We start from the raw sequence: 70,599 nt of genomic DNA on the forward strand, positions 1-70,599 counted from the left end.
GACTGGCATGTTCCTGGGCCTGGGTCACAGAAGCCTTTGTTTTTCTTTCATGATGATCCTCTCCTTTCATCTATCAGAAATCTCCCCTGGAGCCTAGGACATTTTCTGGGCTGCACATTGCAGAGAAAGTGGTAGCTGAGGGTTTTAAATATTTTTCTCCAAAATTAGGAGCCATTTGGAAGTTTATATTTTGCTTTATAAACAGGTTCATTCTATAGAGTTATTTCCATCTTACTTTTACAGGAAACATGTCCAGAAGGCAAATATTCCCTAATATGACTAGTGGCTAAACATAATACCCAGAGAAGTGTCACATATGCACACACAAACACACAGGACTTTCACTTGCATTCCTGCCCACACTCACTAAACATTTCCTATAGTTACACACCACAGAGACATAAACTCTAGCTGTGAATGTGCTCAGCTTTACCCTTTACTACAGGCAAATATGTATACATACACTCATCATGCACACCCATAGGCACATTGATTAAAATCAAATATATGGGCACATGAGGAAACTGTGCAATGCATATACACCCCATTTTGCAAATCTTCACTTAAGACCCACATTTACAAATTAGAGATTCAGACCCCTAAGCTGCTGAGGTCCCTGCCATCAAAAAAGACAGAACCCAGATTTGATAGTCATGATGGGTTTTCCTTTCATCCAAAAGAATTGTATTGACAAAAACATCTTCCTTGAATTAGGCAAGAACAGAAAGAGAGGGGAAGCATGAGAGAACTGGTTGCAGACCTCTGTCCCAAAGTAACAAATTTGGAACAGACACCAGCTAAGTGTCCCCGCTGAAAGCACAAAAAGAATCATGATTATCTTTACACTGAAGAAAACACAGCAAATATAGATGGATATGGTGACTGTCCTCACAGGTCACCTCCTTTCCTAGTGCCCCACCCCCTTGCTAACCCCTACAAAACAAATCTCTGGGGGTTTTTACTCTCTGGAATACCCAATGTATAAACATCAGGGTGGCTCCAGCCTAGCGTCTTGTTGTGTCTGGAAGAGCCTGGCCATTTGTGCCCAAGGGGAAGCAGCCCCACCTTCCCACCCTCAGGGGCTTCAGAGAGAAGAGGGAGGGGGATTGTTTCTCTCCCCCCTTCCTTAAAAACTGTATATAAAAATTCCAATACAGTCTTCTCATAGAGAAAAAACCCACTAACATCATACCCTCAAACCTACACATTTAATTGCGACAGACGGAGACATCTGGCAGGAGGGCAGTGGAGCCAAAAAAATTACTGTAAATTTAAATTCGATGATGGTTACAATTAACTCCACGACAAATGTGTACTTAAATGGAAAGTCCGTTGCTGGGTATTTGGACACAGCTCGAGCTGCACGTGAGGAAGGAGAGCTTGAGAGTAGCTGTGGAATGTCCTCAGCTTGAGAGCGGGAGGAGGCCACCATCACAATCTTGGCCTTGCCAGTGCAGAGGTGCTCCAGACGGGCCAATGCAGGCCTACCTCACCTCTGGGTGCCTGTTCTCACGGGTTGGGTTCTGCCCACCTGCCTCCTCCTCCTCCACCGCCTGGGGAGAATGGAGGGTTTTAAGAGGAAAGGGGTTAATAAAGGGTCAAATAAATCATAATATTGAACAGAATGAAATATCTTTATTTGCCACAAAAAAAAATTCACAGCAATCCCTCTGGGATGGGAGCAGAGTGGGGATTGCCTATGTACACACGCACTCAAGCACATGGAGAGATGGGTGATTCCAATCTCATTCTGGGCACATCCTCCCCCCATTCCCTCTGGGTAGAAAGAAAAGCTTGTGGAATTTATTTACAAAAATTCAGGCCCCAGCTTAGGGGAGGTGCCCAATCCCATCTCCCTACAGACTCCAGCCCACCCAATCTTTTTTTCCTTAAAAAAAAAAAAGAGGTAACAACTGCATAGACTATAGGTAGAAATCCATGGAGTGGGGCGCTTATTGGAAAAAGGTTAGGAAACCTCAATGCACCAGTTAAGAAATTTCAAAGGAGGGCTCTACACATTCACGAGGAGGACAACTATGCTCGGGCGGGGCCTGGGCGCGGACGGAGGTAGGACACCGACTTTGCACACCTAACACCAGATCGAAGGTACAGGAATTTCACAGCAAGGCAGGATCACATTTAGCTGGCCCCTAATAGGGGGCAAGGTGGGGTAGGAAAGGGAAGCCAGAGAAGTTTCCGCTCAAAGACATGGTATCTTAGCGGATTTTTCACTTGGGCAAGGGAAGGCTTTTAGTTTGAGGTGTTCGGCTCAGGCGCCCACTACTGTGGCCCCTCCCCCCACCCAATCTGAGCAGCAAGACATTGTCGCCGAGGTGTGTTTTCTTTTAAATAAAGAGTCTAGGCCTTGGCGCCAAAGATGTCCACTCGCCATAGGTCACACACTTCTCTTCACCCCCTTTCCAGGCTCGGTCCCTGTCCCACAGCGAGAGTCAGGCGAGGGTGAAGGAGGTTCCGGAAAGAAGTGCCAGCAACGGCAGTGGGGGCCAGCCCTGGCCACAGTCCAGTTTTCCACCCGCGGAAAGAAGACGAGTTAGAAAATAAAAAATAAAAATAAAATAAAATAATTTCCCCTTTTATCCCGCTTCCCCAACAGGGCCCGGTCTGCGGTTACAGTAGCGGATTTCCCGAGAAATACTGCAGCCTGTCTCTGCTCAGTTTTTTTTCTTTCATCCTTCTGTTCTGAAACCAAATTTTCACTTGTCGGTCAGTCAGGTTCAGCATCCGGGACAGCTGCAGCCGCTTCTCTTTGTTGATATACACGTTGAAGAAAAACTCTCGTTCCAGTTCCCGGATCTGGAATTTTGAATAAGGGCAGCGCTTCTTGCGGGTGCGGGGGGCGTCTGGAGGGAGGGGAGGGGGCAAGTGCGAGGAGAGGGGGGAGAGAGACACGTGAGACGCGGGCGACCCCAGCCCGCTGAGCTATCAGCGGGCCTTCTCCCAGCCTAACCTCCAGGCAGCCCTCCCGCCAGGCCGGCGAGCTCTCCTCGCCGGGCGCAGAGCTGGGGGCAAGCCTCGACCCCCTGCCAAATCTAGCTGGTCCCAATCAGAGGCTACTGCACGACCAGCAGCACCCCCACTTCCGTCCCTCAGGAGAGCGGTGGCAGACCCGGTCTGGGACAGAAGGAAAGACGCTGGAGCCCCCTGCTTGCGCCCCTGCAGCCCTCTGCCCCTTCCCAAGCTTTTCTCCTTGGGGTTCTGAGAGCCCACCGCCCCCTCCTCCAGAAATCTGGGGGACCGGCGGAGCACAGGCGCGAAGAAGTGAGATCTAGAGAGAGCAGTGGGGAGGAGTGGAGGAAGACAGTGAGAGCAGGCACCCAGACACCAGACAGTCTCTTCCGGGGCCTGGTGCCCCGGACGCCAGCCTGGCGGTGCCTTCCACGCTGCAGCTCTAGGCCGGCACCTAGGCCACGCACCGAGGAGAGACGCTGAGACCCTCGCCTGGGGCGCAGTGAAGCCCTGAGCCGCCTCTCCTATTACCCTGTCGCCTCTGACCTCAGGGTTGCTTGGGTTCCTGCTCAAGGACTCGCAAACACATAGTTTGAGCTTTTTCAAAAGTTGTTTTGAAAAGAATCCGAGCAGCCCTGGCTGGCTTCTCTGGTCTCAGGTTCTGCTCCATTGCTTCTCTCCCCCACCTCTCCCCCTCTCTGAGTTTCTCTCGGCCTTTCCCTCGCCCTCCCCTTTCTCCCCCTCCACCCCTCCCCGCCCTCCCACTCCCCGGCAGCCCGGTTCCCCATCCTTCCTTAAATGCTCCTCTAAGTTCATGATCAAAGTTAATATCGCCCGGAATGGTGGCACTTTTAAAAATTTCACAGACCGAGGGAGATAACGGGGAAGGGGGGCTTCACCCGGCTTTTCCAAAGAGCCCTTTTCCCTCCCTCCCCACCCCTTCTCTATCGTAAAAAGTCGAGTCGTTGGGAGAGAGGGCTTTGTAGGTTATAATAAAATCCTTTGAATGCTTATAAAACTCCACATAAAATCGGACTGACCCAAAACACGAGGCCGTCCTTGCTCCCCTTGCCTCCCCCCTACTTTCGCCCTCCCTCTCTCCCTCCCTCGCTGCCCGCCTGTTCCCGGCCGCCGCTACCTACTGGGGGCGGCTCCTTTGGCCGGCTCCTTGGTCGCGGAGTGGGCTGAACCGGACGAGCTGGGATTTGTGTTCTCTTCCTCAGCCTCGGCCTCAGCACCCGCTTCGGCCCGGGACGTCAGTCCCGAGGCGGGGGGCACCTCGGACTCCCCCTTGGCCTCGCCCTTGCCCGAGCAGGGGGGCTCGGCGGGTGGGTCGCCGCCACCGCAGTAGGCGTTGTCGAAGAAACGGTCGAAGGCTTGAGGCAGGACGCTGTTCTTGTTGACTGACGAGTAGAAGCCGGCGGGGGCTGAGTGCGGGGCGCTGGGGTGGTGGTGGCCGCCGTAGGAGCCTTCGTTTTTCATGAGGATCTCGGTGACGGTGGAAGGAGGCAGGCACTCCCGGTGCATAAGCTCATCGGCGGCCGCATAGCAGGAAGAGTAGCTGTTCCGATGGTGCCACTTGCTGGATGGCTCCAGGCCGTAGGAGACCTCCCGGACTGGGGGCACTTGGGCTGAGTAGGGATAGGAGATCTGACGAGAGGGGGCCTGGGGCAGGAAGGAGGAGACCGTGGAGAACTCAGGCATGTAGTAAGTGCAACTGGGCAGATAGAGGTTGGAGGCGCAGCTCCCCCGCTCGCCAAAATCAGCGCCCCTCTCCTTGCGCGACGGCGAGCAGAAGTTACCCAGGTTGACCGAGTTAAACATCGTTCTCCTCTCCTGCCGGCTCCGGATGAAGGTTTTGGACCCAGTCTAGCGAGGGGGGAAAATTTGGGAAGGCGAGATGACGCGTTATCCGTCTTAGTCTCTCTCCCCGAGCACGTGATCCAAAGTAGATATTGTCATATATCAGTTCGGAGCACTTCGCAGACGTAGGAGGGGTTCTCTCTTAGGTAAGATCGGGGACGTTCAGGCGATTGGTTTGCAAACACCGCAGAAACATTATGAAAATCAATTGCAGATTTGTATTCGTTTTTCTCCCGTCACTCCCCTCCTCTCCATTCCACAGCATGAGCAAAGGAGGAGAGAGAGGTTTGGGGTGGGGTGGGCGGTGGGATGGGCGAGGGTGGTGGCTGGGAGGGGGTAATTGTATTTTTTTTCTAGCTGCTGCTCTCTTCCCCCCCAGGACTGGGGGAAGGAGGAGGGCTTTCACATGTGGGGGTCTTGCCTCCTCCCTGTGATCAGCACCAGACAGATGGGAGTGAGGATTTCTTTCCCTGCTGCCTGATTCCCCCCAACCCCAAGTCTCAGGGACTCTTACCCCTACAACCCCTAGAGTCAGTGCCTGTTTACAGGAGTTTGAAGAAATCTACTCTTTTCCTGGCCAGAGTTGGGTGTCAAGACTCCCTTTTTGGATTCTTTAAAGAGACTCCCCGGAAGAGTATCTGAAGTTTCCCAAAGGTGAGGCAGCCCTGCTGCAAGCCAGTGTCCCAACTTTGTCTGACTTGCTGTGCTGCCGCTGGCTAGGGACTCGGATTAGTCATAAATGAGTGGTGAGCAGTGCGCCAGCCGCCCAGCCGGTGCCTGGTGAAGTCTGGGTAAAACCTTCTCTAATGTTGTGTTAAATATTTAGTATGAGAGAGTGGCCCTGGGTGAATATTTCATGCCCGCCTTTATTGTCAATCAATGTGAAGAAAGCTGTATCCACTGTGGATTTTCAAATCCCAAACCCCAAAGAAAAGGATTAGACTGAGAGCCATGTATCTTCTCTGTCAGGGACCTTTGGGTTGGGGGCTCAGCCTCAGGTAGTGAGTTGAAAAGATGCCCGTCAGGGCCCAGGAAGGATATAGTAGGGGGTACTGGCCTTGAGGCTCCTATCCTTGAATGATTTGGGGGAGTGTGAGGCGGGCAGTTGGGTTCAGGTATGCATCTCCAGTACAGAACAGCAGGATGGTGGAAGGGAGCAAAGGACCTTGGGGTTGGCTGGGGCAGGGGCCACTCCTTAGTCAATGCCCCCAACCCCTCTCCTGGGTAGACCATAGTGCCCTTTCCTGTTTCTCTTCAGAGTCTTGCCCTGCCCTCTTCAGAGTCTGTCAGCCTCCTTTCAGCTGTGGCCCAAGGGTTATGATTCTGCCCTCCCTTGCCTTCCACTCCTCTGGGTACTATAGGGCACATCTGGGCAACTGAAAATCACTTTATTGAAAGGTTCTGGACTGGGTCCAAGGGACCAGAGTAACCAGCATGAGCAGAAAGCAACCTTGGAGCCAAGGAGGAGCCGCTAGGACGTGATTTGGAAGGAGCGGAAAAACTGAAGCCCCCAAGGACTCAGCCCACTGTACACTCAGGGAAAGCAAAAAATAATCCCAACCCTTCTTTACACCCATAACTTTTGGTTATACTTGATTTCCACTTAAAATTAATTTGATTTTTCCTGATGCAACATAATGAGATGCCAAGATTCCCTAACCAGATAGGGAAGACACAAAAAATTATACCTTGCCTCCAGATATAATCCCCAGCATCTATTCCTACTTCAATGTTCCTGCCTCCACAAACTGCTCAGCTTTTAAAGCTATACCTGGGTGGAGTCTGCTTCAAATGTGGGTCTCATCCTTGGGGCAGCTCTGGAATACCAGGAAAGGCCTCAGGCACCACTCAGGGCTGGGCACTGATGCTTCTTTAGTCTTGGTCAGACCTTAACTGAAGCAAAGAGGAAGTAGAGTGGGGCTTTGCTAAAGTGTGGGATTTTTCTGTCGGGAAGGGACCACTAAAAGAAAAATCTGTTGCGTTTCCTCTTTCCTCTAGCCATTTTTATAGGGTGAGCTGGGGCCAGCATTTTTAATTATAATGGTGGGGAACTATGGACTGTAGCTTTTATGGGGTTCATGCTGACCTTATTAAACTCCAGTTTATTGGAGGCAAAATGCTCCCCAAACAGTGATAGGAATGAGCAGGAGGGAGGCAAGAGGTTCCCCTACCCCTTGCAGAGGTGTGGATATGGGCTCAGAGTCTCCGCTCCCACTTTCCCCACTTACCTTCAGGATTCTACTTTCCTTTCCTGGCCTCCAGGATGATGTGGGGCCCAATCCCCCAAGGCTTAGTCTACACAGTGAGGGGGGGGCTGCTTCCTGTGAGGAGACAGCTGTGGGTCTGAGCACTTGAATTTGACCACCAAAGTTTATTCTCGGGCCACCATAAAAGTGAGCCAGGCGGCTGCAATGAGCTGCTGGCGGCCCTATTTCCTTGAAACAAAAAAGAATGTCAAGAAGTTGGTACCTAGGAAACTCAGGTCTCCCAACAGAGTTCTCGAAAGTAATATTCTTTCTCCTAGAAGTTAGGCATGAGGTTCAAAATGTTCTCTAGTGTTGATCTGACTTTTATTTTTTCAACAATTTTTAAAAATCCCAGCAACTACTTGTTGTCAACAAAAAAAAGGCCCTAGCAGCTAAGGTCAGATAGAAGTTGATTGGCAAAAATGCCGAAGGTGTGGGATAATGTCCTTCTTGCCCAGCCCTGGGTTCAGGCTGCCCAGAAGCATCTATTGGGCTTCTTGTCTCAGGCTGTGCCTTCTCTGTCTGTGATTTCTGGCCAGGGCATCAGTGCCATCCCAACATGGGACCCCTTTCTGTCCCCCAACATTTTCCCTGTCCTGCTCCAGGAGCCTTATGTTTTTACCTCACTTGATGGGTACATGAGGCCCCCCATCCACCTGGAGTCCCCAGTTTTTGCCTGAAATCTTCCATGGCAGGGCCATCCTGCTCTCCCCACTGGCTCTAAGTAGCCTCAGTGCTGCCAGCCTGGCCACTAAGAGTCTGGGCGGCTTCCGTGGTAGTTTGACCAGGGCCACTGACAGATTCCACTGCCCTTCTCCCCCATACGTAGACAAAAGAGACAGCTTCGGAAGGGGGCAGTATCTCCTGAATTCCAGCCTGGGTAGCTCCCAGAGTAGCCTCTGAAAATGCACAGAGCACTGGGGCTGCCTAGCAGCCTGTCTGCCTCCTCCTGCTGCTCTGGATTCTAGAGAGCTAATTGTGGTAGGGAGAGGGGATCACCTCATAGACTATGAACTGGGAGAAAAGCACTGAGAAAAGGGGCCTCTAAGAGCTCCGGTAGGCTTGGATTGTAAATTCAGCCCCTTGAGGAGTCAATAAAAAGATAAGTGGAGAGAGTCCCTTCCATGGACACCATCACTTGTTTCCAGGCTGGGTGGGGAAGAAGGGACCCTCATTAGAAATCAGCTTGCACTTATTTGGGCACATTTCTTTCCCTTACAGCAATATCTCCTCATTTAATAACCCCTTTAGTGTGCTTTTTTCAAGCTAGCGCTTTTTCTTGTAACCAGAACACCCTACGTCCACACCAACCAGGGAACAAGAAGGGTGTGTTGGACTTCTGGTTCAGGCTTCCACCTCTCCTCCAACTGGGCCATTGCCCCAAGTCTGGGGCCCCAAGTCAGACCACCTAAGTTGGTGGACTCTGCTCAAAGGTTCCTCAGACCTATGGGTCAGGTAGGGGGAAGAGAGGAGGGTGGCTCATTGCCCCAGCAGCCCCACCCAGCTTCTTCCAAGCCGAGGTGAGATTGTCTCAGGAGGTTAGAAACACAACCCCATTTCTCTCCATAAAAGCTCCATTTTACGAGCCCGTTTCACTGGCCCTCTCACCAAATGCTCCAAAATGAAGGAAAAGTCTTAAAAGCAGTCTGGAAATAGAGCCACTGGTGTTGGACTGTAGTTTTCTAAGCCAGTTTCAGCAGCACAAAAAATACCCTTTCTGGGTGGGATTGCCCTTTTGGGCCACCCGGATCTTCCGCCTGGCTGCGGAGGGGAGGCCTGTTTGGCTCAAGCCCCCATTCCCCAGCTTTAGCGCCTACTTTAGGCTTGGACTCAGTCTGCCCTGATCAAAGTGAACTCGCGGCATTTTTATGAGATCAACTTCAGTGGCTCTTTACTTGTAATCAGACGCCTGGGTCGAAAATGCAAAAGGGAACAGCCCATCAATCCAAAAGGGAAAAAGAGAGAGAGGGAAAGACAGAGAAAGGGAGACAGACAGACAGACAAAAGGGGAGCACAAGGTGAAAAAAATTCAGGTGACACAGAGCAAGAAGATCTCAGTCTCTAAAAACAAAAGGACACTTGTCCCCAGCAAGAATAGTCTGTGGGGCTCTGTTCTAGCCTCCAGGCCCTGCCTTCTGCCTGCACATTCCATAAGCCTGGAAGCTAGGGCATTCTGTGCGGAGCCCTGACTCGCCTGTACTCTGACGCTTGATCCAAAAGCTTCCACAGTGTGGACTCACTGGGAGAGGTGAGTGTGGTGGTATGCCTGCTCGCCCAGTAGGGAAGGTGGCTTCTGTTCACGATTTAAAAGTCTCCCTCATTTTGCTGCTTTCCTCTCTGTGGTCTCCGTGGTTGTCTCATCATGATAGCCAGAAGATGAGTTACAGGAAGATTTGCCAGAGATTTATCGCCTGGTCCCAAACTTGGAGAGGCTCGTTGTCATAAACAGCCGTCTATTGTCTAGACTTTTATCTCTCGGTATGGATTGTGCATTAGCGAGGCTCAGGAGACGTAGGCTGGCTCTGTGGGGTGTGCATGCAGCCAGGGTGTGTATCAGCTGATTCCTGCCCCCCTGACCCTTGGGTCAGTTTAGGAGAGCCCACAAATTTGTGTGTGCTCTTGGAGCTGGGCAGGTATGCCTGAGCGTCCACGGGTAATGAAGTCTCCTCTCTGTGTCTGGAAGCATTCCGGTGCGTGTACTTGGGTGTTCGGTGAGAATTTGTCATGGTGTGCTTTGTTTCTTGGGCATTTTAAGTGTTTCTGTCTGGGCTTTTTCGGGTTTTATTAACCAGCGTCCGCTTGGCCTGTTTATGTCCTTTCGAAGCAGATCATCTGGTGTTTTTCAATATTGGAGGCTCATTGTGTGTACTTTGCTTCTCTGAGGAAATGGTTTTGGGTGATATCTTCCCAGGCTTACCCCTCAGATTCCCGAGCCCACTCTGAGTCACACCTCAGCTTCTGCCTTCACCAGGGTATCTGGTCCAGCCTCACTCTCTGCATGCCCCTAAATTTCAAAAGTGCCTGCTAATTTTATGTCACAGACATGAAGCACATTTTTGCAGGGTGAGGTCTGGCTATCTGTATCTTTCCCACACTGAGGGGGAACCATCCCAGATCATAAACTACCTCACTATCTGGGGCTCCCCTTCCCATGCTGGGGGGACATAGAAAAGGCCTCCCAACTCCGTTTCAACTGTTCTTTATCCATATCCAAAAAGGGCCCACTGTTCCCTCCCTGGGGCTTCCTGGTAACAAACATCCCCACCCTGGGTACTGCCCAGGCACTTTGTGATATAAGTGGCATTTTATAGGTTAAAAGTCTCTGGAAGAGATCCTTGGTCACCTTCAATCTTGGGGTCAGAAGTTTCTTTGAAAACTGGGATACTTTAGCAGAAATAATCAAACCCTCCCTCTTTGTTTTTCTTTATCGGGACACTGGGTAGGAAGCACCAGGCACTGAGGCCTGAGAGCTCCGCTGACCACCTCTGCTACTCCTCGCTGCTCCCTATTTCAGGTCCCTAAATAGCCCTGAGGTGCTCTCAAATTGGTAGGTAAAGTGGGAGGGGACTGATCCCAGAGGTCAGTTTTCCAGTTGGGGAGGGTGGCGGTGACAACAATTAGGTTCTTTTAGAGCACCAGATTTAACCACAATTTTCCAGACTGCTTTCTGTGTAACCTCCCTTCCCTTGGCATTAGAATTCCAAATTCAAAAGCAGTGACTAGGCCCCTAAATGGCTCCAAGAGCCCAGAGGAAGCTAAGGGGAAAGCAAACTGTGAGATCCAGGAGAAAGGTGAGTTTTCTACAGATAGCCCCACACCAATTCATTCATATTCTCACTCACTCTCTCTCTCTACCCTCCCTCGTCCTTCTTTCACTCTCTCCAGTGCTACCCTGGAGGAAAAAGATCCAGGACCCCTGTTCGGGCTCCTTTCAGCGCCTTCAGGCTGAGCCTGCCGACTGCCCCACCACCCCGGCAGCAGCTGCCGCCGCCGCTCCGGAGCTCACTTTCCGCTTTCCGATTCGCCGGCTGCCTGCGCCGCAGTTTCACCCTGCTTGTCTCCCTACCTCCCTCTATTCTTGCCTCCCTCCTCCTCTAGACCAACGAAAATCTAAAATACTAGTTTCCTCCGCATTCAAGGCCTCCTCTGAGCCGGCTGAGCGCTCGGCTGTGGCAGGACCCGGTCCCTGTGCAGTCGCGCTTTGCTCCCAGTCTCACCAGCGGCAGCCTTCTTCGTAGGAGCTGCCGGGTTCAAATGCTTCTCTCTCTCTTTTCAGCTTCTCCCGCTTTCTTCCCCCCTCTGCATCTGAGAAATAAATAAAATCAAGTCTCCTACAGCACCAGCCCTCCCCACCCCGCCTGCCTCACTTCTCCTCCTTACCGAATGTACCGCCTTGTATTCTGAAGGAAACCGTAAATTCAGACATTTAAGCTGTAAATGAACTTTTCTTTATGACGTTTAATTTTCTCTCCAATTTCTTACGTCCTCCTCCGCATCGCAGTGGAATAGGAAGGGATTTAGAAGTCTGCGGTAGGGGAGGAAGGGGTGTGGAGAAAGGCCAGAGTTACAGATAGTGGGGAAAGATACGGAAGACCGGGAGATGCGGAGAAAAAAATAGGCGGAGGGGGGAGCGGGGGCGGGGAGGAAAGGGGGAGGGAGAGTGCCCCAGCTGGCAGGGAGCGGAGCCAGAGAGAGAAAAGGAGAGAAAAGTTTCCCCGAGTCTTCATTAGTTGATTTCCCCGTCTGCCGCCTTCCCAGTCTGCAGAGCTCACCCCCAATAAAGGAAGGAGGGGGCTCTTTATTTTTTTAAGGCCCCAAAGAGTCCGGTGTTTACAAGACCAGAAATGCCACGGCCACGTCCTGGCAGAGAGAAAGGCTGAAATGGAGGACTGACGCCTTCCTTATAAGGTACGATGCTAACTTGACCTTCACTTTGTCACGGCGCCCCCGCCCACCCAGACTGCTGCCAGCAGCAGCCCAGCTAAAGCAATCGCCGACCCTTTCTTCCACCTCCCACCCGCCTTTCTTTTCCAATCTCTTATATTCATTTCTCTCTTTTCTTCTTCTTCTTTTTTCTACGGCTTCCTTTTTATTTCCTTCCTTCCTTTGTCATTTCTTTCCCTTCTTTTTGTTCCTTTTCTTCCATTTATTCCTTCTTTTTTTGCCTGCTGATTTCATAGTTTCCCTCAATTCTCTTTTGCCTTGCTCTTTGGCACTGCCTCTATGGCAATCTTTCTCGTTCATAGTCTTCTGGTCTCTTAAGTTCCCAAAACAAGGAAAAAAGGTTTTCGATCCTCCCTTCATACCCAGGTTGAACTGCCCTCCTATTCCTAGCATGCCTTTTGTCCCAACCCGGGTGTCCCTGGGGGAGAAGACTCCAAGAAAGTGCCAATTTGGGACCCAAAGTGGCTTCACTTGGGGCCCAATGCCCACTTGGGGATGATAATGAACTTGGTTTTGATAAGACCCTATCGTCCTTTCACTGGCCTTACCTGCAATGTCTGGGTGACCCTAGTGGCCTTGGATTGAGAGCAAAGCCTTGGACAGTGGGGACATGGGGAGAGCAGAGCTTACTGTTCCTGAGAGTAAGGGAGGAAGAGTTCAAGTACAAAATTGTTGCTTGCCCTTCTCTGGGCTTTCAGCCCTTAAAATCCTAGAAATTTCCCTTAAGACATCTGGGAGAGAATTTAGAGAATTAGGGATTTCTGGAGACTCTCACACACATAAAAATAGGACAGAGAAAGACTATTAGGCCTCTTTACCTTTCTTGCTGCCTCCCAGGCTCCAGCAGAGCCTCTGACATTAACTCTAATCATATCTTGTGCGGCTATAAAAAGATATTATTGACACCCCTGTAATTATCTATTATCCACTTACTTGTAATGATTACAATATTAGAGAAGGCAGGTCTATGCAGACCAAGTAAAACCAAGCAAATATCCTGGAAAGTGAAACTGGATCGGAGCTATTCAAACTGTATTTCGTGTGCCTTCTTGAGATGTTTCAAAATCTATAAGCTCCTGCCTAGGGCCTTCTTGATTTAGCAGTAGCCATTTTGTGGGGCTTGGGGTGATATTGGGAGACTCTATCATCTCCTTTTCCTCTATAACCCATGCAACCCCCACCTCCTCCTCTGCACAGACACCAGAGAGGGCCAGACAATAAAAGAGAAATGCTTTCTCCCTCTCCCCCTACAATTATCTGAATAATTGCATGAACTCTTCCTGGAATACCACTGTGTAGTCAGGGTCAGGATTTCAGCAGGAAGTGCTGGGGACAGGATTCCAAATGGGGGAAGCTGAGACAGTTCTGCTTTCTTACATTCCCAGACTTTATAGTTCTGTCTAGTGTTACATTGTTTCTTCAGGCAAAGATCTTTGTTCGCTTTCAGTCATATTTTTCCCTCCCCCCCTTCTTTCTTTTTCCCTCCCTCCCTTTTTGGGTCCCTTTAAAGGAGACTCAGATCATCTTCTGCTCTTAATAGATGACTATAAAAGTAAAATTAATTCCCCCCTGCCCTTTAATATGAATATCTTTCCGTTAAGTATGCATATCGGTGAGCCGAGAATAAACAGAATTAAGTGCTGCAACCCAAACCAGCAATTACACCCAAGGTTTTTTTTTTTTTTTTTTTTTTTTATCTTCATTGGGTCTGGCTTATCTGGGGCTGTTCACTCTAGTGCGATAACCAAGGGACATTTATATATATATATTTTTTTTTACAAGCCAGTTGGGGCCTGAGCCAGCACCGATCTGGTAGAAAAAGCAACCACAAAGCCAGAGAAAGAGCAGAAGGAGGAAGAAGTGAGCCAAAAGAAGATGAAAATGAACCACGCAGCGAAATGCAGGGAAAGGAACAAGGCGGCGGATTCCCGAACAAACATGGCAGAGGGCAAGACAGGCACTCACAGACAGAGGTTTATATATTTTTATTTTTAAAAATCTGATTGGCGACTCAATGAGGAAAAGGGAAAATTCAGGGAAGGGGAGGGGAGAGGAGATTATCCGGGTCCTAACTAACAATATGGATGCCCAGAAATAGAGAACGCTGGAGAAACCGGAGCGGGCACCCAGAAGTACCCTGCTCCTGCTCAGGTCAGCCGCTGCCCCACACGCTGTAGGGCTGGGCCCTCAAAGCCCCCCCTCGCGGCAGCAGGGGCTTCCTTGCTTTCCTTATCATTTCCATCTTTATGACGAGGCTTGTTAACAAGACCTGCGGCCACGCACATCTATCTCAGCCTCTGTGCTCAGCCGAGCAGCGGCCGGCCGGGGGGACTGGGAGGCTCTAATTAATTGATTCCTTTGGACTGTAAAATATGGCCGCCGCAGAACCCATGGACTCATAAACAATATCTGTGCTGGGTGTGAATGCATTGTCTCTCAAAGAATTTTTCCATAGGCATATGTCAGAGTTTTAGATTTCCAGTTGCTAAGGAAAGACCCAAGTGGGACTAATCTTTAGGATGCTAAAACATAGCCAGCTTAGTGCTGGAAAATGTCTATTCAAAAGTGTTACTAGTGGGTTTTGCTGAAAAAAAAAAAAAAAACTTGGTTATGGGATAGATTTTCTCTGCTGCTTGTACAGTCCAAGCCCAATTTAAAGATGACAAGGAAGTCAAGGGGCTGGGTAGGCCAGAAGCCTCTCTGTCCTAACTGGATGCAGTGGAGTGGAGCTGCTCCTGGATTTGAGAGGGACATAGAAGCCAAGGTCCAGTCTTTGTTTCATGCTGCTTCTTATATTCAAGACTCAAAAATAAATTGAACAGAAACTAAACATGAAAACTTTAGCCTTTGGGAGCTCTGAGTGCCCTGCACACACCCAGGAATTCTGCCTTTTACACAACTTATCAGGCCATCATGGCACCCTCTTTTGTAACTAGCAACACCAAGTAACTCTATATTTATTAATGTAAGAGTGCATCTCCAGATATCTGGGGCATAATGCTTGTTCCATACAGGTGTGATTATGCAGTGGGACTCTGCTGGAAACAGCACTTTCCCCTCTAAATATAGACCAGTGCTTCAGGCAAGAGTTGCAGCCGGGACACAGAGTAAATAATATATATAGACATAGCAGGGGAGTTAGCAGATTTAAATCATAGAAATACAGAACAGAAAATAGGCCCAACTTATGGAAACCATCACTGCCAATAACTGAACTTCCTTCTGCTATTGTTTTTAAGATCCCCCAGCAATGTGTATTGTAATGCAATATGTAGATCCAAAGAATGTTCTTCAGTGTATTTCAACATTTCGGTGTATATCATGTATGCAAACATATTTATAGAATACATTTTCTATACGTACTTTTTGTATGTATAATAACATCAATGTATTTTCCATGCAGTTTTTAACGTAGCTATATTAACACCTGAATGCATTTTCCATGCAGATTTTATATGACCTATGGAGTACGTATGTACATGTAGCTAAACAGACTCAGGACTGTACATTCCCTGTGTAGGATATGTGAAAGTGTAATGTTTAAATGTGTAAGTAATTTTTTACATGTGATGAATATACATGTTATATGTATCCTTTTCCCAGTATGTTGCATTCACATGCAGTAGATAAAAGTGCCTCTATATGTATATTTTATAAAGAAATATATTTTCCATGCCTAGAATGTAATATAGATGTCTGTGCATTTTAGATAGTGTTTCGATATATTGGTTATGGTAGCACTATGACCAGGTGTGTATTTTAAGAAAAATCTTTTCACTCGGTATGTGAACTATGCACCTTTCACGAGGAACTTCCCAGGCGAGGACTACCGATGGGTTCCATGCTCCCAGACCTGTCCTTGAAGGACGTTCTCTACTGCCAGGCCAGGGAAACTGACCAAGGGAAGACTTGTCTCCTAAGGGGCTCTCGCTCACAGGCGAAATCACCCGCTGGCAATAGGCTGGCTCAGAGCGGCTAAAGGTACTGCCGTGTTTGGTCTCTTCAAGATCTAGTTTCTTGGCTCCTATGCCAGGCTCCAGCGAGCGACGTGGGTCTTTGGAACCTCCAGGACAGAGCCGCCATAGATGAGAAGCCAGGCAGGAGAGCAGGCCGCCAGCGGCTGTGGGGACACCGCGTGCCTGGCAGAGGGAAGGCACTTAGAAGAAAGGTCTGGTCCCGCAGCCTGAGCAGTGCTTCAAATTGCAGCTTCTCTTCCAGGCTTCTCACAAACTCCTGGGGCGTCGCCTAGGCTTAGGGTGCTTAGGGCTAAGCAACCGGACGGGTCTGCGTCTCGGCGAGGCAGTCTCCACGGCTCTGGCCAGCAGGGGTCATCTCATCCTTCGCGGGGGCCGGGCAGAGCTACCGGTGCTGTTGGGCGGGGAGCTACTTGGGCTAGCCTAGGCTGTGGGTGCACTGGGTTTCCTCTCCCTGGGACCCTGAAGCGCACCGCGGCTGGGACCAGGACCGACAGGGGCTTGGACCGAGGTCTCAGGTCTTAGCGCCCAGTACCCTGATGGCCAGGGAACTGAGGGCTCCAGGCGCGAGTTGGGGAGCGGCCCGGGCGCCCGCGTCATCCACCAGTGGCCGGCGTCTTTGTCTCGGGGCCTCCCCTAGAACGGAAACCGCAAGCCGGGCTCAGGGTGCAGCGGAGAGCTGCGGGCGAAGCCGGGGAGTCCTGCGGCGGCGGCGGCGGGAGTGGGCCCCAGGCCTCTCCGCAGAAAACTGGCAACTTGGTTTGGTTGAAGCAGACACAGAAGGGCTGCAGCTCCGATCTTCAGATCTGCATATGCGCGGCCGTGGGCTGCCGCCTGACTTCCACGTCTTGCCGAACTGCACCGGAGCCTTCTGAGCCTCCAGGTGCCCGCCTGCAGAGAGGGTTAGGGCTCCAGGGTGCGTTTTCCGCGCGGCCTGAGGCCTAAAAACCGCTCCGGCTTTCCTGGACATGGCGGGGAGGGTGGGCGGGGGCTCAGGCCTGGCCGGAACCCAAAGTCCCCGGGGTTTGCTTTGTTCGCGCGTCGAGGCAGACAGTCACTGCCCCGCTCTGGGTCTGGGCCATCGATCGCTCCAGATTTCCGGCTGCATTAGCATCCACAGAACCCGGACTGCCAGACCCATCTCCTGCCCGCTCGATAGTGGCTTTACATACCCGGTTTCATCTGTGTAGGTCAGAGGGGAGCAGAACAACTGCGTGGATAATCATGTCCGAATACAGAACTCGTGTGGGTGATGCCACGCTTACACACACAACAGCAGAATTATTTTCCAACTCAATTACCCAGATAATGCTACCCTCTTTTTTTGCTCTTCAAGACCCAGTTTAAAAAAGGGGGTGTTTTATGTTTATGTTAGAGGTATAAATTGTAGTTTGGAGACTTAAAATAGACGAATAGTCATAACATGGACACAATCCTCACCCAGATCTGAACCCTGAGTATAGAGGTTCCAACCATGGCCTCCTCTTTGGCTGGGAGACCCAAGGACTTGTTTTTCAGCCATAAGGAGGAGGGAATTGTGTCTTTCCTTCTATGACAGTTTCCCCGGTTATTGAGTCTCTAGGTCTGCATAGACACCACCCAACAAGGTGCCTTCTCTCCCCAATTTACAGTGTCTCTGGGGATAAGTCAAGGGAGTAAATTAAGGGCCAGTTATTCACAGCCTCTCCAAATTTGCTTTTGGCCAGCAAGGCCTCCATTGTTGACCCTTCCTGGATAGATAGAATGGAGTAGTCTTGTTACCTGGATTCACTAGGATTCAGACTTCTCCCTCCTTTATTCAGACCCAGGCTCTGCCACCAGGCCACTTCTCCAGCTCATGGCTGCCAAAGCTGTCTTCAGCCCTCCCGGCACTCTATGGGGCATTTGTATGAGCACTCCAAGGCTAAGAGTTTCCCTCCTGTTGGCACCCCTCATCTGCTTAAGGCCGCTGGGGAGTAGGGGTAAAAGGAGAATGAGATTTGATCTAAATTCATTAGTTTCTCTAATTAAAGGAATGAGGAAAGGGGAGGAGAGAAAGATTTCAGGGCAAGAGTGTGACTCAGAGGAGGCCGGACTTGGTGGCGCCCCCTTGTATTCCAGCATGGGTTTGGGAGAATGGAGGAGAAATTTGGAGAAGACTCCCTAGACTGGAGCCAGACAGCTAGAAAGAGGAACAAAGTGTGGGAGGGCAAGAAGCAAAGGGGTGGAGGAAGAGAGGGGTAGCCCTCACAGAAAGAACTGGTGGGGATGTGTGAATGGATGTGCAGACGGCTCATGGGCATAGCCTGACTCTACCATTGGCCTGGACCTGGGCCTCTGGCATTGTCTGGAGGGGGTCACTGGGTTCAAGGTATCTTCAGTCCTATCTCAGCATCTTGCAAAACATAAAATGTCATTTCAGGGTGAAGGCCACAGGATAGGACCATGGGGTTGAAGGTCTGGACCAACCAATCCCACCCATCCCAACTTCCAGATCACTCTCACCACAACCCGCAACCCCTCCAGCTCAGACCACCAGTGCTCATACCCCAGCTTCTATTCAAGTTTCTGCAGCACAAACCTCCCTTTCTGAAGCTGGTTTCAGCCTCCTCCAGGCTCCTCAAATCTCCTTCTCCTTCCCCCATTCTACTGCCTCCCAGTTTTCTCTCTTCTAGTAATTGCTTGGGACTAGAGATGATAGATCATCAACAGATCTGGGTTGCTCATATATTTTTGTTACTCCTGCAACCACTCTTCTTTTGTTATTATACATTTATTCTTTTTACTATTCACCTGATCTGGAGAAAATAAAGTAGAGAACAGCAAGGAGGCTAGGGCTCCCATTCTTTTGGGGTAGAATTTTCTCAAAAAAGTCACATCATTGGGTGACGCCTGTGGCTCAAAGGGATAGGGCACTGGCCCCATATGCCGGAGGTGGTGAGTTCAAACCCAGCCCCAGCCAAAGGAAAAAAAAATGGCAAAAAAATCACATCATCATACATCCATGTTTTAATTATTATTATCAATATTAATATGATTAAGCAACTCTGTACAAGGACTATATGAAGGGAAAACGTGCTAAAGACAGACATTTGAAAGGTACACTACAGAGAGCTGGGGAAGGAGTACTACCCATAGAGACTACATGTGACAGACACAGAGAACAGAGCACAAATTGACAGAGAAGCTCAGGGAAGTCAAGTTTAAAGTGATGGGAAGAGAATATTGCATATCTTTGTCCTTCACTCCTTTTGGAGTGCTCTGGTCGCTCTTCTCTGTTAAGCTGTGGGAGTCAGATCTGGGTAGTACAGCTCAAATCCATCACCTAGAGCCCACTGGGTCTCAGGAAGGTCTGCATGAAGGGGTACAGTGGGTGGCCAGGCAAGTTGGGGAGTGCCTGATGCCCAGAGCAGAGGGACAGAAGACCGCAGACAGTTGGAGTGGTAGTAATTTCTGGGAAATTGTATGTGGGTGAAATAAGTGTGGGTGGGGAAGTGTCAGGTGTCATATACCCAGTGGGGGATGGAGACAGGTGTGATTGTGTCTCCACTCTGAAGAGATGTGTGGGGACTATGAGGCTGCCTGCTTGCAAGTGCATAGGCAGAGTGGGTGAGCACAGTGCTGTGAGCTGTGTGTGTTTGCCTGAGCCTCTGCGCAATCCAGTACAGAAACTTGCAGCTGTGTGCTGCTGGGAGCGTGTTTGTGTGTGTGTGTGTGTGTGTGTGAATTGCCCTTAGAAAGTTTGTTAGGGGAGACTCTCCCCAGATGGGAAACACTTTAAACCAGGAGGCCAGTTTCACACTGTCCAGGCTGCACTTAACTCCCATCACTGCCCTCCTTCTCACCCCTCTTGCTCCTGGTAAGGGCAAGACAACAGATGGGAGGTTGGGGGATTCTTGGGGAGCGGGATTAAAATGAAGCGCAGACAGGCTGGGTTCTTCTCTCCCAAGCCAGCCCAGTATCTGGGGCTGGGGTCAGAAGGAATCTATGGATAAAAGGCCTTCCTGGTCAGAGCAGCCTCTCTCTGGCTTTGAACAGGTTCTCAGGATGTCCCCCCCCACCCCCGTTTTTGTCCCTGTACTCAGCGGTGGCTCTCTGGCCTAGAGACAGAGGCTGCCATCCGGAAACAAAGGATAATGTTGGGGGGCGGATAGGGGACAGAGAGAAAGAAGTTGGGTGGGGAGCTGCAGTGACCCCCTCCTTCATTGTCACCAGCCTGGGAAACAGGGGCTAAGTGGGGCCTCAGCAGCCCGTAGCCCCTTTAAGGGGAAATTCTCCTCCCGCCTCGTAAATTACGCAGGTCCAGCCTCCGGCCATGACCGTGAACGCCAGCGAGGAAGAGAGAATGAGCTGCTGCCGCTGCTGTGGCTGCCAGAAACTCTCCGGACCAATCAGTGCGGCTCTCCGAAGCCCCATCCACAATCTCTTGGATTTTCCAGAGGGCCAGTGGGGGTCCCTGGGGTAGCTGCTGAACCTAATGCTGAATCCGCTGGGCTCTCAATACCCTTCTTGAGGCTGCTGGTCCGCAGCCTTCTAGGCGGCGCAAAGAGTGGATGGCAGCACACCTGTGAGCGGATGTTCGCCTGGGGCGGGCAGGGGGCTGGGAGAGGGCTGGGGACCCAGAGACCTCTATGGCAACCGGTCCTGGGACATGAGGCAGATGGTCCTTGTCCGCACCCATCTGCCAAACGCCGGAACTTCAGCCCTCTCAGTATCCTGAGGACCCACACCCCAGCGAACTTTGGGCCTTGCGGATCATTCTTTTCTCCAAATCGCACTTTCCCCATGGTTGCCCAACTTCCTCCAGCCCTGCCAGAGTTACCCTGACCCCCTCTAATCTCTCCCCTGATCCTCCACTCCGCTCTCACCCTCCTCCCAGACTCTCCCAAACCCACCAACTGTGAGTTTGGGGCACCTTGGTTCCTCATCGCTGCAGCCAAAGAGACTTACGCCCACCGAAGGGAAATGGAGGGAGAGGATGTTTGGGCCGCCGCTTCTCCAGATCCTCAGCGGGAGGCGCAGCGCCCCAGTCCCGCCTTAAATAAACCAGCCCCTGGGCAGCGCCTCAGCCTTCCTTGCTCCTGCCACCTGAGGCTGTGGGATTCTGCTCTCTGGCTGAGTTTCTTTCCTTCTTTCTGGGACCTGGCAGGGTCATCTGGGGGTGTGTGGGAGGGAACCATGAACAAAACAGACAAGAGGACGTCCAGGGAGGGCCTGCCAGAGACGACTGGTGTTCCAAGCGGGGACTGTGTCCTAGGCAGTGCCCCCTCTTGCTCTCTGCCAGGGATAGTCTCAGTCTGGGGCTGACACCCATGTCCCACCCTCTAAAAGAAGGAGAGAGCTTGCTCCCTCAACAGAAGTCTTTTCTTTTTCATCCTCCGGTTCTGAAACCAGATCTTGACCTGCTGGTCACTAAGATTCAAGCGGTCTGAGAGTTCTCTCCGGCGCTGGCGTGTGATGAACTCGTTGACCAGAAACTCGCCCTCCAGCTCTGCCAGTTGCAACTTCGAATAGGGCTTGCGCTTCTTCCGTGAACGGCTGTGGATCGGGTACCAGGGCGCGCCTGGGTGGAGATGAACCGCAGGGTTGGCCAGAGGATCTAAGGGTGACCAGTCCAGTACCCTTGGCCCTTCCCAGACCCCTTCACCGTGGCCTCATGCCCGGACCCCAGGCTCTTCCTCTGCCTTCTCCTTGCTGCCAGGCTTCCCATTAGCCTCTTTTACCCAGACCGAATTCCCACCAACTCCTCCACTTACCTTTCTCTCTCTATTACCTTTCAGCCCTCGCCTTTGCCTCCTGCTGCAGTATCCATGACTCTTCTACGTTCCTGTCCCCACACTTCTCCCCAAACATTTCCCCAATTTTCTTCTTCCTTTTCTCCTGCCCCATCCTCTCACATCCTTTACTACTGAATTAGTCAGAACAGATTTGGGCAAGTAGTGAAGAGTAAACCGGTGCCCCCTGGCATTTCTTTAAAAATGTAGGTCTCCCTTGCAACTGGGAAAGAAAGGACCAAGCGCTCAGTCACTCTTGGGCCTGGGAAGGCCTGTCAAGACCCACCTCCTCTGGACTCCCTGCCTCCTCCAGACGTGGGCTACGAAAACGGAAATCTCTCTGGTTATTTTATGGGGATATTTACATGTTTATAGGGCTCCCTCCACCCTCACTTCATTTTAAAAGAAGCGCTTCCTCAACACACATTCTGTCACCCCAGGCAGCCCTGTCTCAGTCTAACCCAGCCCGCCCTGGTAGGATGTCGGATCTGAGAATGCCGCACCAGTGGGCCCGGGTCCTTACCGCTGGCGGAGAGCCCGCCGCCCGGGTTCAACGGCGACACCAAGCTGCCGGGGTCGCCAGTGCCGGCGCCCTTGTTGCCCTCGTTGAGCAGCGATGAATTGGAGTCGGATTCCAGCGACTGGCAGGAGGGTGGGTCGTGCGGCGGTCCTGCGCCGCCGTCGCCTCCGCCGCCGCCTGCTGCGTAGTCGTACTTGAAGCCGAGCGCTGGCGGCCCCGACGGCTCCAGCGGCAGCAGCGCTGCCCCAGGCCCGGCGCTGGGATCGCGCCCGCGCTCTTCCCGCTTCAGGCCCCCGCCGCCGCCCTCAGCGCACGGCTCGCGGTAGTAACCCTTGCTGTCCTCCACGCGCGCCAGCTCGCATGTGCGGCCAAAGGGCGAGTTGAGCGATACCGGGCTGCCCAGATAGGGCTGCGGGTAGCCATTGCACGGCTCCGCCGACGGCCAGGGCAGCGAGCACACGTTGTCGCGGCGTGGGTAGGACAGCGAAGGTAGCCCGGGCAGCTGTGCCCCGGATGCACGGAAGTTAGGAAAGTAGAAGGTGTCTCCCGTGTGGATGTTTACCAACGGCCCCACAAACCCGGGATTCAGGAGATTATGCTCGCCCATTTCCGCGGGGCCCGACCGGCAGCTTCTACTTTATTGCTATCTGACATTAAACATAGTTAAACCTGCACCAGCTACCCATTGGCCGCCCCGCTCACGTGGGCGCCGCCGCCAGGGGGAGGGGTGGGGACAGCCAATCCCCCCCACCCCGCTCCAATTCCAACTTCCCCCCATCCCCAATGGGGTGCGGTGGGGGGCAACAAATGGTGGGGTAGATTTATTCGCCGAATTCTGTATTTTTTTTTTAAATCATATAAACCTAATGCAGAGTAAAGCAATTGTCCAACATGGGACAAGAGGGAAAAAAGCAAACCAAAAATATCTGCACATATACACCCCTGCACCCTGCACCCCTCCCCAGATGTATTATCTTATCACCAACAGCTGGCCGAGCACAGCCTCTTTAATTAGCTCCTTTATTAACTAAAACCATTGGAATTTACAATATCTCCCCAATAAATTACTATTAGATATTGTGTCATATAAAGTTTACTGGCTGTTTAAGGAGACAGATGAGCCCTTTGGCTCAGGGTTTATTTACAGTAGAGGAGAAGTAGGGGTTAGGACAGGTTTCCCTGCCGATATCTCTCCCAGCCCTGTGGCTGCTCCACTCATCTTCATCAGCTCTTTCTCCTCAGGAATTCTTAAGACATCTGGGGTCCTCTTCCCCAAGAAGGACTCAGAGAAAATTGATAACACCAGGTCTTTCTACCGAAGCGGAGACTCCCAGCTTCACACATCCACTCACCATCAAAGGAAGGATGTGGAAGGGAAACAGGGGAAGCAGAAAAAGGAGGTGCTCCGCTCAAATAGACCTGCCTGCTGGTTCTTGAAAATCTATTCTTCCACTGTCACTTCCAGGAAACCACGGGGCTTCTAGGGGTGTCCTGGATTTTTAAGCAGGGGGCTTTGAACCCCAGCAGGACTGGACTAGACTGAGAAGAGGTTAATTCCTACCGAAGAGGAGACACCCCCACACCAGAACCGACCCAGCCTGCTGCTGGGCCCATTAGATAGCAGTGCAGAGGCCAGCAGTAGGTTGCCTCCTGAGGTGGGCTGGGAGTGAGGGAATGAACCCCTGGAGAATAATCTTGTTGGGGTTTTAAATTGTATTTATGGTCCAAACCTCAGTAGCTCCTTCCAGAGAAGGCTGAGAGCCCAACACTTGCCATTGGTGTGATAACCTGCAATCATCTGCAAAACCACGGTCTGATCCAAACTAGGTCCACAGATCACATCAAGTGGATTAAAAAGAGAAACAGTATAAAACTTCCCAAAACCAGATATAAGCTATTGGGGTCCAGTGGAGAAAACACTAGAATTTCTATGTGAATATTTCAAGCTCTGAAACAATCCGTGGGTTAAGTAATACAGGGTTGGATAAATAGCTCGGCGAATTTCTAAATACGAAAAAAGAAAAAGATCGGAGAGACTGAGAGAGTCTTAGAGGATACTAGAGAAGGAAATCTATGTAGGTGAAAGTTAAATATTTGAGAATGAGTCGAAACTACAAAAGCAGACGGAAGCAGGGAAGATTCTCCCTGTTTTTCTCTCTCCCCGCTCTGTCTACTCTGCAGGACCCGGCAGAGAGAAACGCAGATTCTTTGAATTCCACCACTCCCCGGGCGATTTCATATCCTAAACCAATGCTGCTCACTCGGACAGAAATGTGTCCCCGCGGGCGCCGCCCTGCCCGGAGCAGCTCGAAGCTCCCAGCTCCGCGTCCGCCTCTTGCCCTGCTTGGCCGGTTCCCCTACCCCGCCCCGCTCCCCAGGCTGTCCAGCCCCTCCCGCCCCAGGTAGGGCCAAGCGGTGGGATGCCAGCCCTGATCAGTCACCTCCTGTTGGAGCAACGAGAGCCAGGAGCACCAAGGAATGGGCAGGAGACTGGGCCTTTTCGTGCCTAATTGATAAGGAGCTGGGAGGCAGTGGAGAGGAGCATCCTTCAGCGGCAAGTTCCATATCACGTCATCCCTAATGTCTTATTTCCCCTTATCAAAATGTATTCATGAGTGCCACTGAAAATTCATTTTAAAAAATTTTATTTGGAAGTAATGTAATAAACAAGACGTGATTTTAATCTTGCTGCTGGTTTCAATCCGAACACTGCGCCGGCAGCGAGGTTTCCGCCCAGACTTCATAGGCCTCGGCGCTCAGCCGCTATTGTTGGCGTGAGGGATGTCGATCTGGGCTTTCCCAAATAATAACCAGCTTTTGTGAAGTAGCTTCTTCTCCCCATTCTCTTTTCCTTTCTTAGATGACTCCGATCTCCTGGAAGAGGGCCCTCAGGAGGAAGATCTCAGCATCTCCCCATCCCTCCCCAGCTCACAAATCTCAGGCTAGGAGCTCTGTTCGCTGCCCTCCAGGGCCAGGCCGCCGAATGCGAGGCTCAGCGGCCACAGGGCGGCAGATGCAACGCCAAATAAATGAAGATTGGGTGAGGGCTTCCTTCTTCCAGACATTCGATTCTCCCAGCCAGATTTTGTCCCATCAAAACAGGATATTTTCCCCAGGTTTTGGACGCTGTAGGCACAGAGGCAGGAGGCACGCACAAACCCCTCTTCCTTCCGTGCAGCCGAACCTAATTACTCTCCTGGAGAGCTGCCGAGTATCCTTAGCAAAATTCGAATTCCTGGAGTCCTGTACTATGAACAGAGGGCCACTGTGTACTCAGGGGGTTTTGGACCCTGGTGAGGACCCAGCCAATCTAAGTGTCCATCTCCCGTAAACCAGCCCAGGTTCCATTCCGGGTTAAGGTACCCCCAGCCGCACACGCAGCTCAAGTGTCTGTTTTTAAACCGGTCTCGGACTTAACCTTCAGTTCCAACCTGGGTCCCCGGGGTCGGCGGGAGACTCGGGTGCAAAGCTTCAACTCTAAATCCAGCTTCTGGGAGACCTGCGGGCCCGGAGCGGACTGGGACTGGGTGGGAGACTGGGAGAGGCTCCCAGACCAAGGCGTTGGGCATCCGTGCCTAGGCGGGTTTTATCTTCCAGCCCGTCGCTGCCCACATGCAAATCTACAGCTGGTCAGGCTGAGGCTCCGAACCCAGATCTATTGGTGTGTCCGAACTCTCCCACACATTCATCAAATCACCAGGCTAGAACGAGTAGCCTGCCTGCTGGCCCCTGGGCCACTAGCTCCCAGCGCAGCTGGCTGGCCTCAACCATGCCCCGCTCATTAACTTAGGGGTTAATTAAGCTGAAGGCGAGGATGCGGTCCAAGGCTTTCCTTGAAGACCCAAGGCAGCCCGTGTCCTTCAGCACACACCGATGCCTGCATCATCTCTCGCATCTCTCTCTGTGTCACCATCCGCATCCTAGCGGCCTCTACTGAGGCTGAGCGGTGAAAGGAGTTAATTATAAAATCTGTGCTGGCTATGGTGGCAGGGGCAAAGTGGCTGCGGGCCGCTCAGAGAAGCCGGGATCTGCAGTGAGAGACTGCGTTCCCGCTCCCTCGCCCACTGGAGGTCGGGAGTTATTCCGAGCAGTACTGCCTTCTCCCTGGTCGCTCGAGAGACCGCAGAGGCCCAGTTCAAGGTCACTGTCTAAGTTGGAAGAAAACGGTTCTACTGCATATCCAAATTAGGCAGAATTGGGGCCCCTGAAGGGTGGAGAGCAAGAGTTGGACCCCCTGGAGGGCAAGAGGGGGGGAAATGAAAAGGCTTTGGGAAGGCCTGGGCCTCCTGCCTGAACACTCTGGTCTCTCTAAGTCACCTCTTTCAGACTTGGGACAGACCTTTGCTGGGTTCAGACAGGCTGGGGATTAGGATGAGGGAGCTCAGTCTCTTCTTTCATCACTTCATGGCTTCTTCAATGTCTGGAGCCCACCTGGCTCCTAGGCCTCCCTGTGGGTACCTGGGATGTAAGGAGCAGATTAGGAAACCCCTGCCCCAGGTACTGCTTTCTAGGGATCTGAAGCCTGGTGGAGAATGACTTAACCTAATGCTGCATTAGGGAGCCTAGCCAGACCTCCAGGCTCACACAAGTAGCCTGGAGCCAGCACAGTCCTTACCCACTCCAATCTTCCTACAGCTCCTCTGCCCCACTCCTAACAAAAGACCCCAGCTCAAGTGCCACTCAGAAAGTGGGAGTGGGGTGAGAGCCCTCAGGCCTACACATATGGGAGACCATCTCTCCATTTCCCACCTCAGCATCCCTAATAGACCATCTTCCCCTATTTTCTCATCCTTTGGCAGTATGCTAACAGTTAAAGAGTGCTGCAGCTCTGACATTTTCCCCCTCCACCAGCAGAGGATATCCTCCACCTAGTGAACTACTGAGTGTCAGGAAAGGTGTGGTAACCAAGTTAAAAAAAAAAAAAACTCATCAAACGCCACACCCACAGCTGCCTGCATTGTAACCCAGACTAGGGTTGGTCTCCACAGACCTCTAAACCGAGTGGGGAGTGAAGATTACCCCAATGTCCTATCCCCTTGGCTTGACCCTCTGGCTGTGACCATGTCCACTGGCCAGGCCCAGCTCTGGGAAGGAGCTGAGATCTGCTTGGGGTTTGCTGGTACAGTTATTCAGCCGCTTTCCAAACCCAGGCCCCCAGAAGGGTGGCACCAGCGATTGGGGTGGGAGCAACCAGCCCGGAGTCTGGTGGGGGTGGGGGTGAGAGAATGCACTATTCTGGGCTGGGAATAGTGCATTCCCACTATTGGGCTGGGAGAGCAGGGAAAGGGGGTGTCCACTTACCTTTGGAGACAGAGAGGCTCAGAAGGGTGAGGGGTGGGGGTTCTCAGCTTCTAGAAATCTTCTGGATCCCCCCCCATCCAAGACCGCCGGCCAGGAGGCCCAGCCGAGGTATCCATGGAGGGTGGGGCAGGGGAGGTAAAGGAATCGGCCAGCAGCAGGTGCGGGAGCTGACTGGCCGGAGCATCTCTGGAGAGGCCGCCTTTTATGGGCTTTATTTGTGCCCTCGTCTAGACTGCAGACTACACCTCCTCTGTGTGTAAACAGAGGTGGCGGGCTCTGGCGGGAAGGGGGATGTGCGTCAAGGGGGCAAGCGGCCCTCCCCTTCACTGGCCACTGGAAGATCAAGGCCTTTTCCACCCTCCCCCCTTCTCTGTGCTCCCTGTGATGTCAAGGTCAGAAAGACCTAGTCACGGTCAAGGCTAAAAGGGGAAGAGCCTGGTTGGTTGTGAAAAGGCTCTGGCTCCCTCCTCCTCCTCCCAGAAGCCCCTGGCTCCCTGGGGCCCCTCAATTCTCCATCAGTGCAGGTCTAGATACACATCTGCCTGAATCGCACTTGGAGTTTTCTTGGGGGTGGGCTGGGGTATTATTCAAGACAGAGTGAGACAGATCTTAGGGTGGGGGTTCTCTTTTGAACAGATGGAGCCACAGAGGGGGCTGCCTGCCGCATGGACACCAGCTCCAATGGTATGGCTGCTCAGAGGGATGGCAGCTGCCCCAGGGGCCTGCCCCCTGCCTTGCACCCACACTGGCCTGCTGTCCCTGCACTGCTGACCCAACCGCCTGTGGATCAACCCCAGCAGCAGATGGTCTCAGGAGCAGACAGTCATGGAGGGATCTGTCGAGAGAATTGCTGGCCTTATTCCCTCAGGTGGGTTCCTGGCTGTGGGACTACTGGCTGAAAGGCCCATTCTGCTGCCCTGGCTCTGGTGACAAAAATTTGGGTGGGTTGAGAAAGCTCTTTCTCCCCAGCTCAAGAAAGAACCTAGCTAAGCTCTCTTTGGCAGCCTGGGAGAGTGGTGACTTTCAGATGGAAACTTTATTGAGGCCCCAGCCCCCCAGTCCACCTAATCCTGGCCGAGGGGAACGAGGGCAGCAGGAAGTGCCATCAGATTATGAGAAAGAGAGCAGGAGCCTCAGCCTCTCAGTCTGTCAGCGTTCCACACCACACAGAGGTTTTCCCAGCCCTTCAGACCTCCCTCCCCTCCCCACCCTCCTGTTCCTCAAACAGGAATTTGCCTTCACATGCAGATTTACTGTAACACTGCACTAGGAGACTGGTCTTGAAGAGAAAGACTTTCTATAGATATAAATAAAGGGGAGAGATACACTCCACACCCCGAGATGAGTGTGCTGGCTAACAATGTTCTCACTTATATACCGCAGGCAGGGCATGCTCCACTCCTGGAGGGCTGTACACACACACACACACACACACACACACACACACACACACACACACACCCCTCTTCACAGGAATATCTCACAGAGTCTCCAAAGACAGTGCTAACTCATGAGGGAGGAAAGATAAGTGACTAACCCAATTGGGTAAAGAAGAAAAAATTTCCCAGTTGGGACAGTGGCTCATGCTGGTAATCCTAGCACTCCAGGAGGCTGAGGCAGAAGGATGGCTTAAGCTTAGGAGTTTGAAACTTACTTAAGCAAAAGCAAGACCCTGTCTTTACTAAAAATAGAAAAATTAGTCCATCGGGCCTTGTGGTCGGAGCCTGTAGTCCCAGCTACCCCAGAGGGTGAGACCCCAGAAGTTTGAGGTTGCCGTGAGCTGGACTGACACCATTGCATCCTAATCTGGGCAACAGAGTGTGACTTGTCTAAAAAAGAAAAGAAAATAAATGGAAGTAAAAGAAAAGAAAAATTATCAAGAGACCTTTTCTGTAGGGCATAGTCCCAGCTACTTGGGAGGGAGGCTGAGGGCAGAGAATTGCTTGAACCCAGGAGTCTGAGGTTGCTGTGAGCTAGGGTGATGGCACACCATAGCACCTAGTCTGGTGTGGACAACTAAGTGAGACTCTTTGTCTCAAAAAAAAAAAAAAAAAAAGAATAAATTTCCCTGGTTTGCCTACCCTAAACACACACTTTCATAATAATGCTTGCTTATTCTTATGAAAGACTCATCTCCATAATTAATCCAGGCATGAGAATCCTCCAAAAACAACCCAGGTGTATTTAATCCAGTGCACAACAGGGTCCTAAACACTCTGGCACACTGGAATTCACAGGCACTCAGAAGAACTGCAGTCATTGCCAGGGTTTACCGGTGTCCCAGCACACCTCCAAGAGCCTGCACAACCTTTCCTCTTCTTTCCATCACCCCCTTCTGGGGACTTAGGGTGGGTCACTCCACATGTATGGGAAGATTTGCTCATATGATTATGTGTTGGTTAGTGTGCAGAAGCAGAGGGATACTTCAAGAGAACTCTAGACTTCTCACTGAGTCTGCAACTTCCACTGTACCACTGCTATGTATGGCACCTTAAAGCAATCAGAAGTGGGCACAGTAAGAGAGCCCTAAGGCCTCCTGTCCACTCAGTTCCTTTTTCTTATCAAACACATACATTTAGTCTCTAACTCCTTCTATCTTTGGGGGGTTCATAGGGGTGTTTGAAGAGAGGTTGGGGTGGTGGGTGGGGAGATGGAATTAAGAATGAATCTTATTCCCAGGAGAGTCACATATTCCCTTCCAAATCTTCATTGCCCAGCATGGTTCTCTGGTAGTTAACCCAGAATTGAGGCTGAGTAGAACAGGACTGGCAGCCACACCGATAGCTGAATAGCAGAGCCTCCACAGAGGGGGGATTCTTCAGACTCTTTGTCTCTCAGACTGTGTGTGTGTGAGCGTGCGCGCGGTGTATCCATGCACATGTGTTTCACCCCCAGAAATATTTAAGCAAAAATTTAGAGGCTTCAACCCTCTCAGGCAAAGGGAGAAGGGAGAAGTCTGATTTCCAACCTGAGGCCTCCAGTTTTCCTGCGTCTCAGGAGAGGCAAAATATTATATATAAATAAAAATTGCTGCAGTAAAGATTTAATCTGAGATAACATTGTTTTAGGCTATATTGCTTTTAAAAAGTCTCTTAACCTGACAACTTAATGATCTCATTAACTCTGCCAGATAGGGAGATAGGCACTGACACGACAAGCCAAACAAATTAGTGGCAGCATCTATACAGAGACTTGGGTTCCCAGGAATGCCAGAGAGTAAAAGAGAGGTTGACCTGGCAAACTGAGGGCCCAAAGGGTCTTAGCTTCTCGAAGTCTCTGCACAGGTTTGTGGGGGAAGGAAGGAACAGCCAAAGAAAGCTGAGCTGGAAGCTGTGCCCACCCACCAGGCTGTGTTGATTCCATCCCAGCCTTAACTCCAGACCAGAACTGGCTGAGGTATCTGGGACCCTCTGGAGGCAGTAGGACACTGGGAACCAAAGGCCAGCTCTCTCCCCTACTGCCCTGCCAGCTCCAAGCTCGGATGCTGCCTTCTTAGCACCTAGAACCAGGTATGAGCCCCAACTATTAACTGAAATGACCAGCAATGTATTTTTCTCACTTACCTGCTTCCAGGCCTTTTTCATCACCAATTACATCTTTCCCTCCTCAATACACGCTCATCTAAGTTGGATGTCAGGATAGGACGTTTTCTTCTGTCTAGATGGTACAGATAACCAAAATAACTCAAAACTTAAGTGGAGAAAAATATTGGTTTGGAACCCACCTAAATGGGGCTAATGTCTATACTCGCCCTGCTACCTGTTCTGGCTGAGTTACGGAGTGCTAGACTGTTCGAAGAGCCCATGGACAGAAAGGGCTCCGAGAGAAACCTGAGCAATAAAATCAAGGCAAAAAAAAAAAAAGGACTTTATTTTAAAAACAGGTTTATGGGTTTTTTCTTTTTGCATTCAGTAAATTGTCATTCAGACATCACAATACTATATACAGATACACAACATTAAAAAAAAAAAGCCTATTTCTCATGGACATTTCAAAAGAACACTGTGTTGTAATGCACCAGTGGGAGGGAAGAGGTGAGGGGGCCCCACAGCACCCAAGTTGGACTTTCAGGAAGGAAATATTAGGCAGCCTGGAGGAGGAGTGTAGCTGTCTGAGGGGGGTGGCAGTTACTCTAGCCTCCTGGACTAAGTCCTCTCCCTTTCCTCTTGAAATCAGTGAAAGTGAAAGCATGAGGCCTCTCTACAGAGCTAGAGCCTTGGTGGAGAGGTGACTAGAGAGGGACTCTGCTGAGGGACCTACTCTCCAAACCCTTAAAAATTTATCCTTACAAAAAATTCTGCTTCTGTGCCTGGCCTAATCCTTAACCTCACCACCTAGAAAGAGAAAGAGAAAAGAGAAGCCATATTAGCAGCATGGTTGGAATGTTTGTCCTCCTTGGATTTCCACATGTTCAGTGAGAGCAGAACAGGAGAGGCAGTAGGTGCAAAGGCAGCTCCTGAGAGATTCTCTTTCTTGGGATGGAGTGTAGGGGCCGCGGTGATTCCAGGGTTTGTTAAAACGGATAGGAAAGAAAGAAAACCCACCAGCTCTAAGAACCATCTGCATTCCAGTCATGCTGCCAGATCCCTAACAATTACCATTAATATTAACGGGGACTTTTAATATGCACAGAAACTCTTTACTGGGAAATCTTGCCTATGGAATATGGGAGGGACAGGGAAGGAAAGTATGAGCTGGCCAGATCCTGCTCCAAAGCTGCACCCTTAAGGAGGGTCCTCTACCAGCCTGGTCATAGGATGAGGCAAGAATTAGGGTCATTTCCCAACCCTGATTTGGTTGGAACCACTGGGCTCTTCACTGCCACTTGGCTTGCTGGCAGAGACAAGGGCAAGGCCACCCGGACCCATCTTCAAAGCCGCTGAAGCCCCAGTGGGTCTGTGTGAATGGGAGTAGAAGCTAGGTTTGGATGGCCAAACCTGACTTCAGAGCCTCCCTGCCTCCCAGTGGCGGGTTCCTCTTCCTTTTTAACATTAAATATTTGTCTGCACCAGCGCAGTGTCCTTCAGTGGGTTAGGTTGTGGTACAAAGCGGTCACATAAATAGACGGGGCGGGCAGCCGGCGGACGGTCAGGTGGAGTGGAGATGAGGCGCTTTCGATTTGCTGACCACCTTCTTCTCTTTGACCCGCCGGTTCTGAAACCAGATGGTGACCTGGCGCTCGGAGAGGTTCGTGGTGGCTGAGATGCGCCGGCGCTTCTCTTTGGTGATGAACTTGCTAGCCGCATACTCTTTCTCTAGCTCCTTCAGCTGCACCTTAGTGTAGGGCACTCGCTTCTTGCGCCCACGGCGGTAGCTGCTCACCTCGGGCTGAAGGGGAACCACGTCTAGAGGGAGAGAGAAGGCAAGCAGGAGGAAGTGAGGTACGCCACGGGCAGACCCGGGTAGCTGCCCCAGCGGTGCACGGCTCCTTCAGGGGCTCAGATGGGCCCAGTGTATTGCTCTGCCTAATGAAGCCCCCTAATCTTTTGCACCTCTGTTACTAGCAAGGCCTCAGAAACGGCGAGGCCACAGGGCACTCGCCTCTGTGCAAACTTTAAGGGCTTAGGTACCAAACACTCAGCAACCAAGATAACATTTTAATACGATTAAAACATTTGAAATGAATGCAAAAAATCTCTTGTGAACAAAATAAAAAATTTTAAAATAAATATAGGATCAGTACTACTGATTTTTCCTTTTGTTTAAGGCTCCATTGTGGCTCTGCACAGCCTCATTTTTTCGGATCCTTCAATCCTTAGAGCCCTCCCCCCCACCTTCTCATTCCACCCCATATGCCTTGCCTGCAGGGTTTCAGGTATTCAGAAATATCCCTCCTTCCTGCTGTTAGGTCATTTAAATACCTATCAGTTTATACTCTACTCCATTGTCAGAGGAAGGAGTTCTGTTGCATGTTTGGGGGAGGCCACACAAGTAGGGGATCAGCTTCAGTGGGTACAGACTAACAAATGGGTCCTCATGCCTTTGGTTGCTGGCCCTGTACTAGGGATCTAAGGCACTCACTACCAACACACCAACAGATAGAAGTATCCAGGAAGATCTAGCCTGTTTGGGGTCCAATTACTCTAGGAATTAGGGCCCAATGTTGTGAACCATCTCGTAACATCCAAGGTGGGAGGTCTTGGCCTCTAGACATTAGGAATCAGGTCCCTGGAAGCAGGGGGTCCATATCTAGCTTACCAAAACAGCAAGATCTGTTTCAACTCTCTCTTCTCTCCTTTCCTCCAAGGCTGAGGGAAACTGTCTACATTCCATGCACCATCCCTAACTAAATCTGGAATACCCTGTCATTCCAACCACTACCACCAGTTCAGTTTCTTCAGGCTCTGAGAATTTCACAGAAACTAAAAACAATATATGCCATTTTTATCCCTATCTTCCACCCTACCCTTTCTTTTGTCAATAAAAAGTCATAGCAACACTTTCAAGGGGAAGTGGAGAATGAGGGAGATTATCTGAGTAACTCAGCCCTCATTTTTTCCATATAATTATTAGACTTCTGATGGAAATTAATGAGAAGGACTGAATATTCAGGGTTTCCCCATCATTCCACTGCCTTTTGGAACTACAGACACAGCCCACAACAAGGACACAAAGTTCTTCCCGAAATGTTTGTTTATACCCCACCCTCACAGAACACCTTCCCTACGTCCATCCCAACTAGGTCTGCTCTCTCAAAGGGACTCTTGGGTGGCGCCTGTGGCTCAAGGAGTAGGGTGCCGGTCCCATATGCCAGAGGTGGCGGGTTCAAACCTAGCCCCAGCCAAAATAAAAAAAAAAACAAAAACAAAGGGACTCTTGTCTATATAGGATGTGAGGAGAAGTGGTCACAGTCAAATGCGAGGAGAAATAGTGTTTAGGAGCACAATGGGACAGACAGGGTTCCAGTGGCTTGCTTTGAGTCTTCATAGTGACAATTTCTCAGGAAAATTGTTGGACTTGGCATTTTTCTCTGCCTCTGTATGAATAAGCCAACATTTCTTTAAAATTCTGAAAAACAAAACAACTTCATTTTAACAGATAAGATCCTTTAGGTTAAAAAGGATTTTTCTGACCAAGATCTTTTGCTTTTAATTCCTCAGTTCTTAAATTTTTTTTTTTTAATCTTATAGATGTAACCATTATTCCAGACATTGATGATTTGGGGACAAGAATACAATGAAGAGGGTAAGTAGTGATACGACAAGCTTTTGTTTTTAATCCTCAGAACATTTCACCAGGCTTATTTTATTAAACCCACTTTATAAGATCAGGAATCATAGGCTTAGAGTGGGTAAAGTAATTAAATGGCACAGACAGATTTTAAACTCAGACTCTTCTGAGTTTTTTTTTTTTTTTCTTTTGTAGAGACAGAGTCTCACTTTACCACCCTCGGTAGAGTGCCATGATGTCACAGGACTCACAGCAACCTCCAGCTCTTGGGCTTCCACGATTCTCCTGCCTCAGCCTCCGGAGCAGCTGGACTCTTCTGAGTTTTAACATAATAATACATTAAGTTTTAAAACCAAAACAGGCCACCTGGTATAATGCAGCTTTAAAACACCTCCTTTTCCCTGGAAAGCAAAGGGGAGTAAAGGGTGGGTTTTAGTTTAACCAGATAATTGTCCTTAAGTTTTTACCTCATTTTCTGTAAGCTCTCACAGTTACCTGTGTGATTCTGACTTTCTAAACTCCAACTCTATATTTCTAACGAGGCTTAGTCAACACAATCCTAAATAATCAGTTTTTAAAAGTAGACAACTGATCAAAAGTGGGTATTTTTCACTATGGGATGCCAAAGATTGATTTGGCCAAGTTTTTCAGGGATCAGACCAAAGTGCATGTTTTGAGCCCTTGAGAAAATAGCTCCAATCTTGCCTTCTCAAAGAAACCTCTTTCATTGTTTGTTGCCCTGTCTGGAAAGGAAGTGGGATCTACAGATGTGGAAACACCTGGTAGCTTAGACCTCAAGTTGTGTCTACTTGGCTATTAATTTTACAATCACCCCTTCCGTATGTCTCTCACATACACAAACCATTTCATACCTAGTAGCCTATCAGACACCTTGAGGAATGACTAAAATCCCATCAACAGTCAGCCATAGCTTTCTCTTAGGGTAGAAGGGCTGCTGTGTAGTCTACCCATTCTTAATCCCCAAAAGGGAGCTCTGGGCTCTGAAGAATAACTTGTCCTGCTAGAAATCCATCTAGCTGCTCTTCTTAATCAAAAATTCAAAGGCCTGTCAGTAGGGACTTTCTAGTATGGCCCAAAGAGCCCACCATTTCTTTATCCCTCTTTCTCTCTTCCCAACCCCATCTCTCTGATTATCTCCTGAAATTTCATCTTTTTCAAAAGAAAAACAAAGTGTCTTGTCTACATTCACCATATAGAGATGGAGGAAAAAGAACAGCAATGAATGAAGGATCTGTGTAATTGGGAGAAGGAAGAAGCCACATTACATCTCGGCCCTAATTATCCAGATCTTGCTGAACAATTGCCTCCATCTCCCACACCAGCCCAGACTGCCATAGATGAGGTTTCTCAGAGCCAGAGGCACTGAAGAGAGACAGCAGTGTTTATGGTTAGATGTTGCCAAACAAACCACAATTGCATAGACAGAGTTATCTGGAAATCTTACTACTTCTAAAAGATCTGAGTGGGTAGAAAGATGGAGGGTGTCTGAAGGTAATTTCTTATTCTTCTGCCTCTTGCCTGGACCTCTGCACTCACTGAGATACACCGGCCCAATTCTATTTCCACACAGGGAATGTATGAGAGCACAGAGCTTCTGAGGTAGATTGGGTTTTATATCCATTTCTGTGCCATAATTTGCAAGTGTATTAAATCTCAATTGGGCTATATATATTTTTATTTCCATGGTATTTTTCTCTAGGAAGCTATGATCAAAAAGTATTTATTTTCAGGGTGGCGCCTGTGGCTCAGTGAGTAGGGTGCCGGTCCCATATGCCGGAGGTGGCGGGTTCAAACCCAGCCCCGGCCAAAAAAACCACACGCACACAAAAAAAGTATTTATTTTCAGTGAAGTTTTTTTTTTCTGGGAATATTTGAGATGTTTATTTTGTTCAAAGATATTTTTCAGCTTCTCTTCAATCCTTCTTCCCTACCCTATCCATATACATAAATGCAGGGATGCCAGAGCAGTTCTTTCTCTTCCACTTCTTCACTATAACCACTGTCCACGGCTCTAGGCCTGTGCCCTTGCACACAATGGCTCTGGGGAGCACCTTGGTTCCTTGCCATGGCCCATCAGTTTCCCAGGAATTCCTGGTGGATCTCCATCTCCTAAGGAACTTTCTAGTTTGGTAAGATGGAAAATTAAAGAGCCATCTCTTTATAATATATTATTGTATAAGCTAATTGCCTATCTTCTAATAAATATATTCATATGTGTTTCATAGTAGGTAGTTAATAAAAATTATATTGTGTAAAAATATCACAGCCAATGCCGAGTAGGTGATCCATGTACTAAAATCACACCATCCTTAATACTGGCAGTCACAACTGAGGTGCCTAGTGTGGGTCACAACTTGGTTCTGAGTTGTTATACTAAGTAATTTTGTTATATTACAAGAATATTATTTGCTACATTCTCTAACATCAATTCAGTGATTTTTCCCAATCCCGGGTACAGAGGAATTTCAGGTCCAGTCTTAGGAGGTCTTCAAGTCTAGAGTCTAAGCTTGCCAATGAAAACATCCCTGGGCCTGGCATATGGAGCTGGGTGATCCTCTGGTGGTATGTGGAGATATCTGTGGCTGCTCTGAGCCCTCACCCCTGTAGGCATCAGAAGAGAAAACCCTCTCCCACTGAGCTCTACTTACAGGGAGAACAGACTCAAAATAGTGGATTCCCTAGACCCCAATCCTAATTTCTCAGTGTAAGGTGGAATCCAAAGCTCCTGATGTGGTTTTGGAAAATCTGGGACCAGTATTTCCCCGCTGGGGAGTGGAGAAAGTTGCAGGATCCTTTCTTGTTCAGGGATAGCCTCAATAAGAGAGGGACTGGACATCAGTGAATTCTCCCGTCCCATACATAGCCAGATAAGACCAAGAGCTCAGCAGCCTGGTCTGGATCCCCCAGAACAGATCCTTCTCCCACACCTCTCATGCCCACATCCCTGGTCCTGTGTCTGACGAATGGACAAATAACTCTCCAGACCTCATTTGGGCGAATCGCAGTGGAAATGTCTATAGGATTTGAGCTTAGTATGCCAGAGAAAATTTTATATTCCAGCAAAGGGATGCCAGCTCCCTTCTCTCCAATCACTCTTGAGACATGTTCCCTCTTCTGCTACCTCAAAAATCGAGAAATTTGTAGCCGAATTTTAAAAGTAAATCAAGAAAAGAGAAATCCTACATTTCTGTAGACTCTGGCAAATTAGATCCCTATTTTAAAAAATACTGTCTATACCCGACCAATTCTGCAAATGCAGGCAAAGAAAAGAGGTTATTTTTCTCCAAACTATTCTGTAGGTTGAGGGATCTGTCCTAGATTCCAAGGCACTGGAGGCTCACCCCACCCCCCTCCCTTGTCGCCAGCAGGCTTGGGCGCCAGGAGCCTAGGGTAAGGCTGGAGCATGAGGGGGAGGAGGTGATGAGCTACGGACCGGAGCAGAGCCCGCCGCCCGGCGCTCGGGCGCCTGTGATTGCTTCACTCTCCGCCGGGCAGCTCCAGGGAACGTGTCGGAGCAGATTTCTTCCCCGACGCATTCCTCAGCGCAGCTCGCCCGGCCGGCTCCATCGGCAGCCCAGCCGAGCGGGCGCGCCGGGGCCAGACGGCGGGGGTGGCTGGGGCGCGGAGCCTCGGGGCACACAGAGCGGGGAGGGGTCCCCCGCGGCGGCCGCGCTCCGGCCCCTTCCTTACCTGGGAAAGGAGACTTCCAGAGGTGGGTGGATTGCGACTGTTCTTTGGAGCAGTACACCTGACTGTCCCAGCCATTGGAGAGAGCCCAGTGCTGGTAACCTTCGACTGGGATGAGCGCGTCGTGACGCGGCTCCGGATGCCCGCTGATTCCGGGCACCACCGACACGTCCAGGTAGCTGGGCATCGCCTGGTAGGAGCTGGCGAAGCTGGGGTAGAAGGCGAATTCCTTGGCCCTGGAGGACAAGTCGTCACCCGGCAGCGCGCCCGACGGTTCCGGGTACTTATCCCCCGGGTGGTAGGCGCAAGGCTTCTGCTGTAGGTTCACGTTGTGCGACAGGCGGCAGCCGTAGTAGCTGCCCCCGAATGGGTAGCCGTAGCCCAGGGTGGCGCTGGATGAAGTGGGGGGCGCGGGCGGCGGGGCACACTGGCGCGCCGCCTCAGGGGCTGGGATGTCCGTGTAGACTGCGCCCTGAGGGGCGCCCAGAGGAGCTGGCGGGCGGCCCAGCACGGGGTGCGGAAGCAAGTCGCGGCAGTGGCTGGCCGGACAGCTGCTGCCCAGACCATCCATACTCGGGGCTTTGCCGGGGCTCGCTCCGCTGCAGCCGCCCCCCACTCCGCCCGCGCCGCCGCCGCTGCCGCCGCTCTCCGCCACGCTGTCCTCATAGACGTACATAAGGCTCTCTGGCCAGCGCGGATGCAGGAGCAGCGAAGTCGTCATGACATGATCTGCTGGAGCTTTTTAAAAAGTCCACTTGCCAGAGGCAGCGAGCTGGGGAGACACCTCGCTCCTTTTTCCCCTCCCCCATCCCTCCTCCTTCTGGTGCGTCCACCTCCCTCCCCACAAGCCATTTACGCATGCGGACACTTCATTAAGAAATCTTGCCCTCCTCCCCTCAGCACCCCTCCCGCGCCCACGTGACTTGGCCCGCGCACGTGACGCCCAGGCTGAGTCTCCTGGGGTTCCCTCCTCTCTAGGAGGGGCGGGACGAAAAGAAGAAGGTCTCTGTTGATTGGCTCTCAGAAGGGGCAAAGGAGGAGTGAGCTGCAAGATTTAAAGGGACAGGGTCCCTGGCAGGCCCCCGGGAGAGAGATGGTAGAGGAGGAGGCTGAATTTGGCCGACGCATAGGGGTCTAAGGGAGGAGTGGACTGTAACTGTGCGCCTCCTTCTAAGCCTAGAATGTGCAAGGATAAGACAGACCCACCTCAAAACAGATTAGTGTGATTGCTGAAGTCTCTGGATAGGGGCTTGGAGCTAACTAAGGTTGGAGAAGAAACTGGGTTTTACAAAATTATAGTAAATGGAAAAACTAGAAAACAAGTAGGAGTGCCTCAGCCCTGGTGTATGCCCCTCCAACTCGTGGCTGGAAAGAACCTAATGCCAAAGGGCGAGCCTTTGATGCTGGGATTGTTCCACTTCTAACCTTTAACCATTTTCTCCAAAGCCCCAGTCCGCTAAAAAGGACCCTCTTTACCTCGCTGGTAAATCTTCCTCAAGCAGAGAGAAGAGGACTGGGAGAAGTGATAACCCCTCCAAATACAAACACTACCACACTGGGAGGAGGGTTGTGAAGCTGTGTAACACTCTCAGCAAGAAATGGAGAAAAAATAAAAGGAGGAAAATGGGGCCAATAGCATAGACTGATATTTCAATATGCAATAGAAATAAAAGTCTCAGGTTGAGAATTTTCAAAGAAATGGGATTTGGGTGGGGGAAAATTTGGTCTCAGAAACGCTAAAAGCTTGTAATGCATATATATATGCATTATATATATATATATATACATATATATATATATTTAAAAACCCAGAAAATGAGAGAGAATCCGAGTTGCCCTTTGGAGGGACCTTTCCCTGGGCAACTCTGGGAGACTCCAGGAGTCCAAACCTCAGTCCCAAAAGATCTACCTCTGCCATCAGCAGCCTGGCCTGAGCCTTGCTGGTGAGGGCCCAGGACACAGGCAGAGTCCATATCAATGCTTTTCCGGGTTAAACGACCTCTCTCTAGTTCCCACAGCTTTCTCCGGTCACTTCCTTTTGGTGCCGAGTATTTTGATGCTCTAAAACTGCCCCCTATATCAAAGAAAAGATTAACACCAACTTAAGATTGATTTTTCAGCTCCCCTTTTTTCTCTCAATTTCCCGACTTGTTAGGGGCATCAATAGAGTCACCCCTTTCGGAGGGAGCATCTCCGTGGAATTGAGCCAAGTTCCTTTTCAGTAAAGAGCTTCCCTGAGGAGCAGAGGTAATAAAGAGAGAGAAATAATAAAGGAGAGAGGCATCTTCTTCTTTCCTGCCTGTGCCACAGGTTTTAAATGCTGGTGCTTCTGTGCTGACACAGCATAGGCCATGGCCATACAGTAGCCCCTGTCGTCCTCCCCAACCCCTTCAAGCCAGATTCATTGAACCCCTCAAACCCAAGAGCAAATCGCCAGGTCTGCACTGAGATCCCACCGGTGGCCTCCCTCCTCCCTGTAGGGAGAAGGTGGTGTTTGACAGTGGAGAGCGCTCGCTCAGTGTCAGTGAGTTAGGATAAGAAACATAATTCTTATCAGCGCGATCTTCATCTGGAAGGGTCAGCTCAGAAATGAGAAAGCAGGCTGCGGGTTGCGCTAACAGTGGGAGGAAAAAAATGCAATAGAAAGAGGTTTGAAACATAAGCAGGCCGGCTAGGGTGTGTTGAGGGCAATGATGGGGTGGCGGGGGAGAGAAGCCAACTGGAAGGTGGTGTCCTGTTGGGAATCGCATGGACTAGGAAACTGGTTAGCCTGCTGCTGGAGTCCAAGGTCAAGGTAAAAAGAGGAGAGCAGACAGGGACTGGCCAAGTCTAGACCGGGTCGTATGACCTTGGCCCCCTTGCCTGGGACCTGGCTGGGTGGGTGCCGGAAGGTCTGCCTTTTTGCAGCCGTGGGTCTTAGAGGTGGAGGCCCTGGCCTCGCCTCTTGTGAAGTGCAGAACCCCGGGTGTCGGTGGACTGGACTCCGTGGGGCAGCCAGGAGAAACAAAGGACCTGAAACGCCTACCCCATTCCCGGGGCTCCTTCCCGGTTCGGTTCGGCCCAAAGCCTGACGTGTCTCCATCTGGCCAGAACCCAAAGACATGTCCCTCAGCATTTGGGAGTAGGGGCCAGAAAGATAGGAAGGATCTGAGTGCGGGGCGGCCCTGCAATAAATAAAATTAATAGTATGTTCTTTTCTAGGTTTATATAAAGGCATTGACCATTCCTATTGCAATGAGATATAGATTTAATTAACATGGCAACTTTGTTTATTTATTAGGGGCACTATTTTTATTTATTTATTTATTATGCCCCTATTTATTAGGGGCACTATGAGGCCAAAATTTAGTGGCGAGAAGGAAAAAACGTAAACGTAGACCCCTGCCACCAACACCAAGCGACTTGGGGGAGTGGAAAGGCCGGAAGGGAAAGTTGGGGCTAAGAGCGCTAAAATCGGCTGGGGGAAGTCCGCGTGCTCTGAACTATTTTCCTTCTTTCATTTGTTTCCCCAAGACCTTTCCGTGCCGGCAAACGCAGGCTCCAACCTGGGGCGCTCCAGGATCAGGGAGGGAGACACCAAAGCTACAGTCTGCGGGTGGCTGTGGAAAGTAAAGCCTTGTTGATTAATTAACTTTAAGTCTGGGGTCACTTCTCCCCTCTCCCGGAAAAAAATGTGGATCTCGCTGAGACACAAATAAAATCAAATTAAACACTCCAGGAGAATATGCACCACTGGAAACGTAGTAATTACATCTCCAAGGTGATCCCGCCCTAGAAAGCCGCGCGCTGAAACCCTGGACTGCGGCGCGCTCACCCCCCTCCCGCCACCACCGCGCCACGCCTCGCCCTGCTGCGCTTCGGGGATGAGGCGATGGGGCTTGACTATGGATGAAGTTTAGAGAAAATCAAGAGAAATGAGAAGAAATGTGGCTTCTTGGTCTCTAGCTGAGCTGCTGGTGTGTTGTGTTGTGTGTTGTGTGTGTGGGGGGGAAGACGGAGGAGCATTTAATTATATCTAGGGAAAATGGAAAATGGCCCCTTAGCTGGCCGGGAAGCCTGGGCTTTGGGCTGCTTTTTCAAAGGGACGTCTGCAACCGCGGACCGGCAGGAGCCACTCTGTCTTCAGCTTCCTCCAGTGAGCCGAGTTCCCAGCTCAGTTCAACTCTGAAATTTTTTCTTTCAAATGTTCCAACTTATAAAGGAGATATTTAATGGGCCTAATTCACTGTAAGTGTGTGTGTATGTGTGTGTGTGCACGCGTGTCTGTGGGTTTAGGGACGTGAGCAGGCTGCGTGCAGTTTCACACATGTTTTTGTGGAAACAGCCGGAATTTGTTCATAAAGATACCCAGCTCTCTGCCTAAATAAATCCTCTCTATGCAAACAAAGGTCTTTGCTTGTCTGTCTGTATAAACTTTTAATTTACATGCTTATCCTTCTCTACTTACAAAGACAACCCCTAGGAAAAGAGAGAAAAATGAAGAAGTAGATGTCTGTGTCTTTCTGAAGCCTGAGGGGTGTAGTTCCTGGCCCACTGTATAAAGCCGAAGTTGCAGCAGGAGGGTTCCAGCGTGATGCACACACATCCAGCTGGGGATGGCTTGAATTGGAGCTAGGGGAAAAAATGAAAGAAGTGGATTTGATGTGTCCCTTATTCAATGCCCACACTTCTCTGAAAATAAGGCATCAGTATAAAAATAAGGCATCACTTCCCTGCATTCCTTTTCTCTATTTCCTCCAAAATCCTTGAAAAGAAAAAACAAAAAATCTTGACACTCTAAAGCTCCTGCCCCTCCCCTTTTAGTGGAAGAACTTCCAGTTTTAGAAATGAGGGGGTGGGTTAAGGCTGTAGGAGAACAAAGAGCCTCACCGCCATGGGGTCTGGGTTCTGGTCCAGACTTGGGCCTTGCAGGGCAGGCAAAGAGTCTGGGGGCCCCTTCCTGCTCAGGGTCTGGGCTTCAGGATAGAAGAGAAGATTTGTGGGGACAGAGGAGATAAGGCCTGAGCTAACCAGGAAAGTAAGGAAGGTTTGAAATTAAGAGGTCATTTATAGGAAATACTCAGAAAGGGGGGGCAATGAAGGGGCACCCTTGAAGAGTGTCTGAGTGGAAAGACACACACTTGGAGAAAATTTTTGGTGGGCTGCAAAGGGTAACATTGGTGGGGAAGGAACAAAAGTGGCTGATCCTGGAGCTTCCTGGCCCTGCCCAGTCCCCTCCTCTCTTCTTTCCCTTTCCCTCTACCTCTCTGGGCTCCAGAAGGTCGAAAGGTGCAGCCAAAAGTGTGCAGACACGGATGCCACCTCCGGCTCCTGGATCCTCTGGAACCTGCTCTACTTTGATCTCTCCTGCCCTACACAGTCCGGTTTAGAGGAGAGTGGCCAGGCCTCTTCTCCCAGCCTGGAAACTCACCTCCTGGGCAGCAGCTGCCATCCTGGCATCTGCCACCTTTATTGTTCTCCCTCCCTAGGCCTCCAGCTCAAGGGAAGATGGGAGCACGGTGACTGAGGCATCACTTTGCTCCTTGTTTCAAAGTTTTCTGCTCTCAAATCCAAACCCAAACTTGCCTTCCGCCAGGACCCACCTATTCCCCTGCTGTAGGTATCAGGGAAATTCATTCCTCTCTGCCGCCTAGTTAGGACTTGCAGTGCTGGTTGAGGTTTGGGAGCCATCTCAAACTATCCCTTTTGGGCTCTGCAGGGATCTATACAGGTGTCAGAGTTTAGGCCATCACCAATCTTTTTCTGCATTCTCCTCCAGCCCGCCCATCATCGCAAACTCTGGTGGTGCACAGGGTTTGATCAGGGAAGTCAGATGGCCCCTTCCATGGGGGAACAGTCAGGAAGCCTTCTCCAGTACGCTCTGGAGTCCTCAATCCCAGCCCTCTTTCTTTCATAGTCCTCCACCCTTTAGCCCCGCCAAGCTCAACACAGAGCCCCTTCCCCAACCCCCCTCATCCACTCCTTCCCCAGCCCTTTTCTAACCCTCACATTTCCCACCCCCTTTTCTTTTGGGGCAATATCTCAGTCTGTCACTTGGTGGTGAGGGGCACAATTACTCCTCATTGACCTAAGAAGTTCAGAGAATAAACACAGAGTTAAGAAATTAATCAAGTATCTCTGCCCCTTCTTTCTGGCCTTCTCACAGCCCCTATTCCTACCCCCACCCCATCCTCTACTGGGGGAAAGGGCCCTCTGTCCCCTTCCCCTCCCCCCAAACACCTCCCCCTTTTAGGAAGCTCTTCAGAAACAGACAAATAAAATCTCTCCTGGTTTTAGGGCCTGTCTGAGAGGGAAGTCCAAGTTCATTTTCAAGTTAGACAAGAGAGCTGAGGGGGGTTGGGAAAGAGGTGGAGGAGTGTTTGCTGGGGGCTGAATTTGGCTTCCTTGAAGGGATCTAACAAAGGCCCCTTTTGGTCTGAAAGTCAGCAAACCAAATGCCTGGAAAAAGGTATTTATCACTTTCAATCATTTCCTCCATCTTTTAAAGTTTAGGTTTGGGGCTTCTAGAAGGGAGGTACAACTGCCACTCTTTTTTTTTTTTTTTTTAAGATTTCCAGCTACTTGGAAAAAAAAAGATATAGAAAATGCCAGGGGACAGGAAGGAGTGGTGGACCCCAATACCCATTCTTCTATGTCAAAGTAGACTGTTTAACCTATCCCAAAGAGTGCTAAATATAAAATCACAACTAAGGGGCATTTCATCTCTAGGAAGGTAAGGGACCCCCTTGGTGCCATCATGATGCAGGAACTAGAGTTTGGTGGGCTCCTAAAAGTCCGATAGTGGATAGAGTGTGACTATTTCATTGTGGAGAAGAGGAAAAATTATATCCTAAATAGATCACAGCCTAGTTCTCCCTATGACGAGATACCTTCAGCAGTCACAGCAAAAACACATTCTAATTTGAAAATCATTGAACAGAATACAGAAATTTAAGGATGCTCAGGAGATGCCTCATAAGAAAGAAAATTTAATCCCCCTATCTCTAAAAGAGTGGATAGACCCAATGCTCAACTTAAGGGGAAAAAGAAACTTTTTGCTGAAAGGGCCAACCTTGGCTGGGATCTATGGAATGAAATGGCAAAAACAAGCTTGTATGTCTGGGTATGTGGGGCAGGATTCCTGCTGGTGGCAATTAATCAAACCTTCCTTAAAAGACATAATTTGGTGCAGCTTTAGTGACTGGTAGGACTATCACTCTGATACCCTTAGGGATGGGGGGTGTTAGGCCCTTTCTCCCTTATTACCTCCTTCCTTTCATCCAAATTTCCTCTTCTTTAGGGAATAGAGGTACTCTTTTCCTTTGCTACGGTGTAGCCTTGTACATGTGGCAAAGCTTGTGATTTCAAAGAACTAGAAAGGAGGATGGGATATATATTTTCCCTCTTTCCAAAGATTACTGCAGTTACTTTCACAGTCAAGAAAATTTAACTCAGATAAGAGAAACTTTTAGGCACAGACACCACCCGAGGCTCATTGAACTTCATGGCTTTTTGCATTTCTGGGGCGCATGATAATTGAGTCCTGGTTTTCGGACGAGCACATGTTGAGGAACGTGTGTGCATTGTGCTTAGGCAACCTGGAGACGTTTGTGGGTGTAACAACCAGGGTGTTAGTTGGGACAGGCTAATAGGGTGGGCATGATAGGAAAGGAAAAAAGGTTAGATGAGAGCTTGAAGGACGCTGTGAACTTAGCAACCCCTGCTCTGTCCAGAGGCAGTCAAGTATCTCCAGGTCCAGCTACTAAGAATAAATAGACAGGGACAAAAGAACATCTTCATGCTGTGCAAAGGATGTATTTCTTAAGGTGCAGAAGGAAGGGACCTTGTACAGTTCCCCTTCTGCTAGGCATTGGGAAAATCCTTTTCTGTTATAATCTGTATTTGTGATTTAAGGCATTTGCAACCCTTTTTTCAGTGCTTGGTTTAATCAATGGAATTTCCCTCCAAAGAAGTAATACAAATTTATTCATTTCTCACTTATAGACTTATCATTTCTAGAAAAGAAAGTTTGTAACATATGCCTTATTAGGTGTTAACAGAATTTTAATAAATATTAACATAAGATACGTGCCTTCAGATATCCATAGCTATATAATTAGGTAATCTTTTAAAATATTTTAGTTTTTAAAAAACAATATTTCCTTTGAGCATGACAACTTAGTCACATTTAATTAAGAAATTTAAAAACCTTTAATTGTCTATATGCCAGTGCTGAGGAAGGAGGGGCAGTGGCAGACCTATAGTTCTGTGGATAAAGATATGTGTTGGCACAGATGGATTTATTCATCCACGTCCATTATTTTTTTTTAATGCAGTTAGCTATTAAGTGGAAATGGCATTCAGGCATATGTAAGTACAGAGATGCTTTTTAAAATTACATTTTTAGAAGAGAATAAAGACACCAGGTCTTTGCAGTATGCAATTCTCAGATTCATTTTTCCATTAGGCACCACTTATTGGAATTGTGTTCTGCAAACCAACTTGCTATCTCTCCAAATTTCGTAGAATCCTAGGTTGGCCCTGTTCTTTCAGAGCAATTTCCTTCCATAGGTTTTGGGAGATTGGGGTCCCTTCCGGAGCCTGGATGGTGATTCAGCTCAGCCTGAGGAGTCACAGCCACGGGCTCTGCCAGGAACTCAGCACTAGCATCTAACTCCTGCTCTTTCTTTTTCTCTGGATTGCTCCCAAGACAGAGAGTTCCTTGGTTTATTTTAATTTGCTGATTTTGAAAATTTTTACATGTGGTAATTATCTAGTATTTTATTTTAGTAACTCAGACCAAGCTTCTTGGAGAAGCTACTTTCACACAGGACAGTAAATGGCCGACTTCACTCGGAGCACAGCAGGATAAGTGCCTGCCTTGGGAAGCGCCGCCCGCTCTACTCCTGGGTGCCTGAAGCAGGCACAGTCGCACACGTATTCCTGATCGATGCACTGTGTGCACCCTATGGGCACCTACATCCGAGCACACAGGTGGGTACACCTATTTGTGCACCCTGAGAGCTCTGGGTGTGGGTAAGACTAGTGGACTTAGATGAGCCTGGGCATTCCTGACCGTGTTTGTGTGAACAGACATGGGGGTGTAAGTCCCTGTGTCCCCCTAGGCTCTTATGCTTATCTACAGGGACACACTATGACTGCCAATTTCTGTAAATAAGCAACATCCTATCCACTGCCAAGACCAAGAATCACCTTTCACTCCTCCCATCCCTGTGGAAAGGGCTTCTCCCAGAAGGAGAAATAAACAAACAGTTTTCTGTTCCTTATGCCCAGTCTTGGAGTAGGGAAATGGTTAAAAAATAATTATATACCTATACCAACTTCTCTGAGAAGGCTGAGTGAATCCCAGGCTCAAAGGAGTGGGAGGGGATGGGAAGGATGGGGGACAGAAGGATAGAAGTCATGAGCACAGACTCCTCAAAAGCTGGGTAAATCTCAGTTGGCATAATGGTAAAGGAGAAAAGAAATTATTCAGATGTTAGGAGTCTGAGTATTAATTTCCATGTGGTTGTGTATTTGTTGCCATTTGCTAACTATAATCATAGGAAATCATATGAAATGATTATACAGGAGCCCACAATAACAATATCTACATGCAGTTGGACATGTTTTAAATTTACTTCTAAACTTGGCACACTATGAGTCTACAAATTTCCTTTATTAAATCTTATCTTTAGAAGCCTTTGTACTTTAAATAATAGGGACAGGATCATAAACCATGGTGAAATCTCCTTCCAAACACTGCCAGTAAGAAAAGCGGACTCACTACCTTTCAAAGTTTAGCTCCACCCTTGGAAAAAGTTCCCCAAACATGATTCATCCTGGGAAGAAGAAAGCCCAACCAACACTCTCTTCCCCAAAGATGACTGCTTCCTTGATCCTCCAGGATTCTGGCCCTCCTGGGTATAGGCATCAGGGAAGTGGGTTTTCTAGTCCAGAAACATCCCCCTCTGGGCTTTGAACCAGCAGGGTTGCTCAGATGCTCTGAGCATTTTGCTTGGAATATAGATCTGAACCTGTGGTTTCAGATTGAGTTTTCACCTGAAGTCTGTGTGGGGTGATGTCCCAGTTTCACTCTGTAAGGGCATATTCAGCTTAAGGACTATTTAGAGGGGCTGCCCCTTCCCAGTTTCAATCATCCCGGAAAATATATTTTCCATCCACATAAGGTGAAATCCCCTGTTCTCACCCGCATAGATCTGTCTCCCCCAATACATATATATGTATATACGCATATATATGTATGTATACACACACACAGAGAGACATACATGTGCATTTTGATACTATGACCCAGCTCTATACCTTTGAAAAAAAAAAACAAACAGAAGTAATATCCTCCAGGAAATAATGCCCAAGAAGGCAGGCTCTGTCCTTTTTTACACCAGGAAAAATGTACAGAGGACCCATTTCACCATCTCAGAGCACACAGATCTTCCTTATTTCTCTCTTTTTTCCTCTCTAGTAATGATGAGTCTCCACAAACTATCAGAATTTGCCTTTTCCTGAATTATTCAAATAATCAAAACGTAAATGAGAAGAGCTGTTGTCTGAGTTCTTCCAGGATTACAATTCCAGGACGTTTTTTTTTTTTAGAATGCTGGAATGTAGTGACTTTGACCCCCAGAGAGAACCTGAAGTCTGTGACCCCCTCCCACATAGTGAAGCCTTAAGTATAGTCCCAAGAACGTATTTGTAATAACTTCAAAGTCTACTTTGGTTACAAACACCTAGGACTGTAAGAAAACCCCCTTGGCCATCTCCTTCTCCATTTCTTCACCCTTTACTTGGTAGCTTCAGCTTTAAATACCGAAAGCTGAAAGCAGCAGAGGACAGTCCCCTTCTCAAGACCGAAAGGCACCTTTCCACGCACTCTGGAACCAAGCCAGCTCTAAGGTGCAGGGCTCAGACTGGGGGAGCCTCCGCGGAAAAGCCAGTGAGAGCACAATTTTGCCCCAGATTTTTACTGCAGAGATTAGTTACATTGGTTAATTTGCTTCTCTACCAGGGCTATTCAAAGAGCTCAAGAATTTTGCCATTGCGTCTAATTCTCTAGCGGATTTGTGTTCTGTTCCCGAAAAACTGACTACCTCCTTCAGCCGAAATCAGGCGGCAGGAACGGCAGGGGCTGTGCGGGGAGCTAGCAGCTAAAGACTCGCTTTCTCCTTCCCGCCCCACAACCGCGTGTTTTCGCCGGGCGCGTAGGGACCCCGCTCCTCGGAGGGATGCGGGGCGGGGGGTGCTCAGGCCCTTTTCTCCGTCCCGCCCCGGAGGGATCCGGAGTTCAGCGCCTCCAGGGAACCTTCCTTAAGCTTTAGGCAACCAAGGGAGCGTGTGTCTCCGGAGAGAGCCCCAGACGCTTTGCAAAAAAATCTAGAGACCGAAGTCCCTGCACTCCTGGCCTGGGACTGGGGCGACCCTTATTTTCTCAACTTGAACCGAACGAAATCTGCAACAGTTACAAACCTGAGTTCCAGACCCGGTGGCGCCGGCCTGTCCACGTCTTTGTTTTTTTGAAGGGAATACACTTAAAGGAAAAAAAAATCAACTGGGGAGAAAGTTGTATTTTCCAACATTCCTAGCGGCACTTGCACGTTTTGGCGCCGCATTGGGGCCGGGCATCTGCCCAGCGCCTCCCCACCCTCCCCAGGAGCGGTCCCGCTACCTCTCCTCTACTGGAGGCGGTGGGGAGTCACTCTCCCCCAGTCGTGCTCCAGAGACCGACCTCCCTAAAAACCTTCAGGCGCGTCCCCTCTGGAGGCAGCGCAGAAGCCGCAGCGGGCGCGGCAGGCGGCGGCAACCGAACCCGGGACCCGCAAGCTGAACCCTCAGGTCTGCTGCAGGTGCAGCGCGGGATCTTCAGCTGGATTGGCCCGAAGGAGCTGCGGGAGTGAGTTGAGGGGTTGCTGACTCCCGCAGCCTCCAAAGACCGCACTTTGCAGCTTTGCAACCCTCAGAACTGCACACCCCAAAGACGCTCAGAGGGTTCCTTTTCAGGTGGCACTAGAGGGAGAGGGGTGTAATTTCAACCCCTGAGGGTTACGCTAACGGGTGGCGTCTTCTCCAAATCCTTTTCAGATTTAGGAAGCCTTGGCTGCCTTGGCTTCGGAATTTGACGGACCTTCCCCTCTCCGGTTTTGTTTTTCCAGCCTGAGTTCCAGCTGGTCTCAGAAATGGGCCAGGGGAGGGTGCTTAAGATAAAACTCCAGTGAAAATCAGAAGAAGAAAAAAATGCTCACTGCACAGACACGAATAAAGTAGTGAGCGTCGCTGCAAAACGATACATCTGGGGGAGAATAGAGACGCCCTTACCAGGATACAGGTAAGGGGGGTTGGGGGGAGGATGGAGTTCCTGAGAAGCTGTTTGCTCCCCACCGGGAGTGAGAATCCAGGGGCAGCAGACGGCTGTGTTTTGTTGTAAATAGTCAAACTCTTCTAATGACTTCATCCCTGCCACATGTGTCTTCTGAGCCTACCAGAATGAGGCACTTAAAACAATTAGATCTAGTTGTGCGATTAATCTGATGTAAAATACGCTTATTTTGTTTAGGGTTGAAGGGCCAGGCAATTCTTCTGCCTTCACCGGTCTTACAAATTTTGTAAGTGGCAAATTTTGCTGGAATTTGTTTTTGTTCAGTAGCAAAAAAGGGATTTTAAAGGGTCACATTCCCTTCCAAGCCCCCCAAGATCTAAGAGTTTCATGCTTATATTCATTAAACAAGAGGACAGATGTTCCTCAGGGAGAGGGAACCAACCTCTTGTGTGTGGAAGGTCTCAGTGGTGAAGTGGCAGAGCTCTGTTCATCTCCATCAGGCAGCTGACTGTGTCCACCTTCCGCCTCGCCTTTCACAGAAGTCTTCTTTTCTCTCCCATTCCCTCTTTACTTCCCACCATCCATCAACATAGACCATCTGGAGAAAAGTCTCTTTGGGAAGTGGTTTTCTTCTTTTCAAAGGAGGGAATTCTCTCACAAACATGCTTTCTATAGTAGCTGGACTGCTGGTACTCCCTAAGGACCTTCTGGCAACTCCTTGTCTCTATAGCAACTGCTCCCCTCAAATCAAGCAGCACTTCTGCTGGGTCCACAGCTGGACTACATTCCCCAGCTATCTTTGCAGTTTAATGAGGCCATGTAACTGAGTTCTTATTAATGGAATATTCATGCCATTTCTTGGCCAAAGCTTTTAACCTGTGGATGTGTGTGCTGTGTCCCTATCTTCCTCTTCCACATTTACTGTCCTCTTTGTCAATCGGGGTGCAGACCATGAGGGTCTAGAGAACAATTTAGACACAAGATGGTAAGAGCCTGGATCCCTGAACCACGTGTAGAGAAGAGCTGCCCCCTGACCAAAATCATCTGCCAAAGCTGGATGCGGTGGCTCACACCTGTAATCCTGGCACTCTGGGAGGCTGAGGTGGGTGGAGCACCTAAGCTCAGGAGTTTGAGACCAGTCTGAGCAAGAGTGAGAGCTGTCTCTAAAAACTAGCTGTTTTGGTTTTGGTGGAGTTGTGGTGGGCACTTGTAGTGCCAGCTACTTGGGAGGCTGAGGAAAGAGGATCACTGGAGCCCAGCACTTTGAGGTTGCTGTGAGCTATGAAGCCACAGCACTTTACCCAGGGTGACAAAGTAAGACTCGGTCTCAGAAAAAAAAAAAATCATCTGCGAAAGACTTTACCTGAAGGAGGAATGACCTTCAATTGTGTTTAAGCCACTATACAGTTTGGACTTATTTATTATCACACTTCAGTCTATCTTAACTAACACATCCTCTTTAAATGACAAATGCAACTTGATTTTTGTCTTCCATCACCCTTTATAAACATCTATGGGTGTTAAGTGACCTTCCTTAGTTCTTGGATTAAAACTCCAGGAGGTCCCCAAACCTTTCTGCCTACTCTTAGGTAACACAGTCCTATAACAACTTTAAGTCATGTACGTAATTTCAAATCCTTAGTTAGAATGTCCAGAACATGTATCTTTGAGACTCTGAGCCTGGTTTAACATGATATCATCTACCCTCCCTAGCTCAGGATTGTTTCAACTTACCAATAAATGCCTATAGATGGAAAGAGGGGTGATTTGCGGTTTTTAGTTTCTTAACTTTGTGTCTCTCTTCATCCCCCTATACTTAGCTGCTGTTTCAGACCCACTAGGGGCTCAAGAGATGAAGACAGTAAGATATTGGCTCAAACAATTTTCTAGTGATTTAAGTTGTGGAGATAAGCCAACTAGATTGGGTGACTGTAATGGAAACTATATAACACCAACTGAACAAGAGTTTTGGCAATTTATTGCTTAAACTTGATATATAGACAAGAATACAGATCTGGATGATTTAGAATTCTAAGTAGATGGTCCGCATTATTCGGTTTGGCATATTTCCAGATCTAAGTAAAGGAACCACCATTCATTTTACTAGATTGTATTGAATCAGCCCCAGTTCATCCCCTCTGAAAATGGCTGGCATGAAAAAGATTTTCAAAGGTGATAAGGATACATTGCTTTGAATTGGTTTACCCAAATTCCCCCCATCCTGCTCCCTGAATATAGACTCACTTTCAGGAAATGAGTTCCTGGTTTTTGGCCCCTGCCAAGAGCAAGAACTGGGCAGCCTCCTTCCTGCAGTTTTGTTTTGCATTCTGCTTATTGTCCTATGGAAATCACAGCAGCTGCCTTATAGTCAGGCTGCCTGCCAGACTCTCTGGCACTTGTGAGACATTGGCATCTCTCTTTATAATAAATGCCAAGCCACTCAGGCCAGCCTTGGGTCACCAGGTGGGAAGAAAGCCTGTCAGGCACAGCCTGCCAAGTGAAGAAGTGTTAATGATGTGGTTGAATTTGTTCATGGACACTGCTCAACTACAAGATTTTAGGGCTGTCTATGTGCTGACAAAGGAAAACGTCAGTCCTTCATTGGGTTACTTCTAAGTATCCAGATATATGGGAGCAAGTGCATGGATTAACCAGATAACATTTTCATCCTGATTACAACCAGTTGCTTTGCATTATATAGACACTTATCATGTGTGTATACTATTGAGTGGCATCACCACTCTCTTGAGTTGTGAGCTGGGGGAGGAGCCAGACAGTGGGATGTGGGCAGACAAAAAGCATTTACATTTGTGGGTGAGACTAATCCAGACTTGGAAACCTGTGAGCCAGGAAGGATTTTGGATGTCCATGGTTAACATCTAAATTAGTCTGGAAATCACTTTGGTCTTTGGAAAGAATGTAGATTATGTTGAAAATTGAATTACCCTTCATGGATGACTATTTGGCCCACATTCTCTGGATTATTTCTAATCTTTTAATTCCCTTTTGCAAGTCCATAGTGGGTTATGTTCATCATCACCCACTTTCTGGGAACAAGCAGATGTGTAAAGGGCTTGCCATTCAAAAAGACAAGTTGTGGGTCCATACAATGAAACATATTATTTTGAAAGGGAGGGCTGCTTAATAGTAGATTTGGACTAGAAGAGTGTGACATCCTTTCCCCTTATGTAGCACTTTGAATATTGTATCTTTTCTAATTTGCCTGAGCAAAAAAGGATTGGTGCTAGCCTGGAGACAGGAGCATGTCCAAGATGATCTCTCAAGACTTCCTTTTTATTTTTGCCTTTGGCTTCTATAATTTTCTGACAACAGCTGTACCTGTAAAATGTGTCAGATTCAGTAGCAGGGTCAGGGGCTGCTGCCACTTGGCAGACTTCAACAACATGACCCTAGCAAAGACTTTGGAATAAAAACATCAGGAAAATAAACACTCAATGCTCCATAGGCAGAGGACCTGCTGGGAGCTGTCAGGTTGAAATACTAGTCTATTTGGGAAGGGAAAGAAAAGGAGCAAGGCCTTCAACACTCCTCTGCCTTCTAGAAAATACTGCTCCAGCAGCAGAGGTGATGCCAAACACATCAAATTAATTGAGAAAAGAGATAGAAGAAGGATTAAGACTGAGCTTCTGTTCCAATCAATCTGTCAATCAACTCCCTGTCAGGGACAAGGCGTTGCCTGGGCTGGGGGAGGGGAGTACAAGGAAACAAGAGATAAACCAATTCCTGCGCCCTATCTGTGCAGGGGAGAAGACTGAGAGATGAGAGAAGTGAGGGCCACCAGGGGAGGGTGAGAGGGAGCAGGAGCTAGAGCAGAGGCTGGAGGAATCAGACGAGGTAGTCATCTCCAAGAGGGGAGAAGGTCTCCGAGTCTGGGAGGAAAGCTGAGACCGGGCTGAGGGGAAAAGTCAGAAAAGGCTTGTGTTGAGGTCGGGCAATGGTTTGTGCAGTTCTGAGACTGAAGAGGACAGGGCGTATATTGGTGGAGAGAATGCAGGAGTCTGGCGGAACAGAAATTCTGTATCACGGAGTCCTGGGAGACCAGGCTGGGAAGCCGAGCAATTGTAAATTTGGCACAACAGCATGAACCAACCAAGAATTTCTGGGGAAAAGTATTCCTGGCAAAAATACTGGTAAAGGAGGACATTTTTGCTCTGGCTACCCTTTAGAAAAGAGGTAAAGTCTGAACAGATGAGGGTGATGCAGTTACCCCTGGTCAGCCCTATATAGGGCAAACAGAGAAAGCAGTCTGCTTTGTTGGTTCCAGCCTGAGTGGCACTACTGTCTGGCCAGCTACAGCAGGGGTCTCCAGGGAAGCGCTGGGGAGCACGTGGTGGCACATGTCTGTACATGTCTCTGGATGTTCTTTAATTTAACTTAATTTTACTTTATTTTTTATTTTGTGCATTTTTTGGCTGGGGTCAGGTTTGAACCTGCCACTTCCGGTATATGGGGCCAGCACCCTATTCCTTGAGCCACAGGCGCCACCCTCTCTATATGTTTAGAAAAATAGGCAGAAGATGCACCAACAATAGGCTAGTGCCTTCAATCAGCAAGGAGGCTGACGACGAGGTTTGAGCAATATGCACCTCACGGAGGAAAGCATATCCCAAAGCCCTCGACCTCAGGCACGCATGCGCACACGCAGATGTTGCGTGACACGTAGATGTTAGAAATGCACACACAGAGATGCGTCATTTTAGGTAAAGACACAAGTGCTACTGAGTACCTGCTATCCACCTCACAGGTATGCTATGGGAAAGACTAAGAGAAAAGTACATTTGAAATGGTATTTATATCATCTTATCTATTCTTCTGTGTGTAACAAAGAATACTGGCTAACAAACTCCTTCAAGTAGCACCCTCTTTCCTGAAAGAACTATTGGAATCAGCCCCAATTTCTAGCCCCCACTAACGAGCTGTAGACATAGGTTCACTGAATCCTGCAGAAGTCAAAAAGTATGGTTTATTAGTCCATATTTGTCACCTAGGCAAGTCATCTCTCTGGTCCTGATTCTTCCTCTATTAAATGTGAATGTTGTCTATAAACTTTAAACTTCCTTCTAGCTATAGCGTTTATTTTCGATCAGTATGTGATGATGTCACTGCACTCTAGCTTGGTCAACAGAGTGAGACCTTATCTCAAAAAAAAAAAAAAAATCCCAAACAACTTTTCTGTTGTGTTTTTTTAATGAAATAATTCCAAACATGTTTTTTGACATTTGAGGACTAAGGGGTGAATGAAAAGTTCATTTTTCAAAAGGTGAATTGGTGTGATATGTCATGCAGACAGTGGAACAGGGACTCTGAGAATGAACAGGTCTGTGATCATTTGTTTTACACAAATGTTGGAAATGGGTTATGACTGTAGTTCCACAATATCAAAATGATGGGATGATTTGTTAAGTCAGTAAAAAAAAACAATCAGATATGTTGGACATTTGAAATTGGGTAGTTGAAACAATTCTTTTGATATTTTTTTTTACAGACAGAGTCTCAGTTTGCCACCCTCGGTAAAGTGCCGTGGAGTCACAGCTCACAGCAACCTCTAGCTCTTGGGCTTAGGCAATTCTCTTACCCCAGCCTGCCGAGTAGCTGGGACTACCGGTGCCCACCACAATGCCCAGCTATTTTTTGTTGTTGTTGCAGTTTGGCCAGGGCCGGGTTTGAACCCGCCATCCTTGGTATATGGGGCCGGCGCCCTACTCACTGAGCCACAGGTGCTGCCCTCTTTTGATGTTTTAAGTAAATTCTATCTTTGTGTTCTGGGTGTGCCCACCTCTACCACGAGAGATGTTTAGGTCTTTTTCTCTCTGGATCTTTCTCCATCCTCACCCCCAATACCTAGCACCAGGATTTTCTCAGTATTCCCTCAGAGTGGCCACATTCTGAAAGCCACTGTGTATACTGGTATACCTTAATATTCTACATGAAGAACACATAGACCATCAAATAATAGCATGCTCTCCTTTGAAGGCCCCTGGGAGAGCATTGGAACTTGTCACAATATTCCATTGCAAAACCAAAAAACACAAAAGAAAACGAAGGTCTGTAGCTGGTAAACTTCATCCTGGGGGATGATCCCGTAACACAACAGCTTGAGATAACCTGTATCACAAAGTCAAGACCGGCTGTGATTACTTAGCATTTATATAGCACTTTATCTGGGTTCTGTATGTCAGCATCATTAATGGGAGATAACTCACCAGGAGTTACAGCCAAGAAAAAAATTCATGGCCAAAAAAGAAGAAAGAAGAGAGAGCTTAACTGGATCCTACTAATTCCATAGGGGCTGTGGTCACTCAGTAATGGGGAGGGGGCAAATGTGCAATGAAAGAGGACAAGGCAAACTCTTTTGTCTGTCCCTCGTGAACAGGAGTAGCTAAAGGTAGAAAAGGAGAGAATAAATTCAGAAATAAGGAACAAAAGCCCTGCCAGTAAGACTCACTAAGCCTAAGAGTTTGATTAAAGAATTTATGGTTTGTCTTCTCTAGCGCCTTGTAGCCCAGGGAAATTAACATCAAGCAAAAACTGAGTGATGGCTGGAGGTTGGTTCTGTCTGAAGCAAGGGGTTGGGGGAAAATGCTCTTTTAATGTAGCCTCCAAGCTCAGAAGTCTATTTTAAAAAATAGAATATTAAGGAATTCACCGAAGTTCTATTGTAGCATTTTTGTAAAGTACAAATTAACACAAATCTGTTACAATAGATAAGGATGTAATCGTTCAATTAGCTGAACATAGGCACATAATCACTGTAGTATCAGGAAATTGAAAGTAGCAAGCCTGCCTATCTATGGTTTAATGCTAAGGACATGGGTTTTAGCTACAAAAGATCTTACTTTGACTCTTGATTTCACAACTTGTTATCTGTATGAATTTTGAAAAATTATTTAACCTCTACAAGCCTTAATTTTCTCATTTGCTAAATGGAAATTTTATAGCACATAATAATGAGATAGACTTTTATTTCCAGCATTCTTTACTACAAAACATCTAGAAATGTGGATAAAATATAAAATCTTCTTTCAAATACATAGCTGAGCTTGCTGGAAGGAAAGACAAATCCCCCAAGGGACCAAAACTTGGATGGTAAATGTAGGAGCTGATCCAGGAGCTCCCCTAGAGTACGTTTGGGGGTAGTTGCTGATCGTGGTAATCAAAGGGATTGGGTTTTAATAGTCATCTAGGAATAAGAATCAAAACTCAGTACAAACAAAAAGGAGCAGTAGGGAAACGTATGCTCATTGGTATAGAAAGAGGACAAAGAAGCTTATCTATCTTGGTCTGGGTTCTGGCCTGAAAGAGAAATCCAACATATCAAAACACTCTCATATTAGAACTTTTGCCTCCCTTCCTGACAGTTTGAGATTCAAATTTCTACCACATATATGGTGTAGGAATTTTTTTTTTTTTTTAGAGACAGAGTCTCATTATGTCACCCTCAGTAGAGTCCCATGGCTTCACAGTTCACAGCAACCTCGAACTCTTGGTCTTAAGCGATTCTCTTGCCTCAGCCTCCCAAGTAGCTGGGACTACAGGCACCTGCCACAATGCCTGGCTATTTTTTTTTTTTTTTTTTTTGGCTGTTATCCTTTAGCTGGCCTGGACTGGGTTCGAACCTGCCAGTCTCAGTGTTTGTGGCTGGCGCCATAACCACTGTGCTATGGGTGCTGAGCCAGGAATTTTGTTTGTTTGTTTGTTTTTTGAGACAGAATCTCACTCTGCTGCCCAGGCTAGAGTGCTAAGGCATAGCCTAGCTTACAGCAACCTCAAGCTCCTGGGCTAAAGCAATCCTCTTGCCTCAGCCTCTTGAGTAGCTGGGACTACAGGTGCCTGCCACAATGCCCAGCTAATTTTTCTATTTTTAGTATAGACGGAGTCTCACTCTTGCTCAGGCTGATCTCAAACTCCTGAGCTCAAGCAATCCTCCTACCTTGGCCTCCCAGAGTGCTAGGATTTCAGGCATGAGCTAGTGCACCTGGCCTATATGTAGGGATTCTTTAACTGAGAAATTAATATTACAAGCGCCTAGCAGAAGCAAATATACAAAACCTGTCTGAAGGGCTGGGTGTGGTGGCTCACACCTATAATCCTAGCACTCTAGGAGGCCAAGGCAGGTGGATTGCTTGAGTTCAGGAGTTCGAGACCAACCTGAGCAAGAGTGAGACTCTGTCTCTAAATTTTTTTTTTTTTTTTTTTTTTTTTTGTGGTTTTTGGCCGGGGCTGGGTTTGAACCCACCACCTCCGGCATATGGGACCGGCGCCCTACTCCTTGAGCCACAGGTGCCGCCCAAGACTCTGTCTCTAAAAAATTAGGCAGGCACCTGTAGTTCCCCAGCTACTGTGGAGGGTGAGGCAAGAGGATTGCTTGAGCTCAAGAGTTTGAGACTGCTATGAGATATGATGCCAGGGCACTCTACTGAGGGTGACAAAGTGAGACTCTGTCTTAAATAAATAAATAAATAAAATCCATTTGAAGACAGACAGCTTTCATTCTAAGATGTGCTTGTTCTCACTTTAGTATCTCTGAAATTAGGATATTTCCTGCAATTACTATTGGCTAGGAACTCTTTTGATGTAATTGCCTGCGCAAGGAAAATTTGGAGAATAGGTGACCCGGGCTTTGAAAAAATCTTGGAGACAATCTGAAGTCTTCGTAAGAAATACTGTATCACGCCTATAATCCAAGCACTCTGGTAGGTCATGGTAGGCAGATTGACTGAGCTCAGGAGTTCCAGACCAGCCTGAGCTAGAGCGAGATCCCGTCTCTAAAAATAGCTGGGCATTTTGTGGTGGACGCCTGTAGACCCAGCTACTCAGGAGGCTGAGGCTGGAGAATCACTTGAGCCCAATAGTCTGAGATTGCTGTGAGCCGTGACGCCAGGGCTCTCTACTGGTGGAGGTGGGGTGGGGGGACAAAGTGAGATTCTGTATTGAAAAAAAAAAGAAGAAAAGAAATAGTATATCACTAATGCTCTTGGTATCACAAAGGACTTCACTGCATGGAAAAGCATGGAATCTAAAAGTCATTCAGAAAATTTGAATGTGAAGAAGTTTTAGGAATGCCCTAATTTATTTCAATTATATTTTCTTTTCTTGTGAATACAGAAGAGTAACAAATTATATTTAAAGTCTAAAATGGCATTTTAAATAGAGGGGAAATTCCGAGTGTCAAGAAAGCACTTATCATAGTTTAATTGCAGTGATGGCTTCCTTAGTGTCAGTAAAATAATAGTATTTCTCCTTTTGATAGTATTTTAAATTATGAAAATACAGTAATCATTGTATCAGTCAGGGTTTAGGATTGTAAAGAAATTCTTTAGGTATTTTAAACAGAAAGGAACCAAAATAGTTGTTTACAAATCTCTAAATGGGCTGGAGCAGTGCAAGTCTGGGTCAACTTACTGTCTTTATCTTTTTTTTTTTTTTTGTAGAGACAGAGTTTCACTTTATCGCCCTCGGTAGAGTGCCATGGCATCAGACAGCTCACAGCAACCTCCAGCTCCTGGGCTTAAGCAATTCTCTTGCCTCAGCCTCTCAAGTAGCTGGGACTACAGGCGCCCGCCACAACGCCCGGCTAACTTACTGTCTTTATCATACCTCTCCTTCACCTTGGCAAAATAGATGCAGCATTGTAAATATCAGGAAGATGGCCTCTACTTTGCTTCTGCCTTCTAAATCTTCCATGAGTAAAATTTCTTTTAGTAGAACCTAATTTGTATCCAAAACCTGGGAAATGTAGGTATTTGCTTGTTTTGCTTTCTAGGTCCTCTTATATGAAATGGTAACTAGAAGGGAATGGGAGTGGATGTTCAGTGCCAATATACCAGGTGTAGGAGAGTAATTAAAAATAAAAAGCAGGCTCAGTGCCTGTAGCTCAATCAGCTAAGATACTAGCCACATACACAAGAGCTGGAGGGTTCAAATCCAGCCCAGGCCAGCTAAACAACAATGACAACTACAACCAAAAAATAGCTGGGTGCTGTGGCGGGCGCCTGTAGTCCCACTACTTGGGAGGCTGAGGCAAGAGTATTGCTTAAGCTCAGGAATTGGAGGTTGCTATGAGCTGTGATGCCACAGCACTCTACCCAGGGTGACAGCTTGAGACTTAGTCTCAAAAATAAATAAATAAATAATAAATAAAAATAAAAAGCAAATGAATAGAAGTGTAACATTTAATTGGTGGTATTTGGTAACTAGTGAAAGTACTCATTAGAAATCAAAGCTGCATGAGATACTATCATACACCCACTAGGTAGGTGTGGTGTTTATCAGAACAAATAAAAAGTTCTGATAACACCAAGTATTGCTGAGATTTTCGAGGAATGTAGATGCTCTTATATTGGTGACAAGAGTATGATTTGAAAGTACAATGAGTTTGAAAAATAATTTGGCATTAACTAATAAGATAGAAGGTCTGAATACCTTAGGATGCAAAAATTCTATTTCTAATTATGTAATATATAAGATTGCATACCTGTACGTACCAGTATACAGGTACCACTATGATTTGCATGTGTCTCCAAAGTTCATGCATTGGAAACTTAATCCCCAATGCAACAGTGTTGAGAAGCATGACCTTTAAGAGGAGATTAAGTCATGAGGCCTTTACCCCTCATGAATGTATTAATGCTGTTATCATGGGAGTGGGTTAGTTATCTCAGGATAAAAAAATGAGCTTGGCCCCATTCCCCCGACTTCATGCTCTCTTACCCTTCCATCTTCTGTTGTGTGATGATTCATCAAGAAGACCCTCACCTGATGCAATGAGCCCTTCAACTTTGGGCTTCTCAACCTTAGCTTCCAGAACTATAAGAAATAAGTATCTATTTTTTATAAATTACCAGTCTCAGGGATTCTGTCATAGCAGCATAAAATGGACTTAGACAAGCACTACCATATTCATAGCAGTACCATGTACTGTAACAGCCCTAATATGGAAGCAAAAATGTTTATAGCAGTGGAATGGCTAAATATTGGTATATCAGACAATGGGGTAATATATAAACACACAAAAATGAATGAGCTAGTACTAAACATAGTACTATATATAATATTGGTCACACTATCAAAAACTTACATACAGTATTTATTATTTTTAAAAGTTCCAAAAAGAGGGTGGTGCGTGTGGCTCAAAGGAGTAGGACACAAGCCCCACATGTTGGAGGTGGCAGGTTCAAACCCAGCCCTGGACAAAAAACTGCAAAAAAAAAAAAAAAAGTTCCAAAAAGATAAAATTATAAGCTATATTGTTTACAATTTTTTTTCTAAGCAAAGAAGTGATTACCATAAAAGTCAGGATTGTGGGGCAGCACCTGTGGCTCAAGGAGTAGGCCGTTGGCCCTATATATGGGGTGTGGAGGGTTCAAGCCCAGCCCCAGCCAAAAACTGCAAAAAAAAAAAAAGTCAGGATATTGGTTAACTTTAGTGGAGAGGATGAGAACTGTGATCAGGAAGGGATACCTGGAGGTCTGGCAGCATCTATTTCTTGATCTGTAACTATAGCTACAGTAATTAGATCAACAACACAATTGTGTTTTATGTACTTTTATATATGTGTATTATAGTAAAAGAATTTTCTGCACCACAACTGTGATCGGCACCTGCCCGGACCTCCATAAGAGCTGCACCGTGACTGTGATCTGCACCCGGCCGGACCTCTGTAAGAGCTGCGCCGTGACCACGATCAGCATCTGCCCAGACCTTGGGATCCCCAAAAGCAAAGAAGTGGCTTCACAAGGCACAGAGTCTCTTCTCCATGAGATTATGAAGGAGAACTTTCCAGACATGCCAAGAGATTGTGAAATTCAGATAGCAGACAGTTTCAGAACTCCAGCAGGACTTAACCCAAATAAGACATACCCTAGATACATCATAATCAATTTCACTAAAGTTAATATGAAGGAGAAAATTCTGAAAGCATCCAGATGAAAGAAAACCATCACCTACAAGGGGAAGAATATTAGAATAACTGTGGATCTCTCTGCTGAAACCTTTCAAGCTAGAAGAGGATGGTCATCGACTTTTAATCTCCTAAAACAAAATAACTTTCAACCCAGGATCCTGTACCCAGCTAAACTGAGTTTCATTTATGATGGAGAAATTAAATACTTTAATGACATTCACATGTTGGAGAAATTTGCCATAACTAAACCAGCTCTCCAGAATATTCTCAGACCTATCCTCTGTAAAGACCAGCATAATCCTCCACCACAAAAGTAAACCCACCCAGAAAATTTTGATCAATTTCCAACTTCCAGTCGCAAAAGGATTAAAAATGTCCACCAGATTCTCAAAAGGCTTATCAATATTCTCAATTAATGTGAATGGTTTAAATTGTCCTCTAAAGAGGCTCAGGTTGGCTGACTGGATACAAAAACTCAAGCCAGATATCTGCCACATATAAGAATCTCATCTTACATTAAAAGACAAATATAGATTCAAGGTGAAGGGATGGTCATCTATACTCCAGGCAATTGGAAAGCAGAAAAAAGCAGGCATTGCAATCCTATTTGCAGATGCAATAGGCTTTAAACCAACCAAAATAAGGAAGGATAAGGATGTATACTTCATATTTGTTAAAGGTAATACTCAATATGATGAGATTTCAATTATAAATATTTATGCACCCAACCAGAATGCACCTCAATTTATAAGAGAAACTCTAACAGACATGAGCAACTCGATTTCCTCCAGTTCCATAGTAGTTGGAGATTTTAACACCCCTTTAGAAGTGCTGAATAGATCCTCCAAAAAGAAGCTAAGCAAAGAAATCTTAGATTTAAACTTAACCATTCAACATCTGGACTTAACAGACATCTACAGAACATTTCATCCCAACAAAACTGAATACACATTCTTGTCATCAGCCCATGGAACATACTCCAAAATAGACCACATCTTAGGCCACAAATCTAACCTCAGCAAATTTTTAAAAATAGAAATTATTCCTTGCATCTTCTCAGACCATCATGGAATAAAAGTTGAACTCAATAACAACAGGAACCTGCATATCCATACAAAAACATGGAAGCTAAACAACCTTATGCTGAAGGATAGATGGGTTATAGACGAGATTAAGAAGGAAATCACCAATTTTTTTGGAACAAAACAACAATCAAGACATGAATTACCAGAACCTCTGGGATACTGCAAAGGCAGTCCTAAGAGGGAAATTTATAGCACTGCAAGCCTTCCTCAAGAAAATAGAAAGAGAGGAAGTTAATAACTTAATGGGACATCTCAAGCAACTGGAGAAGGAAGAACCTTCCAACCCCAAACGCAGCAGAAGAAAAGAAATAACCAAAAGCAGAGCAGAATTAAATGAGATTGAAAACAAAAGCATTATACAACAGATCAATAAATCCAAAAGTTGATTTTTTGAAAAGATTAATAAAATAGATAAACCTTTGGCCAACCTAACCAGGAAAAAAAGAGTAAAATCTCTAATTTCATCAATCAGAAATGGTAATGATGAAATAACAACAGACCCCTCAGAAATTCAAAAAATCCTTAACGAATACTACAAGAAACTCTACTCTCAGAAATATGAAAATCTGAAAGAAATTGACCAATACCTGGAAGTATGCCACCTACCAAGACTTAGCCAGAACAAAGTAGAAATGTTGAACAGGCCTATATCAAGTTCTGAAATAGCATCAACTATACAAAATCTTCCTAAAAAGGAAAGCCCAGGACCAGATGGCTTTACGTCAGAATTCTACCAAACTTTTAAAGAAGAACTAGTAGCTATATTACTAAGTATAGAAAAAGTATAGAAAAGTATAGAAAGTATAGAAAAAGAATATTACCCAACACATTCTATGAAGCGAACATCACCTTGATCCCCAAACCAGGGAAAGACCCAACAAGAAAAGAAAATTATAGACCAATATCACTAATGAATATTGATGCAAAAATACTCAATAAGATCCTAACAAACAGAATTCAACAATACATCAAAAAAATTATACACCATGACCAAATGGGATTTATCCCAGGGTCTCAAGGCTGGTTCAATATATGTAAATCTATCAATGTAATTCAGCACATAAACAAACTAAAAAATAAAGACCATATGATTCTCTCGATTGATGCAGAAAAACCTTTTGATAATATCCAGCACCCCTTCATGATCAGAACACTTAAGAAAATTGGTATAGAAGGGACATTTCTTAAACTAATAGAGGCCATCTACAGCAAACCCACAGCCAATATCGTATTGAATGGCGTTAAATTGAAATCATTTCCACTTAGATCAGGAACCAGGCAAGGTTGCCCATTGTCTCCATTGCTCTTTAACATTGTAATGGAAGTTTTAGCCATTGCAATTAGGGAAGAAAAGGCGATCAAGGGTATCCATATAGGGTCAGAAGAGATCAAACTCTCACTCTTCACAGATGATATGATCGTATATCTGGAAAACACTAGGGATTCTACTACAAAACTTTTAGAAGTGATCAAGGAATACAGCAATGTCTCAGGCTACAAAATCAACACCAATAAATCTGTAGCCTTTATCTATACCAACAATAACCAAGCCGAAAAAATTGTCAAGGACTCTATTCCTTTCACAGTAGTGCCAAAGAAGAGAAATATTTGGGAGTATACCTAACAAAGGAGGTGAAAGATCTCTACAAAGAGAACTATGAAACTTTAAGAAAAGAAATAGCTGAAGATGTTAACAAATGGAAAAACATATCATGCTCATGGCTGGGAAGAATCAACATTGTTAAAATGTCTCTACTACCCAAAGCAATATATAATTTTAATGCAATTACTATTAAAGCTCCATTGTCATATTTTAAAGATGTTAAAAAAATAACACTTCGTTTTATATGGAATCAGAAAAAACCTTGGATAGCCAAAACATTACTCAGAAATAAAAACAAAGCAGGAGGAATCAATCTACCAGACCTGAGACCATACTATAAATCGATAGTGATCAAAACAGCATGGTACTGGCACAAAAACAGAGAAGTAGATGTCTGGAACTGAATAGAGAACCAAGAGATGAATCCAGCTACTTACCGTAATTTGATCTTTGACAAGCCAATTAAAAACATTCAGTGGGGAAAAGATTCCCTATTTAACAAATGGTGCTGGGTGAATTGGCTGGCAACCTGTAGAAGATTGAAACTGGACCCACACCATTCACCATTAACTAAGATAGACTCTCACTGAGTAAAAGATTTAAACTTAAGACATGAAACTATAAAAATACTTGAAGAAAGTGCAGGGAAAACTCTTGAAGGAATCAGCCTGGGTGAGTATTTTATAAGGACGACTCCGCTGGCAATTGAAGCAGTATCAAAAATACACTACAGGGACCTGATCAAACTAAAAAGCTTCTGCACAGGGAAGTACATAGTAAGTAAAGCAAGCAGACAGACCGCAGAATGGGAGAAAATATTTGCAGCTTATACCTCCAATAAAGGTCTAATAACCAGAATCCACAGAGAACTCAAATCTATTAGCAAGAAAAGAACACGTGATCCCATCTCAGGGTGGGCAAGGGACTTGAAGAGAAACTTCTTAAAGAAGACAGACGCACGATCTACAAACACATGAAAAAAGCTCATCATCCGTAATCATCAGAGAAATGCAAATCAAAACTACTTTGAGATATCACCTAACCTCAGTAAGAGTAGCCCACATAAAAAAATCCCCAAACCAGAGATGTTGGCATGGATGTGGAGAAAAGGGCACACTTCTACACTGCTGGTGGGAATGCACACTAATATGTTCCTTCTGGAAGGATGTTTGGAGAATACTTAGAGACCTAAAAATAGACCTGCCATTTGATCTTATAATTCCTTTATTAGGTTTATACCCAGAAGACCAAAAATCACAATATAACAAAGACATCTGTACCAGAATGTTTATTACAGCCCAATTCATAATTGCTAAGTCATGGAAGAAGCCCAAGTGCCCATTGACCCACGAATGGACTAGCAAATTGTGGTACATGTATACCATGGAATACTATGCAGCCTTAAAGAAAGATGGAGACTTTACCTCTTTCATGTTTACATGGATGGAGCTGGAACATATTCTTCTTAGCAAAGTATCTCAGGAATGGAAGAAAAAGTATCCAATGTACTCAGCCCTACTATGAAGCTAATTTATAGCTTTCACATGAAGGCTATAACCCAAGTATAGCACAAGAATATGGGGAAAGGGCCAAGGAAGGGGAAGGGAGGGGGGAGGTTAGAGAGGACGGAGGGTAATGGTGGGGCCACACCTATGGTGCATCTTAGAATGGGTACAGGCGAAACTTACTAAACGCAGAATACAAATGTCTACATACAATAACTAAGAAAATGCCATGAAGGCTATGTTGAACAGTTTGATGAGAATATTTCAGATTGTATATGAAACCAGCACATTGTACCCCTTGATTGCATTAATGTACACAGCTATGATTTAACAGTTAAAAAAAATAAAATTTAAAACAGAATTTTAAATTTTAAAAAGAAACTAAATGGATGAATGAAAAGAAATGTAGGCAAAGGTAAAGAAAGAATTATAGTTAGAGGACAGATATAATGAAATTGTACAGAAGATAGCAAAAGGAGAAGAAGAGGTAGAAAATAAAGGCTAAAAGACATGTTGGAGAATGAGAAAATACAACATGCATATACCGTAAATTTTTAAGGGGAAGAGAATAAAGAAAATTGGGGAAGAAAACATTCAAGGAGATTATGAGTGAGAATTTACCAGATTTAATAGAAGACATGACTTCTATTTAGAGAAGATTTAGATAGCTCGAGTCTTCAGCAAGATCAATTAGACTAAACCCATACCCATATGTATTACCATGAACTAAAGAATTCTAAATCCAGTGAGAAAAACTTAAAAGCAAACAGAGAGAAAAACACATTACCCTTAAAATAACAGCAATTACATCCACAGCAGAATTTCCAAAATCAACAATAAAAAACAGACAACAATAAATAATTCAATATTCAAAATGCTGAGTAACAAAAAAAAAAAATCAAGAATTCTTTACTCAGCTATACTACCACTCAAAAGTAAAGATAAACAATTTCCAAACAAACAAACAGATGTCTTATTATAAACAGACCTTTCACTAAAAGAATTTTCTTCAGGGCATTTCCTGAAGGAAATGTCAACCCATAAAGAAGAAGTGAAATAAAAATAGGAATTTGGAGAATAGTTATGGTGAGTAAAGAAACCAGCAAACATGTAGGTTTACCTAAACAAGCAAACAATAAAAACAGTGACTAATTTGAAACATGAAAATAAGATGTTATTATAAAACAGGACAACAATAACATATATAATAAAAGAGATATGATCAGAGTTAAAGTATTCCAGGGCTGTTGAGTTACCTGAGAGGACAGTAGAGGTATTGATTAAGCCATTATTATTCTTTTTAATTTAAAATTAAGGTACTCATGAAAAGAATAGAAATAGATTATATAACTTTCAATTAGTAAAGGGGAAATGGAGAGGTCAAGGCAGGAGAATTACTCAAGGCCAGGAATTCAAGACCAGCCTGGGCAACATAGTAAGACCCCACATTAAAAAAAATCTTTTAAAAAAATCAGATGAGCATGGTGCCACATGCCTGTAGTCTCAGGTACTTGAGAGGCTAAGGCAGAAGGATCACTTAAACCCAGGAGCTTGAGGTTGTAGTGAGCTATGATTGCATCACTGCACTCCAGCCTCAGGGACAAAGGGAGTCCCTGTCTCAAAAACAAACAACAAAGAAACCTTTCATTGTTTCAGTAGAAAGAAAGAAGACGACTCATGGAAAATATAAACACAAAATAAGACAATAGCTATAAAACAAAAATTATCAGTAAACTCAGTAAGTGTAAATGGACTAAACTTACCAGTTAAAAGATTGAGATTGTCAGACAGGATTAAAACTTTTAGTTATGTTCCATTACTAATCATGAAACATAACAGCTGAGAATAATAATGGAAAAAAATACCAAATAGCATGTATTGCTGTACCAATATAAAACAAAATTTACTTTAAGATACATAGAATAGGGACTGAGAGGAGAAGATAATAGGGAGTTAGTGTTTAATGGGTACAGAGTTCCAGGTTGGGATGATAAAAATGTTCTGGAGATGGATGGGGCACGAGAATGTGAACATACTTAATGCCACTGACCGGTATACTTAAAATTGATTAAAGTGGCAAATTCTATGTTATTCATACATAGTATTATACCACAGCAAAAAAAAAACATAGACTCTAAGACCAAAAATGACCATAGTCACTATGTAACCACAAAGTAACAGTTTACTTGGAAGGTGTAGCAATTCTTCACTTTTTTTTTTTTTTGAGACAGAGTTTCACTTTGTTGCTCTGATATCACAGTAGGTGTGCCTCACATCATAGTAGAGTGCCTGACATCACAGCTCACAGCAACCTCAAACACTTAGGTTCAAGTGATTCTTTTCCCTCAGCCTCCCCTGTAGCTGGAAATTAGGTGCCCGCCAGAATGCCCAGCTATTTTTTTGGTTGTTGTTTCTTTGCTTGTTTGTTTGTTTAGCAGTCTTGGTGTGGGTTTGAACCCACCAGCCCTGGGGCATGTGGCCATGCCCTAACTGCTATATTATGGACGCAGAGCCCAATTCTTTACTTTTATGTAACCACTTCAAATAGATAAAACAAACTATAAGAAGAAATTGACAAATGTATCATAATAGCTGGAGATTTAAAAATATTTCTCTACTAAGTTGGCAGACAAAAATTAGTAAAGACATAGGAGATGTGACTAACACAATTGACAAGAATGTTCTTATATATGTATATGCCTAGAATCTTATATGCAGCAATTAGAGAATACACATTTGTTTTAGAAACATGGAAACGTGGTTAGGAACAGTGGCTCATGCCTGTGATCCTAACACTGTGGGAGGTCAAAATGAGAGAATCGCTTGAGGCCAGGATTCCAGACAAGCCTGAGCAATGTAGCAAGACTCTGTCTCTCCAAAAAATAGAACTATTAGCCAGGCATAGTGGCATATGCTTATAGTTACAGCTATTCAGGAGGCTGAAGCAGGAGGATGACTTGAGCCCAAGAGGCTGCTGTGAGCTATGGTGACACCCATACTCTACCCTGGGGAATAGAGTGAGATTCTATCTTAAAAATATATATTTATGGTCCTTAAAAAATGTGGGATACAGCTAAAGTACCATTTAAAAGAGATTTATAATCTTAAAACATTAGAATAGAAAAACAGAGTTAAGATCTCAACTCAAGAAGTCACCAAGAAAAGGGTCATAAAAAATCCCCCTGCCACCCAAAATGGAAAGAAACAATAAATGTAAGAGTTAACAGTAGAAAACAAAAATACAATGAGAAGAACCAACAAAACTACAAATTGGTGAATGCTTATTCATCGAAGGGCACTGGCAGGTCTTGATAATCAGGTGAACCAGATGACCTGGTTCTGTAAATGTCATTCAGCTACCCAGGGCTTGCTAAAGGGGCTCATTAACACAGTAACTATGGAGGCAAGGTTGGAAATTACACATGGGCTCAACAAAACAGATTTTCTCTCATCAAGGCAGATCTAGATACTGTACCTTCTAAGGGATAATCCAGCAACAGCAGGGACAACTAATGAGCCATCTGGTACTATAACCTAGGGGGCCAGCCAAGGCAGGTTGATTACAGTGGATCTTTTCCACCATGGAGAAGGAAGTGCTTTGTCCCTACTAGAATAGATACTTTTTCTGAATACAGATTTGGCTTCTCTGCCCACAGTGCTTTTATTAGCGCCGACATTCATGGACTTACTAACGCCATATTCACCCTGATGGTATCCCGTACAA

General features: G+C 47.0%; 3 protein-coding genes across 3 annotated transcripts; all 3 read right to left on the reverse strand.

Moving 5' to 3' along the window:
* Window positions 1-408: 408 nt before the first annotated feature.
* HOXC11 (homeobox C11) lies at window positions 409-4,905 on the reverse strand. Its single transcript, XM_053556773.1, has 2 exons — window positions 4,110-4,905; window positions 409-2,861 (listed from the first exon to the last, which is right to left on the reverse strand). The coding sequence occupies exons 1-2, from the start codon at window positions 4,789-4,791 to the stop codon at window positions 2,629-2,631; spliced, it is 915 nt and encodes a 304-aa protein (XP_053412748.1). The 5' UTR covers window positions 4,792-4,905; the 3' UTR covers window positions 409-2,628.
* A 16,392-nt stretch (window positions 4,906-21,297) lies between these two features.
* HOXC12 (homeobox C12) lies at window positions 21,298-22,874 on the reverse strand. The gene is made up of 2 exons (XM_053558096.1): window positions 22,271-22,874; window positions 21,298-21,536 (listed from the first exon to the last, which is right to left on the reverse strand). The coding sequence occupies exons 1-2, from the start codon at window positions 22,872-22,874 to the stop codon at window positions 21,298-21,300; spliced, it is 843 nt and encodes a 280-aa protein (XP_053414071.1).
* Window positions 22,875-31,411: 8,537 nt separating this feature from the next.
* Window positions 31,412-39,167, reverse strand: HOXC13 (homeobox C13). Its single transcript, XM_053556750.1, has 2 exons — window positions 38,450-39,167; window positions 31,412-32,913 (listed from the first exon to the last, which is right to left on the reverse strand). Exons 1-2 carry the CDS (start codon window positions 39,165-39,167, stop codon window positions 32,657-32,659), a joined length of 975 nt encoding a protein of 324 aa, XP_053412725.1. The 3' UTR covers window positions 31,412-32,656.
* Window positions 39,168-70,599: the final 31,432 nt, after the last annotated feature.

The sequence above is a fragment of the Nycticebus coucang genome, chromosome 12 (genome assembly GCF_027406575.1).
Source record: "Nycticebus coucang isolate mNycCou1 chromosome 12, mNycCou1.pri, whole genome shotgun sequence".
NCBI classification, from domain to species: domain Eukaryota; kingdom Metazoa; phylum Chordata; class Mammalia; order Primates; family Lorisidae; genus Nycticebus; species Nycticebus coucang.

What these genes read in the sequence shown, in the direction of transcription:
- HOXC11 (XM_053556773.1), bottom strand. Translation starts at nt 4,791, where the DNA reads ATGTTTAACTCGGTCAACCTGGGTAACTTCTGCTCGCCGTCGCGCAAG. An exon ending in GGCCAAAGGAGCCGCCCCCA is followed by an intron (nt 2,862 to 4,109) that starts GTAGGTAGCGGC and finishes CCCTCCCTCCAG; the next exon opens with ACGCCCCCCGCACCCGCAAG.
- HOXC12 (XM_053558096.1), bottom strand. Translation starts at nt 22,874, where the DNA reads ATGGGCGAGCATAATCTCCTGAATCCCGGGTTTGTGGGGCCGTTGGTA. An exon ending in CGGCGGGCTCTCCGCCAGCG is followed by an intron (nt 21,537 to 22,270) that starts GTAAGGACCCGG and finishes ATCTCCACCCAG; the next exon opens with GCGCGCCCTGGTACCCGATC.
- HOXC13 (XM_053556750.1), bottom strand. Translation starts at nt 39,167, where the DNA reads ATGACGACTTCGCTGCTCCTGCATCCGCGCTGGCCAGAGAGCCTTATG. An exon ending in CTGGAAGTCTCCTTTCCCAG is followed by an intron (nt 32,914 to 38,449) that starts GTAAGGAAGGGG and finishes CTCTCCCTCTAG; the next exon opens with ACGTGGTTCCCCTTCAGCCC.